The following is a 72,089-nucleotide window of genomic DNA, read 5'->3' on the forward strand; positions in this document are numbered from 1 at the left end:
GCCTTCAAGCACTTGCTAACTTATTTTATGACACCACTCATTAGCAACTTGCTTTTCTTTAATCTCTTCTAGTAAAGTGGACTGAATTTCTAACCTGGCAATCCTTCCCGATATCACCTCAATCTGTTCTTTGCACAATTCTTTCAATAACTCTTTCTGCCTTGTGAGTCGGGACAAATAGGCTTTCCTACTTAAGGCTACATTGGCTTTTCCAGGCTGATACTTAATCTCACAATCATAATCTTTAACCAGCTCTAACCATCTCCTCTGTCTCATATTCAGCTCCCTCTGAGTAAAGAAAAACTTCAAACTTTTGTAGTCTGTGTAGATATTACTGTTAGCACCATATAGGTAATGCCTCCATATCTTTAATGCAAAGACTACAGCTGCCAACTCTAAATCATGTGTAGGGTATCTTGTTTTGTACTCTTTCAACTGTCGAGAAGCATAAGCAATTACCCTACCTAACTACATCAAGACAGCACCAAGTCCCCGTAGTGAGGCATCGGTATAAATACCATAATCCACACCCTCTTGTGGTAACACCAAAATGGGAGCAATGGTCAATCTTTTCTTCAGTTCTTAGAAACTCTCTTCACAAGCATTCGACCATATAAAAGGAATTCTCTATTTGGTGAGAGCTGTCAGCAGCTTAGCCAAGTGGGCAAATCATGCTACAAACCGCCGATAATAGCCTGCTAGTCCCAAGAAACTTCTAACTTAATTTACTGTCTTCGGCTTTTGCCACTCAAGGATTACCTCCACCTTGTTGGGATCCACTGATATACCTTCCTTTGAGACAGTATGGCCCAAAAATATAACTTGATCCAGCCAAAATTCACACTTAGAAAACTTGGCAAACAGCTTCTTATCTCTCAATCGTTGTAGCACAAATCTTAAATGTTCCTCATGCTTTTCTCTTGACTTGGAATAAACTAGAATGTCATCAATAAACACCACTACAAATTGATCAAGACAATCATGAAACACCTGGTTCATCAAGTCCATAAAGAATGTTGGGGCATTAGTTAACCCAAACGGCATCACCACAAACTCATAATGCCCATATCTAGTTTGAAAAGCAGTCTTGGCAATGTCTTGTTCTGCCACTCTTACTTGATGATAACCCGACCTTAAATCAATCTTTGAAAATACTGCTGCTCCTTTCAGCTGATCAAATAAGTCATCTATACGAGGCAACGGGTACTTATTCTTCACTGTCACTTTATTCAACTCTCTGTAATCTATACATATCCGTAGGGATCCATCTTCCTTCTTTACAAACAAAATTGGAGCTCCTCGGGGAGAATGACTAGGTCGAATAAAGCCTTTGTCTAGGAGTTCTTGGAGTTGCTTCTTCAATTCCTGAAGTTCGACTGGGGCCATCTGGTAAGGTGCTTTAGAAATCAGTGTTGTCCTTGGTGCCAGTTCAATGCTAAATTCTACTTCTCTTTCCAGAGATAAACCCAGCAAATCTTTCGAAAATACATCTAAAAACTCCTGAACTACTGGTACCTTCTAAATCTCTGGTTGTGGGACGTCTCTACTTTGCACCACATGGGCAATGTACCCAGAACACCCTTTTCTTAATATCTTTCTAGCCTTTATACTACTAATTAACATACTCAGTTGATGGCCCTCTCCAAAACTAAACTTATCTCCGTCATCAAGATTAAATCTTGCTTTCTTTTTTCGACAATCAATTTCTACTCCATATCTCCCTAGGAAATCCATGCCCAAAATAACATCAAAGTCGGGCATGTCAAACACGATCAAATCCATAGATAACTCCTTTCCATGGATCACTATGGACTCCCCTGGAAGCATCTCATGGGTTACCACACTAACCCCATCAGGTAATTCTACCTTAATAGGCTGATTTACTACAACAGGTTTGAACCTTAATCTTTCTATCATTCCATGAGTAATAAATGAATGTGTAGCTCCAGAGTCAATCAATACATAAAGAGGAACTGAATGAAATAATAATTGACCAGTAACTACGGATGGACTGGCCTTAGCTTCACTCTGTGCCATGGTAAACACCCGAGCATTAGTATCTCTAGAAGTCTGTGCTGTGGGTGTAGAAGGGGCTCTGCAATCTTTCATCAAGTGCCCCGGTTATCGGCACCTATAACATACGTTCCGGCCTAACTCCATCAGACACTCCCTTGGATGGGTTCTCCCACATTTGGGACATGGGGAAAACTCTGTAGTTCTTGGCTGTTTATTTTGCCAATCTCTTCTATTCTTATTAGGTTGGAATCTCTTCTTGTTCCTCACTTCCTTCTTTCTTGAAACATCATTTCTCTCTCTTTGTGTGGAGCGAGAGATAGGTCACTTGATACTGCTATTGATGGACCGACTGGGGTGAGCTTATTTACAAATATCTCCGCCCTTAAGGCTCGCTCCAAAGCCTCACTATAAGTATGAGGGGACTCAGCTCCTACCATCTCATCACAGGCTATGTCTAGTTTCATCCCATGAACAAACTTATCGTTTCTCAACTCCGGCGTGTTCACTATCCCGGGTGCGAACCTAGCAAGGGAGTTAAATCGCACCGAATACTCTTTCACCGAACTAGTCTCTTGCTTTAAACTGATAAATTCTTGGATCTTCTCATGAACCCGATCCACTGTTCTATACTCAGCCTCAAACAACCTTCTAAACTCTTCCTAAGTCATAGAAGCTATCTCATGGGTATCTTCCATCAATTCCCACCAAATTCGGGTGTCACCCCGAAACAAAAAACTCGCGTATTGTATCTTTTCTCTATCCGTCATGGGGAAAAGTGCCGTCGTACGTTCCACGGACCTAAACCATTCCTCTGCCTCAATTGGGTCTGTTGTGCCTCGAAATTCCGACGGCTAGTGTTGGCTTGGCAGCCCATATATAGGCTCAATACAGGTCTGCACTGTTGGGGGTACCGACCTTTCTCTTTCTTCCCTGGTGGTCGGTACACGAACGGGGGTTTCAACCCTCTCTGGTACAACTCTTCCCTGACTCTCTACTAACACTTGCTGTATAATACTACGAATTCTTGCCTTATCAAAGGTAGTAGGAGTAGGTTCTGGCGGGTTGGACGTTTCCCCTGCACTCATTGCATTCTTGCTACCTACTTGGGTTCTACCTCTCATCTACAAGACAACCACACTTGAATCAACTCAAAATAACTTATCTACTACTATAAGTAAGGAAAGAAATAACTTACAACGGCCAGCTATGAAACGTCAACGCGGCAGGAGAGGCACACTGTCAAATCCCAAAATCTTTGCTCTGATACCAAAAATGTAGTATCTCTTTCTAACTAGTATACTTGGGAAATATAATATGATAAAAACATATAAGCATATAAGTGAAAGATAATGGGCCCGAAAATTTTTCTTTACTTTAAATATTAAATTCTTTACAATAACTAAAGTATATACATAAACTCAAAAATAGTGGACAGTGGTGCCATTTCCCTCCGCTTCTCGACGTCCATTCAACCGCTTCTCACCTATTCCCTGCAAAAACAAATAAATCAACAGAGTGAGCACTAATTACTCAGTAAGTAAACCCACAATGCTACCCTTCTCTCTCCGCTGCTCAATTTCTAAGTTTCTTTCCTTACATTACAGTTTTCTGTTCTTCTCTATTCTTTCTCCATTCTTTCTCTATTATAAACTCTTTGTTCTTTCTTTCTTTCTAATTTCTCTCTACTCTTGATAGTAGGCATAGTGCCATGCATAAGTATGATTCAAGTGCACAAATGCAAGAAGTGTGCATTTTCTTTTCTGTTTTTCTGTTCTTATTCTGTTTTTCTGTATTTCTTTCTTTCCTCTATTTCTCTTCTTTCTTTCTTTCTTTCTTTCCTCCATTTCTCTTCTTTCTTTCTTTCTTTCCTCTATTTCTCTTCTTTCTTTCTTTCTTTCTTTCCTCCATTTCTCTTCTTTCTTTCTTTCTTTCCTCTATTTCTCTTCTTTCTTTCTTTCTTTCCTCTATTTCTCTTCTTTCTTTCTTTCTATTCTTTCTTTTTTTTTCTTCTCTTATTCTTTCTTTCTTTTTTTCTTATTCTTTTGCCGATCAGACTTGGTTGAGGCATGGATTCGAAACCCTGGCCGTGTGAGTGTATTCTTCTTTCTTTGGTACAACTCTCATCCACATGCACTCTTACGGACTGTACCAATTCTTCTTTCTTATTCTTAGGCCGCTCACTAAAGGCGGCGTGCATGTGAGGAGATTCTTCTTATCACTCACGGGTTCCCCATCGCAACAACCTTCTCTTCTCTTTTATTCTTTTAGAACTTAATGTTTATTTCTTTTCTTTTCTTTAATAACTTTCTTTCTTTTTTTCTTCTTTGACGTTCTTAATGTTCTTGAATGCATGTATGCATGTAGATGGCTCTTCTTAGTATTCTTTCTAAATTCAAATGGTTAAATACAAAGATGCAATATGACATGGGAAACATGTCATTCTCTACTTTCTCTACAATCTACCAACTCATATCAAATAATAAATCAATAAACTCATACATGCACTTCTTTATGAAATTTCATCAAACACTTTATCTACACAAGTAAGGCACTAAGGTGATTACACTACCATAATAATCTCTAACCACCAAAATTTTGGCACAAAGCTCCCTAAATTCAATATCAAACCTGGCCAGGAAAATACACTCCATAAATCTACTTAAATTCTTTCTCAACGCACTCAAACTTCCATCAATTTCTATCAACACAACCATCACTTCTCATGGTGGAAATCCAATCATGAATAATCATCAAATTCATCAACAATTCCATCAACCAATCTCTAGCATATAAATTCATATAAGAAAATCTGTACACTTTTATTGCTCAATCAAGGGTTAGGGTTGGATTTACTTACCTTGAACTTGAGTAATTCCACTAGAATCTCTCTCTCTTTGGTAGACTTCCTCTTTCTTTAAAACCCTAAGCATATAAACTGTAAGAATTCAACACTTTAAAAATTAGTCTCATATCTATTTGCAAGAATTCTTACCTTTGGATGCTTAGGATTGAATCTCTACCAAAATCCAACCAAAAGTCCCCTAAATTGCCTTGGAAATTTAATGAAGGAATTGAGAAAATTTGAGAGTGAAGGTGGCGTGTGAGGTGTAGAGGAGGTGTAGAGAATGATAGGGTTTAAATTCTTGAACCCTTAGTATCTCATATTAATATGCATACTTTCCCATTTTGCCCTTATACTTTCTTGGAAATTCCATCTTTGCGCTTTAGTCAAATACAAAAATGCCCTCATCACCATTGTCCATAAAATTTCCTTACTTTTCACTCCCCACATTTACAACTAATTAGGGGTAGAAAGGTCATTTTACCCTTGAGGAAGTTTCTCTAGAATTTTCTCAAGAATTCCAACCAGCTCTTTGCTCTGGCGAAACTTTTTCTTCACCTCGGTGAAGCATTCCAGAGCATATGTTGCCGCGGAAAAATTTCTTCTTTGCCGCGGCGAAGTCTGCACTTCCAAATTTCCAATCTTCCACCTTAAAACAAGCAAAACTAAGGGCATAAAAGCATAAATGAATTACATACCGCAATGTGGGCGTTACAATTCTCCCCCCCTTAAAAGAATTTCGTCCCCGAAATTCAAACGAACAACTTATATTAATGGTTCTGCATATCTTGCTGTACCTCCCATGTAGCTTCTTCGAGTTTGTGATTCCTCCATAGGACTTTTACTAAAGGGATACTCTTGTTTCTGAGCTTTTTAACCTTTATGTCCAATATCTGTACTGGACGCTCCTCATAAACAAGATTCTCTTCTAAGTCCACTTCCTCTACTTTCAGTATATGGGAGGGATCATTGACATACTTTCGAATCATCGAGATATGGAACACATTATGTACCATGTCCATACTTTCCCATTTTGCCCTTACACTTTCTTGAAAATTCCATATGTGCCCTTTAGTCAAACACAAAATGCCCTCATCACCATTGCGTTCTCCATAACATTTCCTTACTTTTCACTCCCCACATTTACAACTAATTAGGGGTAGAAAGGTCATTTTACCCTTGAGAAAGATTCTTTAGAATTTTCTCAAGAATTCCAAGTAGCTCTTTGCCCCAGCGAAACTGTTTCTTCGCCTCAGCGAAGCATTCCAGAGCATGTTAGTAAATGATCCATATACGCAGCGGAAACAAAAAAAATATAATACAAGGATCGTTCCCAAAGAGCCAAGATCAAGGGTATAAGTTTACAATTTATATCATAATAGAAATTTGCAGAAAAATTAATCAAGAGTATAGAAAAACATACGTACGTTTGGAGGCTCCTCCAAAATAGTCTTTGTACGTATTTGCTACCGACCCAAGCGTAGGATCGAACTTATGAAGTCCACACGAAGACAATCACAAAGAACCAAAGAGGGATTTGCTAGATCCTCTTTGGCTTTAAGATTAAGAAGAAGAAAAATCAATGAAATTGATTTTTAGGCAAAATGAATCTGCCATGGGACAGTGTCTAAGGGGCTGCTGTGTTTGTTCTTTTTCAAAGAAAATGAACTAATGAAAATCTCTCATCTTTTACAAATAATAATTTTCTTTTATAGTAAAACTTTAATGCCCTATTCCTATATGGAATAGCCTTGGGCTCCAACCCAAACACCCCATGTTACCAAACACTCCCAAATTAGATATTTTATTTATTTCATCATTATCTCAATTAAACTCAATTAATATATATTTAATCTATATATTAACATTTAACAATAATGATGATTTAATTAAATATATGCGAACACATATTTAAACGTAATTTCACTTATTTAATTTTTCTAATAAATTAAATAAAGGCTACGACCTCAGCAAATTTAATTACACTGTGAAATTACCAAAATACCTTTTCGCCTTAAAAAGACGAAAACGCCCTTCCTTCTTCTTGGATCTTCAATTATCTTCTATGTGTGTGACCCATAGGCTCCTTATCATACCGGCAGTGTATAGTATCGCGATTAACACCAATTAATCATATCACTAATACACAAACCAAGGTTGGCCCCTAACAAGGCATCATGGCCACCCGATAGATTTGGATTCAGCAAAGTAGCTACTTGTCAACGATATGGTTATCGTACAATTTGATCCTTTCATCATTTGTTATCTCGACGAGACGAAGGCATAGAAATAGTGTCAACCTTCAGTTACTCTCAATATTATATATTCAGTTTCTTTTGGGGCCTATATATAAGGACCCATATCATTGTTATTAGGCATCCCAAGTTGTAATTCCATTATACTTCTTTTGTTTAGGGTTCTTTCTTTAAGGACCCTTTAGTTTGCAAGTTTTGTGGTAGCTCCCTTGTTTTGGGTATTTGTTGTATTGCCCAATATTTGTAATATTGTTTGGAGATAGTGAGCTTTCTTTTGCGCGCCCGAGGACGTAGGTTTTAATACCGAACCTCGTTAATTCCTGTATTCTTTATTTTTGTATTTAATTTTGGCAATTATTTATGCTTTACTACTTGTATTATTATATTCAATAAGCTAGCGTTAGAGTTTATGTTTCCGTTGCATAACAAATTTAATCTTTTTTCTTGTTCTTGTAATTTTTTTGTTATGTTGACTGAAAAATTAATTGTTATGATGTTTTGTTTGTGTTGAGTTGACTCTGTTGTTTGGATTATATTAGGTTTGTGTAAATAATTAGCTAATTAATGTGTTATGAATTGTTAAGTTCAAGGTTTAGTGGGTTTCTTTTAGCGTTTTTGATGACTTTTTTTTTTTTTTTTTTTTTTGTTGCTGTTTATGGTTTTTTGTTAAATGCAAGAAGTCAATTCTTGTTTTGAAGACAGTTCTTTTGAGGCTTTGTATGTTTTCTCGGAGTTTCTTTGTTTCTTATTTACATGGTCATTTTGTGATACATTTCTTGGGACAAACAAACAGCAATGCGATTTCTCTTCTTGTGAAAACTAGGCCGTTTATATAAACACAAAGACCTACTTCTCTTAGCTGCACTCATAGAAGTTAGCCCACATAGCCTTCTGGCTTCTGGTTTGTAGAAAATTCCGAAGTTTTAGTTCTAATGTTGGTCGGGTACTTGTGCGAAGTGGATAGTTATTTTCTGTAGATTACTAGGCATTTTTCTTACCCTGTAGCTTTTCCTATTTATTGGAGGCTTATTTGTTATCATGATAATATAATGTGGTTTCTTCATTTGTCCAAATGATATGTAATAGAATGGAGAATGTGGTTTCTTTATTTGTTATTGTGCAATTTGGTTTAATGAGCAACTGGTGGTAGAAGCAAATGCCAAGATATATACGTTTGGTGCTTATCGACTTGGGGTATGATTATATTCTGAAGGCTTTTCATTTGCTTATGTTTGTTCTTTGGAAGTGTTAACAAAAGAATAGAGAGGTATAAAAATTGTTGAGTGAGTAGAGATAGAGTAGGTGGGTAAGAGAGTATTAATGGGAATTAGAAGAGTAATAGTAAGAGTATAGTTGTTTATGTGTAGAGATATGTGATTTTATTAGTGAGTTTAAGGTATTTTGGGTTATATGTTGGTGTCGGTAGTTAGTATTTATTATGTATATGTATTAGTAGAGGCATTTTTTAGTGATTGAGGTAGTATTAGTAGAGAACAGTGGGTATAATAGGTAGAGTCGTAAATTGTAGATGTTATAAATGAATAATTAGTAGAGGTGATGTAGGTATAAAGGGGAGTGAGTAGTATAAAGATAGAGTGTATAGATTATGAATGGTGAGCAAAGTAATAGAATGGAGTAAGGTATATTTAGGTGATAGTGTAGTTTGTGGGGTTATTTTGTGTGGTGTGTATGTGAATGTAAAGAGAATGAGGGAGTGGAGTGTGGTGTGAATGAGTATTTAATTAGAATGAGTAAGAGGTATAAAATAGGCTAGTTAATTAGAAGGTTTGATTATATTGTGGAGGAGTTAATAGTTTTTTGAAAGGTATTGTTGTATGAGTAAGGAAAGGGAAAAGTAGGTGAATGTTGTGATCTGTTTTTTTTTTTTAATTGTTTGTATTTTTTATTATTATTTATTAAGTTATTGAGATTAATTAGTTTAAATATTTTTATAAATTATGTATGGTAGTGTTATATGTTTAGTTTAATTTTGTTTCTTTCCTAACTTTGGAAATGTATGTGTTGTTTCTTTCCTAACTTTGGAAATGTATGTATTGATTCTTTCCTAACTTTGGAAATGAAGGTTTAAATGTAATAAAATATAGAAGCTGACTATTTCTATAAACTTCACTTTGCTCATCTGGATTCTATAAATTATTTCTATACTGATTTCAATTGTTATTCCTGCTGCAGAGACCCGTTGAAAGATCTTCTGGTGCAAAGCAAGACCTTAGAAGCTTTAAGCTTATATTGGAGTGTATAAACGTGTTGCCTGTAAGCTTCAAGCGTTGCCTGTAACCTATAAGCGTGGTACCTTTTTTGACATCCAAGTAGTGAAGAAAATAGTATATATTTTGACATTTACTGAACAAAAAAAGTGTAGTTATTTCAAACTAATGGCTAACACATTCTATACTTTTTATTTATATGTTAGTTACAATTGGATGTGTTTATGATACATGTATAGATATATAATATTTTGTTATTACTTGATTATTTGTTTTGTAGTAGTATCAATTTGACATTAATTAATATTTTTTACTTAATTAAAAAGATGTTTCATATGAACTTTTTGGCTTTGAGAATCAATACATTTGTTAATTTTCAATCAGGAACAAATACTCGTTGTAATTCACCATAAAGAAAGGATGAAATATTTTATCTCCAAATTTTAACACAATCAGGGATGAAAATTTTTGTCTCCAATTTACCACACCATTAGGGATATAAATTTTTGTCACCAATTCACCACACCACAAAGACGAAAATTTTCGTCCCCAATTAACGACACATATAAAGACAAAAAAAATTTGTCCCCAATTGTGCTTTTTTTTTTTTTTTTTTTTGGGACGAATAGTTATTCTTCTGTAGACAAAAATTTTGTCACAAAATAAATAATTTTTAATGACGAACCGTATTTTGTCCCTAACGCGTGGCTTTGGGACAATCTGTTTTTTCATGGCATTATCCTTGGTAACGCATCTTGGGTGACGATTTGGTTTGTTGTCCTGCATTATTTTTTAGGACGAATTTTTCACTTTCTGTGACGAAATTTTTGTCCCTAAATTTTAAATTTCTTGTGTGCATACTTAGAAGATTTGTAATATTTGATATTGTCCAAGTATGGTTAGCTTTGCTAGAATTATATTATTGCCTTGTATGTATTGATTTACATTTATTCTTTTATTTTTTCCTACTATTACTTTTACAATTGTATAAATTGTAACTCTTGTACATGAAATACAATATACAAATTATTCTCTCTCTTTCTTTCTTGCTTAATTCTCTTGGCATACTCAACAACCAAAGTTGCTTCTCTTACCTCTCTTCTTCTTGCACTCTTGGTAACTCAGTTGCCTCTTTGTGCTACTCCAATATCAAGTTCTTACATGGTATTGATCCCAGGTTGCCCTGCCACCCTTTCCTTGTTGCGTGCCAATAATCCAACTCATGTCCCTGGCCTTTTTTCTTGCAAAACAATTCTAGGGTTAGTCCTTCAAAACCAAATGGTTCAAACCAAAAAACCACAACAAACCCAATTAAGCCAGCACACCAAATACTGGCTCAAATTCAACAACAACCAGCCTGATCCACCCAACCCGAAATAGTCAAGCCAACCCAAACACTTTTCCAGGCCCAAACACCTTTCCTTTCTTTTCGGGTCAAACCGGCCCAAATCCATTTCCTTACCAATCCAAATTGTGTAACCTAACTTCGTCGGCTGGAGCTTGGTGACCCTTCTATTCCTCCCCATTTGATAGACCAGAACTTTTTCTGGTTAAACATGTTCTCAGTGGCACAGAGAACTACGCGACATGGGCTTGCAACTTCTAGTGGCACTCATCGCTAAAGACAAAGTCGGGTTTATAGATGGCACCGTCACACCGCCAGAAGAACCTCATCTCCACAAACATTAACCAACTGTAACATGATGGTCCGTTCATGATTGGCAACTCCTTGACCCAGGAGGTACCGTTGGTTACCTCCAACAAAAATCGCCAAGGAGTTTGGCGATTTATCAGGAGATGTATGGCCAGTTGGATCTGGCCAAAATCTTCACTCTACAACAAAGTTTGTTGACATCAAGCAGCAAAATTAGACCGTGACGGTCTATTACAATTGACTCTCGGCCTTGTGGATGAGCTTGATGCTATCACCGATCCTCTTCGCGGACCACCAAAACACTATAGAGCATTCCAACAGATCAAGGAACAAGATGTTTAATCCATTTTCTTCTTGGATTAAACGATAATTCTTGGCTTTTTGCACCCAAATGTTGGCCACCACATCGTCGATGTCACTCCGCCATGTGTATCAACTGGTGTCCAGACTAGAGTCAACACCTTGCTTCCATGAATCACCACAGTTGGGTGATTCTCCATGGCCTTTGCGCCGATAGAGAACCAAGGAGAGAGGTTGCAACTAGGTTTTCCAAATGAGAAGGAAAAGGGTAATCTTTTATACAGGAATGATGGCCAGGATCTTCAAACAATCTGACAACCCCAAGCATTCAACCAAGTCAATAGAGTCAACAATCAATAGTCAACCTGGTCAAATTTTGGGCAATTAATCTATTGCTCATTTTTCATAAACTCTCAAAGTGGATCAAATGGTATAAGATCGTCCAGATCAGGTAGAAAAATGTATTGTACTACTACAAAGGCAGAACCACAATCGAGATTGATGTTGGAAATTACATGGTTACCTTGAGGACAAAATGGCAATCCAACTGCAAATAGTATGAATGTCACTACCACATCAGATTTGAGCCCCAATCATCTTTGATCAGCCTGAACAAATCACTCACTCATCCAATGTTGAATCAACTCCCACAAACAATGCTTCCGCTAATTATGCAAGTACATATTTTTGTTTTAGTAATTCAATTTCCCATAATTTAGGATTATTGACTCAGGTGCTAGTGATCACATAATTTGTGACCCTAAATATTTCCAACACACACAAACACCATTACACAATTATCTGTTAGAATGCCGAATGGTATATTGCCAAAGCAACTCACACAGGGGTAGTCAAACTTACTGAAAGCATAACTCTCAAAAATGTCCTTTTTGTCCTTGCTTTCAATTTTAACCTCATATCTGTATCCAAATTTTGCACTGACAATGATTGCACATTACAATTCCTTCTGGATGTTTGTGTACCTTTTAGGACCCTTTAACTAGCAAGCAAATGGGCCTTGGGTAAGGCCCACCGTGGTCTCTACTACTGGGACCTTTTTCTTTTTTTCCTAAAATAAAACTATTTATGTAATGCCAATTTTAATAAAATCTCTTATTTTTTTTACAAGAATGCACCGTGCATCTATACCTCACTCTAATTGTCCAATTTGTCTCATTGCTAAACAACCAAGAACAAATTTTCCCATTAGTACATCCTCCACTAAACACCCTTTTGCCCTAATCCTCTTAATATCTGGGCACTACTCTGTTCCCAATCATGATGGATCCAGGTATTTCCTTACAGTAGTGGATGATTTTTCATGCGGAACCTAGATATTCTTGATGCAATCCAAAGCCTAAGCATTTTCTCACATCCTCAACTTCTCTCCATGGTCCAAACACACTCAAAATACGAGTTCAAAGGATTAGACTGACAATGCTTAAAATTTTTAACCAGTAGTCTTCTCCTTGCCTTTTCCCACGGGATTCTCCACGAGAGTTCCTGTACATATCCTCCTCAACAAAATGAGATGGTTGAACGAAACCCCCATCACCTCTTAGAAGTAGCCCAAGCCCTCAACACCTAAGCCCATATCCTCGCCAACTTTTAGGGTGAATGTGTGATTATTGCTACCTATCTCTTAATCACATGCCTTCACAAGTTATTGGAGGTAAACTCCTTTTGAATTATTGTTTGGAAAGAACCTGATAACACTCACTTATGAGTTTTTAGTTGTTTATGTTACTCCACCATAGTGGGTTCCTCTGACAGTTTGCTTCTCGTGCCAGGAAATGTATTTTCATGGGCTATCCTATGCTCTAGAAAGGGTATCGCCTTTATGTCCTCAACTTAACAAATCTTTGTTAGCAGAGATGATGTCTTCCATGAGGGAATTTTTCCTTTCTCAAAGTGCCACTCCATCCCCTCTTCAACACCTGCCTCATTGGATCATCAGCCAGATACTCCCATGGTTCCCTTTCTGCTTACTCAGCCAGAGTCTGATCATACTCCTGATTCGCATCCTGACTCCACAGTTTCGATACACCTCCAGATCTCCCACAACCCGGATCCGTCCTCTTCGGGTCCCGCTTAGATACTTCTCCACTTATAGATATGGCTATTCCTACTCCTTCACCAGTTACTGTTCCTTTACGTCGGTCTTCCAGGGTTACCTGACCACTAGTTTGGACAGTTGATTACATCTATTCCACTATAGAAGGTACTAATTATCCCATATCTAAATAAGTTAGTTTTGACAGATTATCTCCTAGACATAGATCTGTATGGCAATATTTCCGCTGATCGGGAACCAGTCACCTTTTCTGATGCCATTCAGCATGATTGTTGGGTCAGCCATGGAGGCAGAATTAAATGCTCTATTCAATAATCACACATGGGACCTTGTTTCCCGACCCTCACATAGGAAACCTATTGGTTGTAAGTGGCTTACAAAATCAAATATTGTGCTGATGGTTCCATCGAAAGTATAACTCGCTTTGTTGCCAAAGGCTTCATTCAACGGGAAGGGTTTGACTATCAAACCTATAGCCAAACATGTCACTGTCCGTACATTCCTTTCTATAGTCTTCTCACCATATTGGCCACTCCATCAGATAGACGTCCATAATGTTTTTCTCCATGGGATCTGATAAGGAGATTTATAGGATTTCCTCCCTGTCTTCGCAATCAAGGGAGAGAATCTTGTATGTAGATTGCAGAAATCTTTATATGGGCTAAAGCAAGCATCATGATAGTGGATGCAAGTTTACAGAAGCTCTCACAACCATTGGATTCACTCAATCCAAATTGTATATGCCCTATTCTCCAAACAAAGGGTGATGCTTTCATAGTCTCATAGTTAATATTGATGACATTCTCATTACAGGAACAACGAGAGTAATCATAGTTTAAAGAGAACTTCACAATACTTTCCAATTAAGATTTAGGGGCACCAAGGGCACCAAAGTTTTTCTAGGTATTGAGATTGCTTGTTCCTCATAGGAATATCTCTCAACCAATGGAATTATGTGCTTGAACTCATTGCAATTCAAGGCTAGCACACGCAAGCCAAGCGTCATTCCTGTAGAGCAAAAGTAAGCTTACCAACAAAGAATATGATGAGAAAAGCCAAAATCCTGAGATTATCTATATTAAAGATGCTCCAGCTATCAATGGCTTGTCAAAGGCTCTATTATCTCACCATGACTCGACCATATATCAGCTTGCAGTTCAATCCTCAGCCAATTCATCCATGCCCCAAAGCAATCCCACATGGATGCAACAGTGAGGGTACTAAAATATTTAAGGGTCGTCCATGGTTGAGACTTCTTTTACCAAGGAAAGAGACCTCAACATCATTGCGTACTGCGACTCAGATTGGGGTTCATGTCCAATGACAAAATCCCTCATTGGTTTTTGTGTTAAACTTTGCGGATCACTATCTCATGGAAAACAAAACAATCTACCATATCGCTCTCATCAGCAGAGGAAGATACAGAGCCATGGCCAAAACCATATGTGAGTCACATGGATTCTTGGACATCAAGGATCTAATCTACAAGTGAGACACCAATTAAACTATATTGCGACAACAAAACAGCCAAGACATCGCAATCAATCTAGTATTCCATGAAAGAACAAAACATATAAGATTGATTGTCACTTTGTCAGAGACAAGATACAGAGGTATAATTAAAACAGAGCACATCCGAACCACAGATCAACCAGTAGACATATTCACAAAACCATTATTCAGGCAACATTCGCATTTATTGGGCAAGCTTGGAGTTTATGACATTTATAAACCATGAGCTTGAGGGGAGTGTTGACATGTGAATGATTGAACAGCCATATTAGAAGATTTGTAATATTTGATATTGTCCAGTGTGGTAGCTTAGTTAGAATTATATTTTTGCCTTGTATGTATTGATTTACATTATTCCTTTATTTTATTTCCTTACATGTTATATTTACAATTGTATAAATTGTTACTCTTGTACATGAAATACAATATACAAAATCATTCTCTCTCTTTCTTTCTTGCTATATTCTCTTGGCATACTCAGCAACTAAAGTTGCTTCTCTGCCTCTCTCTTCTTGCACTCTTTGGTAACTCGGTTGCCTCTTCATGCTACTCCAATATTAGATTCTTACAATTGCAATATTTAATTCTTAAATCGCTTTCAAAAGCACGGATAAATTTTCATCTTCTCTCTTCAATCCATTGTAATCATCAAAGTATGAATTTTTTTTGACCTAAAGCTGCATAGAGATGGCTAGTAAAATTATCGTGGGTACCTCACCTCTAAACAAGGAACACATCATACTTGGTTTTGATGGTGACGAGAAAGCCATAGAAGAAAACAAATTCACTTGACAGAACACAAATATTTTCTTATTTTTAAGAATAGACTACCTGCAAAGATTATTATATACTAGAATACCAAGCACTGGAGTGTCGCCGAGTTTCATAATTGATAATTACTTTATTTTCTCAATACCTGCTTTTTCTTTCCGAAAAATCTATCGGGGAATCCATTGCAGGTCAAGTTCTCATTTCTGTGAATGGAATGTTGAAAATAGAGATTAGGTGATTTGATTATAAATGGCTAACAAGTTGAAGTTTCTACAAAGCAGGTAATTTATTGCTGATTCTGTGACTGACCTAGTAATTCTTGGACTTGGAATCATACCCTTTTTACACAGTGATATTGAATCATTTACGGATTGCAGAAGTGATATATGTCTCTCCTTAATTCAACATTCGTCACTTACATGCATGTGGGATCATAGCATTTTCTTTCCGTCCACCTTTTACTGAAATCTTTTCGTTCATACTATTTGTGGTTAAATTCGGCAAAACTGATTTTTAAGGACTTAGGATAGCAAGTATTGAGACCAAAAAAAAAGTTTTGTAATGTTAAGATTATTCATTAGAAGTGTTTGTTTTTTTTTATCTCTTTTCTCTGCTTTTGTATGCATATTTTCACAGAAAAAATAGACGCCATGGAGAATCCACTCAATTTGTTAATTGATTTTTCATTAGATTTCTGCCATGGCAAAGATGGAGCTTTAGTAGTTTACCTCATTTACTTGTCCCTATTTACGTTAATGGTTTGGAACTAGGATTGGACAGGATAAAAAAATTGAAACAAACGCAGCCTTTTTAAGTGATAATTTTTTAGTACCATGCAACCAAAGTAATTTCCCAAAGGGGTAATTATAAATGGACTTTTAACATAGCTTGAATAGAAACATGTAAGATATATCTTCAACTACAATTGAATTTCATATTCAAAATCTTATATAATTACTTAAATCTTAAATTACAAAAAAATTATATAAAAATGAAATAACCACAATGCCAATTATAATTAGAATATTTAAGTTTTTTTTTTTTTTTTTTTTTTTTTTTTTAATGACAAATATAAACAACTACTAGCTTGTACAGTTGTCTAATTGACTAGTACTAATCAAGGTGTTCCCAATTCTATTAAAGATCATTATGCCTAAATATACAATCAAAATGTGATAATATATTCATGCTCTTCTTAAAACTAGAGTTCATGGTATCTTTTATGTGATTAAACTTATATGATCTATGACATAAAAATTCATATTTGTATGATATTATATGTATCAATGTATGATAGTGTTGATGCATGCCGAATCCAAACACATAGTATGTGAGTTCCCAAAGGTATTAACTGCTTTAGGTCATGGGGTCTACATATTTTTGTCTTGAAAAGACACCTCTAGATGGTGAGGTGTCTTTGTGCTATATAAGTGACCAAAGTCTTTGTCTCCTAACTAATGTAAGATTTTAACACCAACAAACAGTAATATTATTAAGTAGTCGAGTTTTTTATTTTTTTATTTTATTTTTTTATTTTATATATATTCATTTCACATTTTACAATAATACCATTTGAGATAAAAATTTATAATCAAGTTTAAGATAGTGGAAGAAATTAATTAATAATCACTTCTTCAACCATGGTCTCACAAAAAATCCATCTAGGTACCGATTTTGATCAATTTTTTAAAATTATTATATGGTTAATTTATTTATGTACAACTTATTTTCTTTTGTTTTGTTCAATTTAATAAGGGTTTTTTTTTTTTTAGGGAATACAAGAGAGAATCCGTATCGATTTAATTTAACTGATTATCAATGTGCAATATATAAGAGAGTGAAGTTACTTGTGGATTAAGAAATAATATTGCAAATTCTTTTTTTTTTAAATTATTTTTCATCATCATAACAATTAATACTCTAATTAGGAATATATTAATGTCATTATGTCATATAATCGTATATAATTTCAATTCTAAGTCTTAAAATGATATAAATTAACCCATAATTATTAAAAAAAAAAATTAATATATGTAAAAATAAAAATAAAAATAAATAGGATTGATTATTATCTCTTTTATTTCTCTTAATTATATCAATTTACTTCACTTAGAGCATCTCCAATGGTGCTCTTTATTTTAAAGAGCATCTCCAATGGTGCTCTTTATTTTAAAGAGCATCTTTCATATAAATAAAGAACATCTTTATTAATTTTTAAATATAAGAAACACAATTTTTATTCAAATCCAATAGACTCTTTAAATTTAATGAAGATGCTCTTTATTTTTAAGAAAAAGACTTAATGGGAGAGAGAATTAATAAATAAAATGCATAAATTAAAATTAGGATAGAGAGTGAAATTTAACTCTCTAAATGTGGAGAACCAAACTCACTCTCTAATTTATATTTTAAAAATAAAGAGTATGTTGGACTCTTGTTTTATGAATACTCTTTATAATAAAGAGTTTGGGTCATATAAAGAGTCATTTGAAGATGCTCTTATATAATTATATGTAAACCAAACTTTATAAAGTTGCATAAAATTTTGTCATACTTATTTCAAATGGGCCGTGGACTTTTTAATACAATCGGCCCATAAGAGTTCATCATCTGCAACTCATGTAAGACCATCTCCAACCCATTGCATCAAATATTACACTAAAAGGAATATTCTTTAGAATATTTTATTTCTTTTTCTTTTATTGTAATAACCAACAATTAATCTATTTCACTCATTATTTATATATATATTAATTAAATATTAAGAATGATATTTTTATTAAATAATAATTACTTTAAAAATTATACTAATTTAATAAAATTAAGCATTTATTTAATCAAATAAACATTACAATTAATATAGAAAAACNAGCAGGTTCCAAACAGGTTCCAAAACAGGTTCCAAACAGGTTTCAAAACAGGTTCCAAACCGGGTACCCCCTACAGGTTCCAAACAGGGTACCCTTTTTACAGGTTCCAGTTCCGATTCCGGTTCCTCCACATGCAAGAACCAAAACCGGAACCGCATAGTAGCGGTTCCAAAAAATTGGAACCGGAACCTACCCGCACAGTGCAGGTTCTGGGTAGGTTCCGGTTCCGGTTCCGGTTCAGGTTCTTAGCCCCAGTTCTGGTTCTACCCGCTACCCGTGCTCACCCCTAGTTAATAGTTTTTTGAAAGGTATAGTTGTATGAGTAAGGCAAGAGAAAAGTAGGTGAATGTTGTGATGTGTTTTTTTTTTTTAATCGTTTGTATTTTTTATTATTATTTATTAAGTTATTGAGATTAATTAGTTTAAATATTTTTATAAATTATGTATGGTAGTGTTATATGTTTAGTTTAATTTTGTTTCTTTCCTAACTTTGGAAATGTATGTGTTGTTTCTTTCCTAACTTTGGAAATGTATGTATTGATTCTTTCCTAACTTTGGAAATGAAGGTTTAGATGTAATAAAATATAGAAGCTGACTATTTCTGTAAACTTCACTTTGCTCATCTGGATTCTATAAATTATTTCTATACTGATTTCAATTGTTATTCCTGCTGCAGAGACCCGTTGAAAGATCTTCTGGTGCAAAGCAAGACCTTAGAAGCTTTAAGCCTATATTGGAGTATATAAACGTGTTGCCTGTAAGCTTCAAGCGTTGCCTGTAACCTATAGGCGTGGTACCTTTTTTGACATCCAAGTAGTGAAGAAAATAGTAATATTTTGACATTTACCTAACAAAAAAAGTGTAGTTATTTCAAACTAATGGCTAACACATTCTATACTTTTTATTCATATGTTAGTTACAATTGGATGTGTTTATGATACATGTATAGATATATAATATTTTGTTATTACTTGATTATTTGTTTTGTAGTAGTATCAATTTGACATTAATTAATATTTTTTACTTAGTTAAAAAGATGTTTCATATGAACTTTTTGGCTTTGAGAATCAATACATTTGTTAATTTTCAATCAGGAACAAATACTCGTTGTAATTCAGCATAAAGAAATGATGAAATATTTTATCTCCAAATTTTGACACAATAACAGGAATGAAAATTTTCGTCTCCAATTCACCACACCATTAGGGACATAAAATTTTTGTCACCAATTCACCACACCATAGAGACGAAAATTTTCGTCCCCAATTAACGACACATATAAAGACGAAAAAAATTTGTCCTCAATTGTGCTTTTTTTTTTTGGGGGGGGGGGGGACAAATAGTTATTCTTTTGTAGATAAAAATTTTTGTCACAAAATAAATAATTTTTAATGACGAAACCGTATTTTGTCCCTAATGGCGTGGCTTTGGGACAATCTGTTTTTTCATGGGCATTATCCTTTGGTAACGCATCTTTGGTGACGATTTGGTTTGTTGTCCTGCATTATTTTTTAGGACGAATTTTTCACTTTCTGTGACGAAAATTTTTGTCCCTAAATTTTAAATTTCTTGTAGTGCATACTTAGAAGATTTGTAATATTTGATATTGTCCAAGTATGTTAGCTTTGCTAGAATTATATTATTGCCTTGTATGTATTGATTTACATTTATTCCTTTTATTTTATTTCCTTACATATTACGTTTACAATTGTATAAATTGTAACTCTTGTACATGAAATACAATATACAAATTATTCTTCTCTCTTTCTTTCTTGCTTATATTCTCTTGGCATACTCAACATCCAAAGTTGCTTCTCTTACCTCTCTTCTTCTTGCACTCTTTGGTAACTCAGTTGCCTCTTTGTGCTACTCCAATATCAGATTCTTACATGGTATTGGATCCCAGGTTGCCCTGCCAGCCACTTTCCTTGTTGCGTGCCAATAATCCAACTCATGTCCCTTGCCTTTTTTCTTGCAAAACAAATTCTAGGGTTAGTCCTTCAAAACCAAATGGATTCAAACCAAAAAACCACAACAAACCCAATTAGGCTCAGCACACCAAATACTGGCTCAAATTCAACAAACAACCAGACTGATCCAAACCCAAACCGAGACAGTAAAGCCAACCCAAACACACAAATAGGCCCAAATATACAGCCCAATCAAGACAACCAAACTAGGCCCAACCCAAACACTTTTCCAGGCCCAAACACCTTTCCTTTCGGGTGTTCGGGTCAAACCGACCCAAATCCATTTCCTTACCAATTCCAAATTGTGTAGACCTAACTTCGTCGGCCGAAGCTTGGTGATCCCCTCTATTCCGCCCCATTTGATGGACAAGAACTTGTTCTGGTTAAACATGTTCTCATTGGCACAGAGAACTACGCGACATGGGCTCGCAACTTCCGGTGGGCACTCATCGCTAAAGACAAAGACGGGTTTATAGATGGCATCATCACACTGGCAGAAGAACCTCATCTCCACAAACATTAGACCAACTGTAACATGATGGTCCGTTCATGGATTGGCAACTCCTTGACCCAGGAGGTAGCCACTGGTTTACCTCCAACAAAAATCGCCAAGGAGTTCTGGCGATTTATCAAGGAGATGTATGGCCAGTTGGATTTGGCCAAAATCTTCACTCTACAACAAAGTTTTGTTGACATCAAGCAGTAGAATCAGACCATGACGGTCTATTACAATTGACTCTCGGCCTTGTGGAATGAGCTTGATGCTATCACCGATCCTCTTCGTGGACCACCAAAAACACTATAGTAGTTCCAACAGATCAAGGAACAAGATCGTTTAATCCATTTTCTTCTTAGATTAAACGATAATTTCTTGGCTTTTTGCACCCAAATGTTGGCCACCACATCGTCGATGTCACTCCGCCATGTGTATCAACTGGTTGTCCAAGACTAGAGTCAACGCCTGGCTTCCATGGAATCACCACAGTTGGGTGATTCCATGGCCTTTGTCGCCGACAGAGAAACCAAAGGAGAGAGGTTGCAACTAGGTTTTCCAAATGACAAGGAAAAGGGTAATCTTTTATACAAGGGAATGAATGGCCAGGATCTTCAAACAATCTGACAGCCCACAAGCAATCAACCAAGTCAATAGAGTCAATGATCAACAGTCAACCTGGTCAAATTTTGGGCAATTAATCTAATGGCTCATTTTTCATAAACTCTCAAAGTGGATCAAATGGTATAAGATCGTCCAGATCAGGTAGAAAAATGTATTGTGACTACTGCAAAAGGCGGAACCACAATCGGGATAGATGTTGGAAATTACATGGTTACCTTGAGGACAAAATTGGCAATCCAACTGCAAATAGTATGAATGTCACTACCACATCAAGATTTGAGGCCCAATCATCTTTGATCAAGCCTGAACAAATCACTCAACTCATCCAAATGCTGAATCAACTCCCAACAAACAATGCTTCCGCTAGTTATGCAAGTACATATTTTTGTTTTAGTAATTCAATTTCCCAAGATTTATGGATTATTAACTTAGGTGCTAGTGATCCCATAATTTGTGACCCTAAATATTTCCAATCACACACAAACACCATTACACAATTATCTGTTAGAATGCCGAATGGTAATATTGCCAAAGCAACTCACATAGGGGTAGTCAAACCTACTGAAGGCATAACTCTCAGAAATGTCCTTTTCGTCCTTGCTTTCAATTTCAACCTCATATCTGTATCCAAATTTTGCACTGACAATGATTGCACATTACAATTCCTTCTGGATGTTGTGTACCTTTTAGGATCCTTTAACTAGCAAACAGATGGGTCTTGGGTAAGGCCCACCATGGTCTCTACTATTGGGAGCCTTTTTCTTTTTTTCCTAGAAATAAAAACTATTATTGTAATGCCAATTTTAATAATAAATCTCTGATTTTTTTATCAAAGAATGGGCCACAGTGCATCTATACCTCACTCTAATTGTCCAATTTGTCTCATTGCTAAACAACCAAGAACAAATTTTCCCATTAGCACATCCTCCACTAAACACCCTTTTGCCGTAATCCATCTTAATATCTGGGGCACATACTTTGTTCCCAATCATGATGGATCCAGGTATTTCCTTACAATAGTGGATGATTTTTCATGTAGAACCTGGATATTCTTGATGCAATCCAAAGCCTAAGCGTTTTCTCACATCCTTAACTTTCTCTCTATGGTCCAAACACAACTCAAAATACGAGTTCAAAGGATTAGGACTGACAATGCTTTAAAATTTTTTAACCAGTAGTCTTCTTCCTTGCTCCTTTCCCACGGGATTCTCCACGAGAGTTCCTGTACGTATACTCCTTAACAAAACGAGATTGTTGAACGAAAACACCGTCACCTATTAGAAGTAGCCCGAGCCCTTAAACACCAAGCCCATATCCTCACCAACTTTTGGGGTGAATGTGTGATTATTGCTACCTATCTCATTAATCACATGCCTTCACGAGTTATTGGAGGTAAAACTCCTTTTGAATTACTGTTTGGAAAGATACCTGATAACACTCACTTATGAGTTTTTAGTTGTTTATGTTATTCCACCATAGTGGGTTCCCCTGACAAGTTTGCTCCTCGTGCCAGGAAATGTATTTTCATGGGCTATCCTATGCTCTAGAAAGGGTATCGCCTTTATGATCCTCAACTTAACAAATTCTTTGTTAACGGAGATGATGTCTTCCATGAGGGAATTTTTCCTTTCTCGGAAGTGCCACTCCATCCCTTCTATCAACACCTGCCTCACTGGATCATCAGCCAGATACTCCCATCATTGTGGTTCCCTTTCTGCTTACTCAGCCAGAGTCTGATCATACTCCTGATTCGCATCCTGACTCCACAGTTTCTGATACACCTCCAAGATCTCCCCACACCACGGATCCGTCCTCTTCGGGTCCTACTTAGGATACTTCTCCACTTATAGATATGGCTATTCCTACTCCTTCACCAGTTACTGTTCCTTTACGTCGGTCTTCTAGAGTTACCCGACCACCTGTTTGGACAGCTGATTACATCTATTCCACTATGGAAGGTACTAATTATCCCATATCTACATAAGTTAGTTTTGACAGATTATCACCTGGACATATATTCTGTATGAGCAATATTTCCGCTGATCGAGAACCAGTCACCTTTTCTGATGCCATTCAACATGATTGTTGGTGTCAAGCCATGGAGGCAGAATTAAATGCTCTAGTTAATAATCACACATGGACCTTGTTTCCCGACCCTCACACAGGAAACCTATTGGTTGTAAGTAGGTCTACAAAATCAAATATTGTGCTGATGGTTCCATCGAAAGGTATAAAGCTCGCCTTGTTGCCAAAGGCTTCACTCAACGGGAAGGGTTTGACTATCAAGAACCTGTAGCCAAACATGTCACTGTCTGTACATTCTTTTCTGTAGCTTCTCACCATGATTGGCCACTCCATCAGATGGACGTTCATAATGTTTTTCTCCATGGGGATCTTGATAAGGAGATTTACATGGATATTCCTCCCGGTCTTCGCAATCAGGGGGAGAATCTTGTATATAGATTGCGGAAATCTTTATATGAGCTAAAGCAAGCATCATGGTAGTGGAATGCAAAGTTTACAGAAGCTCTCACAACCATTGGATTCACTCAATCCAAACTTGATTATGCGCTATTCTCCAAACAAAAGGGTGAGTCTTTCATCAATCTCATAGTTTATGTTGATGACATTCTCATTACAGGAAACGACGAGAAAGTAATCATAGAATTGAAAGAGTATTTTCACAATACATTCCACATTAAAGATTCAGGGGCACCAAAGTTTTTTCTGGGTATTGAGATTGCTTGTTCCTCAGAAGGAATATCTCTCAGCCAATGGAAGTATGTGTTTGAACTCATTGCAGATTCAAGGCTAGCCACATGCAAGCCAAGCATCATTCCTGTAGAGCAAAATGTTAAGCTTACCACACAAGAATATGATGAGAAAAGCCAAAATCCTGAGATTGATCTATTATTAAAAGATAGCTCTAGCTATCAATGGCTTGTCAGAAGGCTCATTTATCTCACCATGACTCGACCATATATCAGCTATGCAGTTCAAATCCTCAACCAATTCATGCATGCCCCAAAGCAATCCCACATGGATGCAACAATGAAGGTACTAAAATATTTGAAGGGTTGTCCATGGTTGAGACTTCTTTTACCAAGGAAAGGAGACCTCAACATCATTGCGTATTACGACTCAGATTGGGGTTCATGTCCAATGACAAGAAGATCCCTCATTGGTTTTTGTGTTAAACTTGGCGGATCACTTATCTCATGGAAAACAAAGAAGCAATCTACCATACCGCTCTCATTAGCAAAGGAAGAATACAGAGCCATGCCCAAAACCACATGTGAGGTCACATGGATTCTTGGACTATTAAAGGATCTAAATCTACAAGTGGAGACACCGATTAAACTATATTGCGACAACAAAACAGCCAAAGACATCGCAATCAATCTAGTATTTCATGAAAGAACAAAACATATAGAGATTGATTGTCACTTTGTCAGAGACAAGATACAGGTATAATTAAAACAGAGCACATCCGAACCACATATCAACCAGTAGACATATTCACAAAACCATTATGTCAGAGGCAACATTCGCATTATTGGGCAAGCTTGAAGTTTATGACATTTATAAACCATGAGCTTGAGGGGGAGTGTTGACATGTGAATGACTGAACACGCCATAATTAAAAGATTTGTAATATTTGATATTGTCCATTTGCGGTAGCTTAGTTAGAATTATATTATTGCCTTGTAGCTATTGATTTACATTTATTCCTTTTATTTTATTTCCTTACATGTTATATTTACAATTGTATAAATTGTTACTCTTGTACATGAAATACAATATACAAAATCATTCTTCTCTCTTTCTTTCTTGCTTATATTCTCTTGGCATACTCAGCAACTAAAGTTGCTTCTCTTGCTTCTCTTCTTCTTGCACTCTTTGGTAACTCAGTTGCCTCTTTGTGCTACTCCAATATCAGATTCTTACAATTGCAATATTTAATTCTTAAATCGCTTTCAAAAGCACGGATAAATTTTCATCTTCTCTCTTCAATCCATTGTAATCAATCAAAGTATGAATTTGTTTTGACCTAAAGCTGCATAGAGATGGCTAGTAAAATTATCGCGGGTATCCTCACCTCTAAACTAAGGAACACATCATACTTGGTTTTGATGGTGACGAGAAAGCCATAGAAGAAAAATGCAACAAATTCACTTGACAGAACACAAATATTATTCTTATTTTTAAGAATAGACTACCTGCAAAGATTATTATATAAACTAGAGAATACCAAGCAGCTGGAGTGTCGCCGAGTTTCATAATTGATAATTACTATTTATTTTCTCAATACCTGCTTTTTCTTTCCGAAAAATCTATTGGGGAATCCATTGCAGGTCAAGTTCTCATTTCTGTGAATGGAATGTTGAAAATAGAGAATTAGGTGATATGATTATAAATGGCTAACAAGTTGAAAGTTTCTACAAAGCAGGTAATTTATTGCTGGATTCTGTAGACTGACCTAGTCATTCTTGGACTTGGAATCATACCCTTTTTACACAGTGATATTGAATCATTTACGGATTGCAGAAGTGATATATGTCTCTCCTTAATTCAACATTCGTCACTTACATGCATGGTGGGATCATAGCATTTTCTTTCCGTCCACCTTTCTTACTGGAAATCTTTTCGTTCATACTATTATGTGGTTAAATTCTGCAAAACTGATTTTTAAGGGACTTAGGATAGCAAGTATTGAGACCAAAAAAAAAAGTTTTGTAATGTTAAGATTATTCATTAGAAGATGTTAGTTTTTTTTTATCTCTTTTCTCTGCTTTTGTATGCATATTTTCACAGAAAAAAATAGACGCCATGGGAGATCCACTCAATTTGTTAATTGATTTTTCATTAGATTTCTGCCATGGGCAAAGATGGAGCTTTAGTAGTTTACTCATTTACTTGTCTCCTATTTACGTTAATGGTTTGGAACTAGGATTGGACAGGATAAAAAAATTGAAACAAACGCAGCCATTTTTTAAGTGATAATTTTTTAGTACCATGCGAACCAAAGTAATTTCCCAAAGGGGTAAATTATAAATGGACTTTTAACATAGCTTGAATAGAAACATGTAAGATATAATCTTCAAACTACAATTGAATTTCATATTCAAAATCTTATATAATTACTTAAATCTTAAATTACAAAAAAATTATATAAAAATGAAATAACCACAATGCCAATTATAATTAGAATATTTATAGTTTTTTTTTTTAATGACAAATATAAACAACTACTAGCTTGTACAGTTGTCTAATTGACTAGTACTAATCAAGGTGTTCCCATTTCTATTAAAGATCATTATGCCTAAATATACAATCAAAATGTGATAATATATTCATGCTCTTCATAAAACTATGAGTTCATGGTATCTATTATGTGATTAAACTTATATTATCTATGACATAAAAATTCATATTTTTAGGATATTATATGTATCAGTGTATGATACTGTTGATGTATGTCGAATCTAAACACATAATATGTAAGTTCTCAACGGTACTAACCGCTTTAAATCATGAGATCCATATAGTTTTGTCCTGAAAAAACACCTCTAGATGACAAGGTGTCTTTGTACTACATAAGCGACCAAAGCCTTCTCTTTTTTTTTTTTTTTTTTTTATTCATTTCACATTTTACAATAATACCATTTGAGATAAAAATTTATAATCAGTTTAAGATATGGAAGAAAATAGTTAATAATCACTTCTTAAACCATGGTCTCACAAAAAATCCATCTAGGTACCGATTTTGATCAATTTTTTAAAATTATTATATGGATATTTATTTATGTACATTTTTTCTTTTTTTGTTCAATTTATAAGGTTTTTTTTTTTTTTTTTTTTTTTTTTTTTTAGGGAATCAAGAGAGAATCCTTATGATTTAATTTAACTGATTATAATATGCAATATAAGAGAGTGAAGTTACTTGTGTTTAAGAATAATATTGCAAATTCATTTTTTTTTATTTTTTCATCATCATAACATTAATACTCTAAATTAGTAATATATTAATGCCATTATGTCATATAATCGTATATAATTTCAATTCTAAGTCTTAAAATGATATAAATTAACCCATAATTATTAAAATTATTTTTTTAATATATGTAAAAATAAAAAGGATTGATTATTATCTCTTTTATTTCTCTTAATTATATCAATTTACTTCACTTATGTAATTATATGTAAACCAAACTTTATAAAGTTGCATAAAATTTTGTCATACTTATTTCAAATGGGCCGTGGGCTTTTAAGACAATCGGCCCATAAGAGTTCATCCTCTGCAACTCAAGTAACTCAACTGCGAGATAGGCGGGGAAACGAAAGTGATTGAAAACTTGAAATTAGGGTTTTTCCCCTCTCTGCACCGTTTTATCAAAAACCTTTGAGCACGGTAAGTTACTCCTTTCTTCCTTACTCTTTTCTTTGTTCTTTTACTGGGTTTCATTTTTTGTGTGATATGGGGTGAGGGTTCCGCTACAATTTTCATGGACATTATTTATATAATTTGTGAAATGGGAAGTGGGTATTTGGGATTTATAGGTATAGTTTTGAAAGATGTGTCTCTTCTGTTGTTAAGGGGTGAAAGCCTGTTTTTTTTTAATTGCATTTTGGTGTTACGGCAACCTCGTTTTAACCCTTCTACGTGAAACGCAAGGCTGAGACGCGGCCACCTGAAGGCCGAAACACTGCAGAATGCTTTATTGATTATTTATATGGTTTCCCTTTAGACATTAATTTAATTGATTATTTGTTAGTAAAAAGAAAGCAGAATGCTCACATTAGGTAATGCTACAGTATGAGGTTGCATGTTATGAATATGATGTTAACTTGTCTTGTTGTTTCTGGTAATGTTGTTTGACTGCATTTCAATTTTTTGTAGTTGGTTTCTTGATTGGTGGCTGAAAAACAATTTTTTGAATGTATCTTGCAGTGTGGCTTGAGCATTTCTCAAATTAAAGAATGGCTTCAATGGGACAAGCACCATCCCTTAAAAGGCGGGATGCTCCGTCCAATAGAGAAGGGGATCAACTTACTATAACCCCTTTAGGAGCCGGCAATGAAGTGGGTCGGTCCTGTGTGTACATGTCCTACAAGGGGAAAACTATTTTGGTATGTCAAGGCTTTAGATTTGAAGTTTTTTCCATTTGTTTTTATGAATTTTGTTCTTAAAATGTGATTGTAGAAGTAATTTTTCCTGTTTTTAACTTGGCATGGATTATAGTTCGACTGTGGAATTCATCCTGCTTACTCAGGCATGGCTGCTTTGCCTTACTTTGATGAGATTGATCCTTCAACAATAGACGTCCTTCTCATCACTCAGTATGTACTTCTTTATATATTTGTTTTCTTTTTCTTATGTTAATTTCCATAATCAGATGTTCGATTGTTGACGCAATTAAATCTATGAATATGTACTAGACGTCATGAAACAAAAGAATTTCAAGAATAATATTTTTGGGCAGTTAACTTTTACTTAGGGTTGAAATTAGGGTTTATAAAATTGTTTTAGTGTTTATGATTTAAGTTAGGCAAAGTTTAGTAGGTCTCCTGTTGAACTGGGCTTAGTGTTTATGGTTTTGCATATGAGGCAATTAAATTATGATTGTAATAAATTTTAAAAATGCTTATATAAGCTCTAACAATATTTGACAGCAGATTCTGAGTAAAATTAAAGGTGGAATCGGGAATTGTCGGCTCTTGTTTTTTTTCTTCCCTTCATTTGGTAATCTGCTAAATTCGATCCAAATAATGGATCTATGCTTTAACCATTGGTTTAGGTTCAATTGGTTTACAAAATTCTAACTTTAGCCAACATCATTTTTCCTTTCATATTCCCCTTTCATGTAGTATTTGATTTATCTTATTCGGCAGTTCTTCCTTCATTTGAGAAATATAGTAGAGCTTTTAATTAATAAAAAATTGACCTTTCTTTTTAGCTTAAGCTGTAAGATTTTGGGGTTCACTATCATCTTAGGTGATAAAAATTGTCGTAGCTCTTTTTTTTGTCTCTCAAATTTACATCGTCATGTAACTCCTGATGACTCTATATTCCTCTGCTTGCAGCTATCATCTGGATCATGCTGCATCCCTACCTTATTTTCTGGAGAAGGTTTTTTGCATTCTTACTGTATTAATACAACATTATTCATATTTTTCTTCAGGGTTAAACTAATACATTTGAATTTTTTATAGACCACATTCAAAGGCAGAGTGTTTATGACTCATGCAACAAAGGCTATATACAAGCTGCTTTTGACAGATTATGTGAAAGTGAGCAAAGTTTCAGTTGAAGACATGTTGTTTGATGAGCAAGACATTAATCGCTCCATGGATAAAATTGAGGTGAGTTCATCATGTGCTGCATGTTTAAATTTCTTTGGTATGCAGACTTCTGTTTTCCCCGAATTCTTGGTTTCCATATCTCTAGATCTACATTCAGTTATTATAAAGTTTCCCTTAAATCTTATATTGTTGTGAACTTTGGCTCTGTTTGTTTAGTTTTTTAGAATAGTATTCTATTATGAATAGGATTTTTGGAAAATAGGATATGATTTTGAGAATGTTTTTGATACATTTTTGGAAAATATTTTTTGAAAATATTTAAATCATTTTTTAACCTCCTAGGTTTGTTAATTGAACACCGTTACAATAAAAGTTTATAAATTTACAAAAACACTCTCACCTACCAAACTATTGTTGGCAGCCGGCCACCACCACCGAACGGTGGCTGGAAGCTGCCGGGATGATGTACAACCGATTGGATCTGGCCGGTCGTGCACTGATCTGACCTTTTTTGATCATATCTACGGCCACAGATCTGGCCATTGACGACGACCATAACTTGACTGTCGTTGACGGCCAAGATATGGCCGTCGTCAATGGTCAAATTTCTCTAGCCGTTAACAGCCAGATCTTTGGCTGTAGATTTGGCCGTTTTTGGCCACATCCATGGTGGCCGGAAACGGATAGATCGGCACACTACCAGCCAGATCCAGCCAATCGTGCGTCGTTACGGTGCCCACGGTGGTTGTTGGTAGGTGGGGGTGTTTTGTTAATGTTTTGAGTTGGATAGAATAAGATTGAATTTTGAAGAGAATTTTAAATATTAAAACAAATATGCATTTTGATAGGATTGGATAGGATAACAGGATAGGATAGTAGGAAAATAATGAAACAAATGGAGCCAGATTTTTAATTTTATTTTGGTGTGGTATGTTGCTATAATTTTATCAGACAGTTTTCAACTTTTAATCAACTTATGGTGGGTGTCAATTTTTTAACCTATAATTTTATTGTATCTAATCATCTAACCAATGATTGTGATAATAATTTTTTTTTATTGACCCTAGGTTCTTGACTTTCATCAAACGGTTGAGGTAAGTGGCATTAAGTTCTGGTGCTATACTGCTGGCCATGTCCTTGGTGCTGCCATGTTTATGGTGGACATTGCAGGTGTTCGAGTCCTCTATACTGGAGATTATTCTCGAGAAGAAGATCGCCATCTCCGTGCTGCTGAGCTCCCACAATTCTCTCCTGATATATGCATAATTGAATCCACTTATGGTGTCCAGCTCCATCAACCACGGCACATTCGTGAGAAGCGCTTCACTGATGTTATTCACACAACTATTTCTCATGGTGGTCGTGTTCTAATTCCAGCATTTGCCCTTGGCCGTGCCCAAGAGCTTCTCCTAATCCTTGATGAATATTGGTCAAACCATCCCGAGCTCCACAATATTCCAATATATTATGCTTCTCCACTTGCCAAAAAGTGTATGGCTGTTTATCAGACATATATCCTTTCCATGAATGAGAGGATTCGCAACCAGTTTGCAAACTCAAACCCCTTCAAATTTAAGCACATTTCACCATTAAATAGCATGGAGGACTTCAATGATGTAGGCCCAGCGGTGGTGATGGCCAGCCCTGGTGTACTTCAGAGCGGCTTGTCACGACAATTATTTGACATATGGTGCTCTGATAAGAAAAATGCTTGTGTCATACCGGGTTATGTTGTTGAAGGGACATTGGCGAAATCCATAATTAGTGAACCAAAAGAAGTGACTCTTATGAATGGTCTCACCGCTCCTCTCAACATGCAGGTCCATTACATATCCTTCTCTGCCCATGCAGACTATGCTCAGACAAGTACATTTTTGAAAGAACTCATGCCTCCTAACATAATTCTTGTTCATGGTGAATCGCATGAAATGGGGAGGCTCAAAATGAAGCTTCTGACTGAGTTTGCGGATTGCAACACCAAAATTATCACCCCAAGGAATTGTCAGTCTGTTGAAATGTATTTTAATTCGGAAAAGATGGCCAAAACCATTGGAAGGCTGGCCGAGAAAACCCCAGAAGTTGGTGAGACGGTCAGTGGTATACTTGTAAAGAAAGGATTCACTTATCAGATAATGGCTCCTGATGATCTCCACATCTTCTCACAGCTATCCACAGCAAATATTACTCAAAGGATTACTATCCCATACTCCGGTGCCTTAGGTGTGGTAAAGTTTCGACTTGAACAGATATATGAGAGTGTCGAGTCATCAACAGATGAGGAGTCTGGGGTTCCCACATTGCGAGTGCATGATCGAGTAACTCTGAAGCAAGACTCAGAGAAGCATCTTTCAATGCATTGGACTTCAGATCCTATAAGTGACATGGTATCAGATTCTATTGTGGCACTCGTTCTAAATATCAGTCGAGAGATCCCTAAGGTAGTCATTGAATCCGAAGCTGTGAAATCTGATGAAGAAAGTGGGAAGAAAGCGGAAAAGGTTATTTATGCACTGCTTGTCTCACTCTTTGGAGATGTGAAATTAGGAGAGAATGGAAAGCTCGTGATAGGCGTTGATGGGAATGTGGCACATCTTGATATACAGGGTGGAGATGTTGAGAGTGAAAATGAAGGCCTCAAGGAAAGAGTGAGAACAGCGTTTCGACGAATTCAAAGCGCTGTAAAGCCTATCCCACTCTCTGCATCTTAACATGTCTTTTCTTCTAATGTATTTCCCATCTCCACTAAACATGTTCCTGGATTTTGATGGAATTTTGGAAACCTTGATTTACTGCAGTTTATAATTTGTATGTTGTGTAGAATGTAGATTGTAATGAACTGAAACTTTTCAGCCCTCTTTTTGTATAGCTTAGCACTGAATTAGACCATGGATACATCAACCCTTCTTCCACAATATCTTTGGTAATTGTTTTTGTAAGATGTTTTTTTCAATAAATTAATGTTTTGCTGTGTGCTTTTTTATGTGAAATAGAAAGAGTTTATAAGTTTAGAATAAGGGTTTGGGTACATTAATATGTTAGTAACATTATTGATATTTGATATTTAATCAATGTTAAATTAGAGTCCACCCAAAGACCGGTAATGTTACTGCTTACAAAATGTAGTTGTATTAAAAACCTCATTATTATCTAAACTTATATCTATAACTAGACATAGGGTCCGTGCATTGTACGAGTATGTTTATTTAATGTTTTTAAAATAGGTTGTAAACAAATTTACTTTAACATAATAAAGTTATTAAATTAAGAGATAATAATCATTAAATTATATAAGTTTTAGAATAAATATAAATTCTATATATGTACAAAGTTGTGTTAAGATAAAATTAATAATTGTATCTTTATAATTATTAATATCAATTAATATTATCAATATCAATTATTTAAACTTAAAATTTATATTGAGCTTTCGTAATTTTTGTAAGTTATATTCATTTTCAAGTTTGACATTGATTGATAAATTTTTTTCTCACAATATAGGATTCATATATTTCTTTAAAATCAGTAATCCTCAGCCAAGGTTTGAAAATAAACGTCTATTCACATAGTTCATTCAAAGGCTTTGTTTGTTTTACAGTTGAGAATATGATAACTCAATTAATTTCTGGGTTAATAATTGTAGAACTACAAATCAGAATATGGAGAGACTAACTTCCATCTTTATACGTTCTTATTTAAAATGGTTGGATTTTTGGAATGCCTATGTAATGTACTTATATAATTATTATTAATACTCATCAAATGTGTGAAGATGGAAGAATTAAATCAAAACCAACGTGTCAAGAAGGAGAATTTTTAGTAGATTCATTAAATAGTAAATGCAATGCGTCAATTAAAGGAACAATTTTCAATCAATTAACGAGTAACATTAAAATCAAGATAAAGTTGAACATAGAGAATAATACTTTTATTATTAAAGAAATAAGTACATCAGTTTTTCATACTGTGAAGTGGGTTTAGATGATGTAGATGGTGTTTATTTTCTATTTCTCTTTTAGTTGTTTAGTTCCTCTAGTACAAATGCATATTCTCTTTTGTTTATGTTATAGATAATATCCATGGCAGATTGCATGATTTCTAACATCTGGTCAATGACTTCTCTGAATTTGTCTCTAGCAATATGTAGATCATCTAGATTGGTGTCAACTTTTTTGAAAATTTTCCTCAATTCTGGCATTCCCTGAAAAATGTCTAAATCGATTGCAGAAACAATATACAATCAACTTTTATAAATATATGGAAATGATAACATGAATCTGTAAATATAATTATGAAATGAACTCTCGACATATCAAAAAAGTTTTTTTTTTATGGTTTTTATATTCCTGCGAATATGTATTATTGTTTTGTTTGACATTTTGTAATTTAGGATACAAAAGATGTGAAACATTCATACCTTCCGGTTGCCTTGGTGGAGAATTATTGTTGTTAAGGTCGTTGCTGATATTCGTTGTAGAGTCTGAGTTGCATGTTATAATATGATGTTAACTTGTCTGTTGTTCTGGTGTTGTGTTGACTGCATTTCATTTTTTGTAGTTGTTTCTTGTTGGTGGCTGAAAAACAATTTTTTGAATGTACTTGCAGTGTGGCTTGAGCATTTCTCAAATTAAAGAAGGCTCAATGGACAAGCACCTCCCTTAAAAGGCGGATGCTCCGTCCAATAGAGAAGGGGATCAACTTACATAACCCCTTTAGGAGCCGGCAATGAGTGGGTCGGTCCTGTGTGTACATGTCCTACAAGGGGAAAACTATTTTGGTATTCAAGGCTTTAGATTTGAGTTTTTTCCATTTGTTTTTATGAATTTTGTTCTTAAAATGTGATTGTAGAAGTAATTTTTCCTGTTTTTAACTTGGCATGGATATAGTTGCGATGTGGAATTCATCCTGCTTACTCAGCATGGCTGCTTTGCCTTACTTTGATGAGATTATCCTTCAACATAGAACGTCCTTCTCATCACTCAGTATGTACTTCTTTATAATTTTGTTTTCTTTTTCTATGTTAATTTCCATAACAGATGTTGTTTGACGAATTAAATCTATGAATATGACTAGACGTCTGAAACAAAAGAATTTCAAGAATAATATTTTTGAGCAGTTAACTTTTACTTAGGGTTGAAATTAGGGTTTAAAAATTGTTTGTGTTTGATTTAAGTTAGGCAAAGTTTAGTAGGTCTCCTGTTGAACTGGGCTTAGTGTTTATGGTTTTGCATATGAGGCAATTAAATTAGGATTGTAATAAATTTTAAATGCTTATATACTTAACAATATTTGACAGCAGATTTGAGTAAAATTAAAGTGGAATCGGATTGTGGCTCTATTTTTTTTCTTCCCTTCTTTGGTAATCTCTAAATTCGATCCAAATATAGATCTATGCTTTAACCATTGGTTTAGGTTCAATTGGTTTACAAATTCTAACTTTAGCCACACCCATTTTCCTTTCATATTCCCCTTTTATTGAGTATTTGATTTATCTTATTCGGCGTTCTTCCTTCATTGTTTGCAGCTTAAAAAATGTAGAGCTTTTAATTAATCAAAAATTGACCTTTCTTTTTAGCTTAAGCTGTAAGATTTTGGGGTTCACTATCATCTTAGGTGATAAAAATTGTCGTAGCTCTTTTTTTGTCTCTCAATTCACTTGTCATGTAACTCCTGATGACTCTATTTCCTCGCTTGCAGTTTTCATCTGGATCAGCGCGCATCCCTACCTTATTTTCTGGAGAAGTTTGTTGCATTCTTACTGTATTAATACAACTTATTCGTATTTTTTTCTCGGGTTAAACTAATACATTTGAATTTTTTATAGACCACATTCAAAGGCAGAGTGTTTATGACTCATGCAACAAAGGCTATATCACAGCTCTTTTGACAGATTATGTAAAGTAGCAAATTTTCAGTTGAAGACATGTTGTTTGATGAGCAAGACATTAATCGCTCCATGGATAAAATTGAGGTGAGTTCATCATGTGCTGCATGTTAAATTTCTTTGGTATGCAACTTCTGTTTTCCCGAATTCTTGGTTTCCATATCTCAGATCTACATTCAGTTATTATAAAGTTTCCCTTAAATCTATATTGTTGTGAACTTTGGCTCTGTTGTTTAGTTTTTTAAATAGTATTCTATTATGAATAGGATTTTTGGAAAATAGGATATGATTTGAGAATGTTTTTGATACATTTTTGGAAAATTTTTGAAAATATTAAATCATTTTTTACCTCCTAGGTTTGTTAATTGAACACCGTACAATAAAGTTATAAATTTACAAAAACACTCTCACCACCAAACTATTGTTGGCAGCCGCCACCACCACCGACGGTGGTGGAGCTGCCGGGATGATACAACCGATTATCTGCCGTTCGTGCACTCGATCTACCTTTTTTGATCATATCTACGGCCACAATCTGGCCATTGACGACGACCAAACTTGACTGTCGTTGACGGCCAAGATATGGCCGTCGTCAATGGTCATTTCTCTAGCCGTTAACAGCCAATCTTTGGCTGTAGATTTGCGTTTTGGCCACATCCATGGTGGCCGGAAACGATGATCGGCACACTACCAGCCAGATCCAGCCATCGTGCGTCGTTACGGTGCCCACGTGGTTGTTGGTGGTGGGGGTGTTTTGTTAATGTTTGAGTTGGATAAATAGATTGAATTTTGAAGAAATTTTAAATATTAAACAAATATGCATTTTGAAGGATTGGATGGATAACAGGATAGGATAGTAGGAAAATAATGAAACAAATGAGCCGATTTTAATTTTATTTGGTGTGGTATGTTGCTATATTTTATCACCAGTTTTCAACTTTTAATCAACTTATGGTGGGTTCAATTTTTTAACCTATAATTTTATTGTATCTAATCATCACCAATGATGTGATATAATTTTTTTTATTGACCCAGGTTCTTGACTTTCATCAAACGTTGAGGTAAGTGGCATTAAGTTCTGGTGCTATACTGCTGGCCATGTCCTTGGTGCTGCCATGTTTATGGTGGACATTGCGGTGTTCGAGTCCTCTATACTGGAGATTATCTCGAGAAGAAGATCGCCATCTCCGTGCTGCTGAGCTCCCACAATTCTCTCCTGATATATGCATAATTGAATCCACTTATGGTTCCAGCTCCATCAACCACGGCACATTCGTGAGAAGCGCTTCACTGATGTTATTCACACAACTATTCCATGGTGGTCGTGTTCTAATTCAGCATTTGCCCTTGCCGTGCCCAAGAGCTTCTCCTAATCCTTGATGAATATTGGTCAAACCATCCCGAGCTCCACAATATTCCAATATATTATGCTTCTCCACTGCACAGTGTATGGCTGTTTATCAGACTATATCCTTTCCATGAATGAGAGATTCGCAACCAGTTTGCAAACTCAACCCTTCAAATTTAAGCACATTTCACCATTAAATAGCATGGAGGACTCAATATGTAGGCCCAGCGGTGTTGATGCCAGCCCTGGTGGACTTCAGAGCGGCTTGTCACGACAATTATTTGACATATGGTGCTCTGATAAGAAAAATGCTTGTGTCATACCGGGTTATGTTGTTGAAGGGACTTGCGAAATCCATAATTAGTGAACCAAAAGAAGTGACTCTTATGAATGGTCTCACCGCTCCTCTCAACATGCAGGTCCATTACATATCCTTCTCTGCCCATGCAGACTATGCTCAGACAAGAACATTTTTGAAAGAACTCATGCCTCCTAACATAATCTTGTCATGGTGAATCGCATGAAATGGGAGGCTCAAAATGAAGCTTCTGACTGAGTTTGCGGATTGCAACACCAAAACTTAGCACGAATTTTTTAGTACCATGCGAACCAAAGTAATTTCCCAAAGGGGTAAATTATAAATGGACTTTTAACATAGCTTGAATAGAAACATGTAAGATATAATCTTCAAACTACATTTGAATTTCATATTCAAAATCTTATATAATTACTTAAATCTTAAATTACAAAAAAATTATATAAAAATGAAATTACCACAATGCCAATTATAATTAGAATATTTATAGTTTTTTTTTTTAATGACAAATATAAACAACTACTAGCTTGTACAGTTGTCTAATTGACTAGTACTAATCAAGGTGTTCCCATTTCTATTAAAGATCATTATGCCTAAATATACAATCAAGATGTGATAATATATTCATGCTCTTCATAAAACTATGAGTTCATGGTATCTATATTATGTGATTAAACTTATATTATCTATGACATAAAAATTCATATTTGTAGGATATTATATGTATCAGTGTATGATATTGTTGATGTATGCAGAATCTAAACACATAGTATGTGAGTTTTCAACGGTATTAACCGCTTTAAGTCATGGGATCTACATAGTTTCATCCTGAAAAAACACCTCTAGATGGTGAGGTGTCTTTGTACTATATAAGCGACCAAAGCCTTCTTTTTTTTTTTTTTTTTTTTTAATTCATTTCACATTTTACAATAATACCATTTGAGATAAAAATTTATAATCAAGTTTAAGATAGTGGAAGAAAATAGTTAATAATCACTTCTTAAACCATGGTCTCACAAAAAATCCATCTAGGTACCGATTTTGATCAATTTTTTAAAATTATTATATGGATAATTTATTTATGTACAAGTTATTTTCTTTTCTTTTGTTCAATTTAATAAGGTTTTTTTTTTTTTTTTCTTTTTTAGGGAATGCAAGAGAGAATCCGTATCGATTTAATTTAACTGATTATTAATATGCAATATAAGAGAGTGAAGTTACTTGTGGATTAAGAAATAATATTGCAAATTCATTTTTTTTAATTATTTTTCATCATCATAACAATTAATACTCTAATTAGTAATATATTAATGCCATTATGTCATATAATCGTATATAATTTCAATTCTAAGTCTTAAAATGATATAAATTAACCCATAATTATTAAAATTATTTTTTTAATATATGTAAAAATAAAAAGGATTGATTATTATCTCTTTTATTTCTCTTAATTATATCAATTTACTTCACTTATGTAATTATATGTAAACCAAACTTTATAAAGTTGCATAAAATTTTGTCATATTTATTTCAAATGGGCCGTGGGCTTTTTAATACAATCGGCCCATAAGAGTTCATCCTCTGCAACTCAAGTAACTCAACTGCGAGATAGGCGGGGAAACGAAAGTGATTGAAAACTTGAAATTAGGGTTTTTCCCGTCTCTGCACCGTTTTATCAAAAACCTTTGAGCACGGTAAGTTACTCCTTTCTTCCTTACTCTTTTCTTTGTTCTTTTACTGGGTTTCATTTTTTGTGTGATATGGGGTGAGGGTTCCGCTACAATTTTCATGGACATTATTTATATAATTTGTGAAATGGGAAGTGGGTATTTTGGATTTATAGGTATAGTTTTGAAAGATGTGTCTCTTCTGTTGTTGAGGGGTGAAAGACTGTTTTTTTTTTAATTGCATTTTGGTGTTACGGCAACCTCGTTTTAACGCTTCTACATGAAACGCAAGGCTGAGACGCGGCCACCTGAAGGCTGAAACACTGCAGAATGCTTTATTGATTATTTTTATGGTTTCCCTTTAGACATTAATTTAATTGATTATTTGTTAGTAAAAAGAAAGCAGAATGCTCACATTAGGTAATGCTACAGTATGAGGTTGCATGTTATGAATATTGATGTTACTGTCTTGTTGTTTCTGGTAATGTTGTTTGACTGCATTTCAATTTTTTGTAGTTGGTTTCTTGATTGGTGGCTGAAAAACAATTTTTTGATGTATCTTGCAGTGTGGCTTGAGCATTTCTCAAATAAGATGGCTTCAATGGGACAAGCCCATCCCTTAAAGGCGGGATGCTCGTCCAATAGAGAAGGGATCAACTTACTAAACCCCTTTAGGAGCCGGCAATGAAGTGGGTCGGTCCTGTGTGTACATTGCCTACAAGGGGAAAACTTTTTGGTATGTCAAGGCTTTAGATTGAAGTTTTTTTCATTTTTTTATGAATTTTGTTCTTAAAATGTGATTGTAGAAGTAATTTTTCCTTTTTACTTGGCATGGATATAGTTCGACTGTGGATTCATCCTGCTATCTCAGGCATGGCTGCTTTGCCTTACTTTGATGAGATTGATTCTCACATAGACGTCCTTCTCATCACTCAGTATGTACTCTTATATATTGTTTTCTTTTTCTCATGTTAATCCATAATCAGATGTTGATTGTTACGAATAATCTATGAATATGTACTAGACTCATGAAACAAAAGAATTTCAAGAATAATATTTTTGGCAGTTAACTTTTACTTAGGGTTGAAATTAGGGTTATAAAATTGTTTGTGTTTTGATTTAAGTTAGGCAAAGTTTAGTAGGTCTCCTGTTGACTGGGCTTAGTGTTGTATGGTTTTGCATATGAGGCAATTAAATTAGGATTGTAATAAATTTTAAAAATGCTTATATAAGCTTAACAATATTTGACAGCAGATTTTGAGTAAAATTAAAGGTGGAATCGGGAATTGTGGCTCTTTTTTTTTCTTCCCTTCATTTGGTAATCTGCTAATTCGATCCAATAATAGATCTATGCTTTAACCATTGGTTTAGGTTCAATTGGTTTACAATTCTACTTTAGCCAACACATTTTTCCTTTCATATTCCCCTTTTATGTAGTATTTGATTATCTTATCGGCAGTTCTTCCTTCATTTGTTTGTCAGCTTAAAGAAATATAGTAGAGCTTTTAATTAATCAAAATTGACCTTCTTTTAGCTTAAGCTGTAAGATTTGGGGTCACCTATCATCTTGGTAAAAATTGTTCGTAGCTCTTTTTTTGTCTCTCAAATTACATGTCATGTAACTCCTGAATCTCTATATTCCTCTGCTTGCAGCTTTCATCTGATCATGCGGCATCCCTACCTTATTTTCTGGAGAAGGTTTGTTGCATTCTTACTGTATTAATACACATTATTCGTATTTTTCTTCGGGTTAAACTAATCTTTGAATTTTTTATAGACCACATTCAAAGGCAGAGTGTTTATGACTCATGCAACAAAGGCTATATACAAGCTCTTTTGACGATTATGTGAAAGTGAGCAAAGTTCAGTTGAAGACATGTTTGTTGATGAGCAAGACATAATCGCTCCATGGATAAATTGAGGTGAGTTCATCATGTGCTGCATGTTTAAATTTCTTTGGTATGCAACTTCTGTTTTCCCGAATTCTTGTTTCCATATCTCTAGATCTACATTCAGTTATTATAAAGTTTCCCTAATCTTATATTGTTGTGAACTTTGGCTCTGTTTGTTTAGTTTTTTGAATAGTATTCTATTTGAATAGGATTTGGAAAATAGTAATGATTGAGAATGTTTTTGATACTTTTTGGAAATATTTTTTGAAAATATTTAAATCATTTTTACCTCCTAGGTTTGTTAATTGACACACGTCAATAAGTTTATAATTTACAAAACACCTCACCCCCCAAACTATTGTTGCCGCCGCCACCACCACCGACGGTGGTGGAACTGCCGATGATGTACAACCGATTGGATCGTCCGTCGTGCACTGATCTACCTTTTTGATCATATCTCGGCCACAGATCTGGCCATTGACGACGACCATAACTTGACTGTCGTTGACGCCAAGATATGGCCGTCTCAATGGTCAAATTTCTCTAGCCGTTAACAGCCAATCTTTGGCTGTAGATTGGCCGTTTTGGCCACATCCATGGTGGCCGGAAACGAAGATCGCACACTACCAGCCAATCCAGCCAATCGTGCGTCGTTACGTGCCCACGTGGTTGTTGGTGGTGGGGTTGTTTGTTAATGTTTTGAGTTGGATAGAATAAGATTGAATTTTAAGAGAATTTTAAAATTTAAACAAATATGCATTTTGATAGGATTGGATAGGATAACAGGATAGGATAGTAGGAAAATAATGAAACAAATGGAGCCAGATTATTAATTTTATTTTGGTGTGGTATGTTGCTAAATTTTATCAAACAGTTTTCAACTTTTCAACTTATGGTGGTGTCAATTTTTTCCTATAATTTATTGTATCTAATCATCTAACCAATGATGTGATAATAATTTTTTTTTATTGACCCAGGTTCTTACTTTCATCAAACGGTTGAGGTATGGCATTAAGTCTGGTGCATACTGCTGGCATGTCCTTGGTGCTGCCATGTTATGGTGGACATTGCGGTGTTCGAGTCCTCTATACTGGAGATTATTCTCGAAAGAAGATCGCCATCTCCGTGCTGCTGAGCTCCCACAATTCTCTCCTGATATGCATAATTGAATCCACTTATGGTGTCCAGCTCCATCAACCACGGCACATTCGTGAGAACGTTCACTGGAGTATTCACACAACTATTTCTCATGGTGGTCGTGTTCTAATTCCAGCATTTGCCCTTGGCCGTGCCCAGACTTCTCTAATCCTTGATGAATATTGGTCAAACCATCCCGAGCTCCACAATATCCAATATATTATGCTTCTCCACTTGCCAAAAAGTGTTGGCTGTTTATCAGACATATATCCTTTCCATGAATGAAGGATTCGCAACCAGTTTGCAAACTCAAACCCCTTCAAATTTAAGCACTTTCACCATTAAATAGCATGGAGGACTTCAATGATGTAGGCCCAGCGGTGGTGATGGCCAGCCCTGGTGGACTTCAGAGCGGCTTGTCACGACAATTATTTGACATATGGTGCTCTGATAGAAAAATGCTTGTGTCATACCGGGTTATGTTGTTGAAGGGACATTGGCGAAATCCATAATTAGTGAACCAAAAGAAGTGACTCTTATGAATGGTTCTCACCGCTCCTCTCAACATGCAGGTCCATTACATATCCTTCTCTGCCCATGCAGACTATGCTCAGACAAGTACATTTTTGAAAGAACTCATGCCCCTACATAATTCTTGTCATGGTGAATCGCATGAATGGGAGGCTCAAAATGAAGCTTCTGACTGAGTTTGCGGATTGCAACACCAAAATTATCACCCAAGGAATTGTCAGTCTGTTGAAATGTATTTTAATTCGGAAAAGATGGCCAAAACCATTGGAAGGCTGGCCGGAAAAACCCCAAAGTTGGTGAGACGGTCAGTGGTATACTTGTAAAGAAAGGTTCACTTATCAGATAATGGCTCCTGATGATCTCCACATCTTCTCACAGCTATCCACAGCAAATATTACTCAAAGGATTACTATCCCATACTCGGTGCCTTAGGTGTGGTAAAGTTTCGACTTGAACAGATATATGAGAGTGTCGAGTCATCAACAGATGAGAGCTGGGGTTCCCACTTGCGAGTGCATGATCGAGTAACTCTGAAGCAAGACTCAGAGAAGCATCTTTCAATGCATTGGACTTCAATCCTATAAGTGACATGGTATCAATTCTATTGTGGCACTCGTTCTAAATATCAGTCGAGAGATCCCTAAGGTAGTCATTGATCCGAAGCTGTGAAATCTGAGAAGAAAGTGGAAGAACGGAAGGTTATTTATGCACTGCTTGTCTCACTCTTTGGAGATGTGAAATTAGGAGAGAATGGAAAGCTCGTGATAGGCTTGATGGGAATGTGGCACATCTTGATATACAGGGTGGAGATGTTGAGAGTGAAAATGAAGGCCTCAAGGAAAGAGTGAGAACAGCTTTCGACGAATCAAAGCGCTGTAAAGCCTATCCCACTCTCTGCATCTTAACATGTCTTTTCTTCTAATGTATTTCCCATCCCACTAAACATGTCTGGATTTTGATATTTTGGAAACCTTGATTTACTGCAGTTTATAATTTGATTGTGTAGAATGTAGATTGTAATGAACTGAAACTTTTCAGCCCTCTTTTTGTATAGCTTACACTGATTAGACCAGGAACATCAACCCTTCTTCCACAATATCTTTGTAATGTTTTTGAAGATTTTTTTTCAATAAATTAATGTTTTGCTGTGTGCTTTTTTATGTGAAATAGAAAGAGTTTATAAGTTTAGAATAAGGGTTTGGGTACATATATGTTAGTAACATTATTGATATTTGATATTTAATCATGTTAAATTAGAGTCCACCCAAAGACCGTAATGTTACTGCTTACAAAATGTAGTTGTTTAAAACCTATTATTATCTAAACTTATATCTATAACTAGACATAGGGTCCGTGATTGTACAGTATGTTTTTTTGTTTTTAAAATAGGTTGTAAACAAATTTCTTTAACAAATAAAGTTATTAAATTAAGAGATAATAATCATTAAATTATATAGTTTTAGAATAAATATAAATTCTATATATTACAAGTTGTGTTAGATAAATTAATATTGTATCTTTATAATTATTAATATCAATTAATATTATCAATATCAATTATTTAAACTTAAATTTATATTGAGTTTCGTAATTTTTGTAAGTTATATTCTTTTCAAGTTTGACATTGATTGATAATTTTTTTCTCACAATATAGGATTCATATTTTTCTTTAAAATCAGTAATCCTCACCAAGTTTGAAAATAAACGTCTATTCACATAGTTCATTCAAGCTTTGTTTGTTTTACGTTGAGAATATGTAACTCAATTATTTTCTGGGTTAATATTGTAGAACTACAAACAGAATATGGAGAGACTACTTCCATCTTTATACGTTCTTATTTAAAATGGTTGGATTTTTGGAATGCCTATGTAATGTACTTATATATTATTATTAATACTCATCAAATGTGTGAAATGGAAGAATTAAATCAAAACCAACGTGTCAAGAGGAGAATTTTTAGTAGATTCATTAAATAGTAAATGCAATGCGTCAATTAAGGAACAATTTTCAATCAATTAACGAGTAACATTAAAATCAATAAAGTTGAACATAGAAATAATACTTTTATTATAAGAAATAAGTACATCAGTTTTTCATACTGTGAAGTGGGTTTAGATGATGTAGATGGTGTTTATTTTCTATTTCTCTTTTAGTTGTTTAGTTCCTCTAGTACAATGCATATTCTCTTTTTTTATGTTATAGATAATATCCAGGCATTGCATGATTTCTAACATCTGGTAATGACTTCTCTGAATTTGTCTCTACAATATGTAATCATCTGAGTTGGTGTCAACTTTTTTGAAAATTTCCTCATTCTGGCATTCCCTGAATGTCTAAACGATTGGAAACATTACAATCAACTTTTATAATAATGGAAATGATAACATGAATCTGTAAATATAATTATGAAAACTCTCGACATATCAAAAAGTTTTTTTTTATGGTTTTTATATTCCTGCGAATATGTATTATTGTTTGTTTGACATTTGTAATTTAGGATCAAAAGATGTGAAACATTCATACCTTCCGGTTGCCTTGGTGGAGAATTATTGTTGTTAAGTCGTTGCTGTATTCGTTGTAGATTTTTGGTTGTGTGTTTGGTCAGACATTTTGAATTAGTTTGTGGAGAAATTGAATAAATTAAAGTGGAATCTGAATGGACAACTAGTAATAAATAAACGTGTCAATCGAAAGTGTTAATAATTGTTTGATAGATAATACGAAACGTTAGTAGACTATTTGTACAATATTAAAGAAAACGTAATAAATTTTTGTTAAGTGTGCACATATTAGTAGGTAATTAATGATGGTTTGCAAGATGTTGAGATATCATAAATAATAAATATTGTTATTTACTAATAATAAATCTTATTGATACATTTTTAAGGAAGGGCAATAAATATTTTGTTAAGTATCCAAGTAAAAGATGATATGATGATGTCATAATATTTTATTAATTTTTTATTGTGGTTCTGCAATATGTTATGAAACATGCATATAGTTCGGCTTGGGTCTGTTTAATCAATATGCTATAAAAGTTTTTTTAATTTGTAATAGAAATGGTTATTTATAGTTTTTTTTTTCTTAATTAAGATTATAATATATTTTGATTGATGTTTTGAATATGTTTAATTTTTTAACATTTTCATAAACAATTTTGTCTAATATTGTTATTATATATCTATTAAAATATTAAATATTGTTTATGTTTTATCTGGTATTTTAGTTTTGTAATTAAAATTTTGTTACTTCACATTAGAATATATTTTGATTTGTTTTATCTAAATAGAAATAGAAAACAAACAGATTGAATAAATTTGAACTAATCTTTTATGCGAGAATTTTTGTCATAGTATAAAATTCCGATGGTTCCTTCACATCCATAATCCTCATATTGATTTTGAAAACATATGTCTATCTATACAGTTTATTGAAAGTTTTTGGGATTCCTTTCTGATCTTTGCCTTGTTTAGCTATTGAGAACATGACAACCCAATCAATTTATGGGTTGCTGTATCAAACAATATAAAAGTTGCTCCGGAAAAATTAATAGATATCTAGTAATAGATAAACACATTGATTGAAAAAGCGTTGACAACTTATTGGGTAATGGGATATGAAACGGTAGCAAACTGTTTGTGGCGCATTAAAGGAAAGCGTAATAAATAGTTAACAATGGTTTGACAGGCGGGTTTCCAAAATATGTTGTGGTTCGGTGTGGAATTTAATCTAGTCAATAATGAAATGGAATTTTTTTTGATATGTTATAGGAATAGTATTTAGATTGTTGTTTGTCTAACGTGTTTGATTATTTGAGATTCTCATAATCATTGGTGTTTAACATTTTTATTAAATATTGTTTACGTTTTACTGATCATTGTAATTTTGTGATCAATTTTTCTTTATAAGTTATTAATTATTTGGATCAATCGTAGATAATTGAGTGAGTTTTAACTTCTACTTTTAGATTAAACTAAAAAGCATTTAAATTTTTACATGTGCAAGAAATTACATAAGAAACTTACTAAAAATTAAATTTCATACAAACTATTTCGTAATCCATGTTACATCTATGACATGTGATATTTTCTAGTGACGTTGATCTGTCCCAGTGTGTACGATTTTGATTCTCCTTGTTGCAAGTCCCAAATACTCATCTTTTAATGAGAATTGTAGCAGTTGGAGTCAGTGACTTGAATTCTTCCCTGCAATATTTTAGTTTGTAGAAATGATTAGGTAGTTTTAGTAATTTCATTAGAATTTGTATACCTCTGTTGTAATGTACAGTAAGCAGAGCAACGACAGTGTGATATATTGCTTGCATTTTATATTTTTGGCAAACTGTAATAAGTAGTTGTAATCCCATATGTGTATCATGTTTGAGGAAGAACAAATGTGTAGCAAAGCTTGTTTATTTTTAGCTTCTACAAGTGTCTTTAGAATTGAAAGTCCCGCTATTGTTATTGTTGGCAGTTTGTGTTGTTTTGAGATGTCCCTTCTTTCTAATATTTGCTTTATGTTTGCCTGTTTGTTCAGAGATTTGCACCTGTAAATTGTATGGTAAATAATGGTTTTGAAGCACAAGATTTTCAATAATTAAAAAAAAAAAAAAAAAATCCATAGTTGGGAATTACAATACCAGTACCTGTATGATTAAGGAATTAAGAATAAATAAGTGTACCAAATATGACTCAGTTAAATATGGATTCTAAAACGCATTTTGGTTTTTGTGTATTAGAAAACTATTAACGACTAAAGATGCACATGGTTCGGCAAAACCATTTGTATGGTTAACCGTTATCGTTATAAGACTCTTGTCGAACAAACCACTATCCTATTGTTATTAGTTGAATGTTCAACCGTATTGTATAAATATCATTTTCTGTATGACCAAGAAAATAATGAAATCAATAGATTAATGAAATACGATGGTTTTAGTAAAACTTACGTTAACTGTATTGCTTGTAAAGCGGTGTCGTTTTTTTCAATTGCTTTTATAATGATTCATTGTAGAATTTCTGATGGTAATTGTAATAGATCTGTGGGTTTTTTTTTGTTTTTTTGTTTTTTTGTTTTTTTGTACGGAATCATGATGTTTTGGTGCTGCTTTTTGGGCGCAAGTATATGGAAATTATATTGTCGATATGGTATCTATGGTTTATATAGTTTGTGTGTGGATAGCGAATAGTTTTTTTTTTTTATATTTCAACTTCTTAGATAATGTTCTGTTAATTATTAATGAGAGTCAGTGTTGTTATTTGAATTTATTTTTAATAGTTTTGTAAATTAATGATGGTTGTATTAATCATTTAATGTTAAGTATTAAATAAATTTAAATGTAAACAGTCTGCATTCATCTAAATTTCTATATAGGTACATTAAGCATTTGATGCATTTGATTAGTACAATTTTTTTTAAAGCAGTGGGAAACAGATAACGTTTCATCAAAATAAATATCTGCTTTTATGAATTCCATTAATATTGTATAAATATCTACATAAACAGTATCATTTATTTGATCAACACTTTAATAAAAACAGTACATTAAGAACGACATTAAATATCAGAATACCAAACATCATCAAAATATTGAACACATCAATAAAAAAGTAAGTACATTAACCCATAATTAAACCCAAATTCTAATATTCTGATTTTAAATAGTAATGTCACATTAAAAATATCACATAATAGCACAATGCACCAATCAACAATAAATAAACATGGTGATTTAATAATAATGATATCTTATTGGCACAGTTTCAAAGGAAACGGTAATAAATATTTTGTTAAATATCCAAGTCAAAGATGTCATGATGATGTGATAATATATTAATTAAGTAGTTAATTGTAGTTTGGCAATATGGTTATAAAATATTTATACGGTTTGACATTGGTCTTGTTTAATTGTTTATGTTTTATTGAGTATCTTAGTTTTTTAATTAAAATTTTGTTGATTCACATTAGAACATATTTTGATTTGTTTTGTTTAATTAGGAACACAAAAGAAACAGATGGAATATGAGTAAAGATGTTATAATAAATAAACATGGTTGTTTAAGAAGACTAAAATCTTATTGGCACAAGTTTAATAGAAAGTATAATAAGAATAGATTGGAAAAGGTGGTAAAAATGTATATGCATTTAAATATGATATCGAATATCAAAGAAATATCTGCAAAAATAATATCGATTGTACAATTAGACCATATAATATTCAGGTAGTCTTCTCAACTTGCATGAGTGATTTAATAACATATATCTACAATTGATATTAATTATTATAGAGGTACAATTATTAATTTTATCTTAACATCTGGTCAATGACTTCTCTGAATTTGTCTTGGTATCACTTTAATATTATGTAAATTATTTATTTGTTTTTTGAGAATACAAAACGTGTTTTGGGAAAACGAATAGATGTCTAGTAATAAGTAAATATGTTGATTGAAAAAACGTTAACAACTTTTTGGATAAGAGGATATGAAACGGCAGCAAACCATTTGCACAACATCCAAAAAAAAGCATAATATTTTGTTATGTATTCAAGTCAGAAACATCATGATGATATTATAATATATTGGTTGGATAGTGAATAATGGTTCGGTAACCGTGCTCCAAATGAATGTTATCGTTCGACATGGGATTTCATTTGGTTGGTAATAGAATGGAAGTTTTTTTCTATGTGTGATAGGAATGCTTATTTATAGATTTTGTTAATTTATATTATAATATATTTAGATTGATGTTTGTCGAACATGTGTAGACAATCCAATGAATTTTAACTTCTATTTTCAGAATAAATTAAAAAGCATTTAAATTTTTACATATGTAATAAATCATATAAGGAACTTACTAAAAATTATATTTCATACATACTATCTAGTAATCTACGTTACATCTTCGACATGTGATATTTTCTAGCGACATTGATCTATCCCAATGTATACGATTTTGATTCTCTTTGTTGCAAGTCCGAAATAATCTCTTTTTAATGAGAATTGTCGTAGTTGGAGTCATGGACTTGAATACTTCCCTGCAATTTTTTCAGTTTGTGGAATTGATTGGTTGGTTTCACTAATTTCATCAGAAATTTTATACCTCTACTATTGTGCATAGTGATTAGAGCAACTATGGTTTGATACATTGCTTGTTGGCCATTTTGTTTGCAAGCTGCAATGAGTAGTTGTAATCCTCTATTTCTATCATGTTCCACAAAGAACAAATGTGTTCCAAGTAGTAGCGAAGCATGTTTATTTTCCACTTCTACAAGGATCTTCAGAATTGAAAGCCTTGCCATTGTTATTGCTTGTAGTTTGTGTTGTTATTTGAAGATGTTTCTTCTATGTAAGACTTCCTTTACGTTTGTTTGTTCGTTTAGAGATTTGCACCTGTAAATTATAAGGTAAATAATGGTTTTCAAACACGAGATCCACAACAATAGAAAAAAAAGAGAGTGTAAATAATGGTTTCAACAGTTGGTAATCATAATATCATTACCTGTATGATTAAGAAATTAACAATAAAAAAGAGTGCAAAATATGGTTCAATTAAATATCGATTCTAACATGTATTTTGGTTTTTATGTATTAAAAAACTGTTAAGAACTAAAGACACAAGTGATTCGGCATAATCTGTTTCAATTGTTGGGAGTCAAAATACGGTTTTTTGTATGATTAACAAAACAATGAAATCAACAGATTAACGAAATATGATGATATTAGTAAAACTTACGTCAACCGTATTGCTTAAAAAGTGGTGTTGTTATTCTGAGTTGCTTTTGCAATGATTTATCGCACAATTTGTGATGGTAATTGTAATAGATTTGTAGGTTGTGTTTTCATTCTTTTGTAACGAATCATAATGTTTTCGTGGCCTTTTTTTTGGGTGTAAGTATATGGAAATTATGATGTTATTACGATCTTAGTGGTTTATATAATTTTCGTGTGGATATTGGATAGCAAACAGTTTTCTGTTGTTTTGATTTGGTAGATAATATCGTGCTAATTATTAATGAGAGTCAGTACTATTATTTGAATCTCGTTTTTAGTATTTTTTTAAATTAATCATGGTATTTTTATTTTGTTGAACATTAATTATTTGATTTTGTTATATATATTAGATATGGTTGTTTCATTATTGTTTCCACTGAGAAAAATTGATTATTCTATTCAAAGAATATAAACTTTTTTGGTCTTAATCATTTAATGTTAAATATAATTTATCTTAAATGTAACGGTTTGCATTCATCTATATTTATGCGTAGGTATATTAAGTATTTGATACATTCGATTAGTATGAATCTTTTTAAAGGCATATGAATTAATGTGTTGAATTATATTTTATGCATGGATTATGTAGACATCTTATGCAGGTGTACTGATGCTTTGAAACTTCTATGAGATAATTGGGCAACTGGTCAAATGGAAGAGGGTGCCTCTGCTATAAAAAGATGGGAGGACCTAGACACTGACATATTGGTGAAAATCTTCCTGTCTTTTGATGTCTTCTAGTTGACTTCAGGGATTGGTCACGTTTGTAATTCATGGCGTTCAACTTGCTGTGATCCTCTACTTTGGAAAACTCTTGATTTGTCAATGTTGAGATCAAATTTCATCAAAATCCCATTAGAGCCATATGTTTACGCAGATGAGTGTTCTGATAAGACATTGATTCATTTGTTGAAGATTTCGGTGAGTCTCAGCCGGGGATACATAAGAACCTTGATTTTTCACTTCAATTTGTATGTAAGGGACGAACAATTTACTTATATTGCTGAAATGTAATTTTTTTATGTTTCTGTTTAAAACCTTGTTGAAAGGTAATTTTTTTTATTCTCACTTTTTATTGACTGAGTCTTTGGCATTTCCTTTAATACTAGTGATTATCATCTTTAATTTTCTTTTTCGCATAGTGAATTGGGAAGTAACCCTCTATATATCATTGTTTGCAGGCGCCCCCAACCGAGGCGACTTGTTATGCCAACTTGGAACATAATAAAGAAAGATGTAATTTGCAAGGCCATTTGTACATGGAGATTTCTTGAATCCCTGACAATGCCTAGTATAGCAAATCCCCCTTATCTTATAGAGGAAATAGCCCTAAATTACAAGAACTTCAGTGAACTCAATTTCATAGGTCCTTTTGACGTTCTCTTTGCTTCTATGATAGCAAAATTTCTTCCAAACTTGAAGGTTTTGAGCTTGAGATGCTCAATGATAGTTAAGGATGCCCTAATGCTTATATTGGATGACCTACCAAACCTGGAAGTCCTCAACATATCATATTGCCTTCTTATAAAAGGTCTATTGCTTCCTTTATCGACGCTCAAAAAAATTATTAAGAAGCTAGATAAAATTATCTTGTAGAAGGTTGCTCGATTATGTGAGTTCTTAACATATACTGAGCACTCATGCATCATGGGCAAGCGTACCTGAAGTGATGAAGGCTTTCTGAGGTGGTACAAGTATGAGGAAGGCCTATGGAAAATGGATGAGGTGATGTCTCTTGCTCTCTGATCAGAACACTGTAGAGATTGTAATTTAGTGGTCAGAAACTACAACCTATGTACCTTTTCTTTACGTTTTGTTTTGCTTGTATGTAATATCTACATAATATGTTGTTGAATAAGCACATATAGAATCGATCCGTTGTGTTTTAGGTTGTCATTGTTGTTGATTTTCGCAAGTGTACGAAATCGTGTAAGTAATAAAGTGTATAAAATACGGATATCGAACCCAAGGGAATTACTGTTATCAATTACCAATTAAACTATCTTATTACTATTTGATCAATCCAAATTTTATCAAGGAAAACCTAAATTAAATAAGCAATTGAATTTAAAAAGAAAACTGAAAAGAGAACAATTAAAATAAACCTTTGGGTAAAAACAAGATGACTTGACCTAGGGCATAGACTTCACACCAACTCTTATTCATATGTATCGATCTCTTATGCTAATTTTATTAAGCTCTTCCTGCAGGTCAAACTCCCTAAATTTCCAATAACTTTCTCTCGAACAATGATCAAATTAACTCCTAATTACTAAACCGAATTATCTCTAATCAGATTTAAGCGATTGAGGATCATTACGCTCTATGGAGTTTACCAAAACCTCATAAGTCGCGGTAACCTATCTCTGGCATTCGCTCAACCTATGGTTTTACTACCGTAGACCAACTAAGTGTCATCTCTCGATCTCAACTTAGTCCATTGGTTCATTCAATTCTTGGGCCCTTAAGAATCAAAAGCATTAGGAATAATAGTAAAACTTAGGAAGAATTCTTAATACAAATTAACAATCAAAGATCAATATATAATTAAGAGATTGGGCTACATCTTAGCCCTAGAGAATAAAATTAGTTCATAATAAACATGAAAGAAACAATCATCTTTATTAAAACATTCATCATGAGTTTACAAGAAAAGAATAAGGAAAACTTCTCTATATTGTGAATCAAAGCTCCAGAATTTCGGTTACTTCTCTTCTCTCCAGATTTTTCTCCCTTTCTTCTCACCAAAGAAATCCCCTAAATAATGCTAAAAGACTTCTATTTATATCCCACAAGGGTTAGGGTTTGTTTTTCCTTAATTCTATTTGATTTGGAACCCTTAACCCTATTCTTCTGACTAAAAGCAGATAAAAAACTAGTGACTTCCGTGACTGTGCCACGGCACTGTGCTGCGGCATAGTAGCTACTGGAAAAAGTGTGCCGCGGCACAGTAGCTGCTGCCCTTTTCCCGTATCATTCCACTGTTCTTCAAATATATTGATTTTTAAACTTGATAACAATGGAATTTGGAAAAGTTGTAAAAATTTGAAATGTAACCTTTTGAATAATCTTTCCAAAGGTCTAAGAATTGTCTTAATCCGAGTTCTACAGCTCCAGATATTCTCAAAATACCGAGGCATGCGCAAGCTGGAACGTAATCTAGAATCTTCTCTTTACTTCAATTTCCATAACTTCTTCAATTCAACTCCGATTCTTGATCCGTTTGTTTCCACTCCTCCTCGTGTTCCGTTTCCAACATGATTCTTCATCCGAGCATAACATTTAAGCACTAGTGACCTAAAAACACTCAAAAATACCCGTCATCCCGTAAAAGGCAATTATGAAAATATTAAGCAACTTTACCAAATTAAGCCTAATTCCCACAATTAATCCCCCAAAACCACTAACTAAATGTGTATTTTCAAGCTCTTATCACAACCCCCAGCCAACTTCTTGCTAGTCCCTAGCAAGCTAAGCGATAGAACAATCCTTTAGCTTGAAAACACAAACAAATAAGTCTATATCTAAACTATCCTAAATCACTTCCGTAGATTGTCACGGTTGCATTTAGCATATGCAACAAGCCTTTAAACCCCTAGGCGGCCCTAGTTGGAACGTTATAGTCTCGTGAGGGTTTCCAGCGATGATACCCACAAACACTCTAACCTAACCTCACCTAGACTCAAAACTAAAGACTCAACAAACATTTAGGATTCATACTATATCGTCTAAAAAATTGTGTCAATGTGAACAAATCGAATAATTAACACATCAATGCAAAGAATAAGTGAATTTCAACACACTTTTGTTATTGACTCTCACACATCAACAACCATTCATCCAAGAGCCCAAATATTTTATGCATAGCTTCCATAGGCTAAGTACGAAAATAAAACAAATGTGCATCAAACTCCATAGGCCACTTTTCAAACCACTCTCCACAATGTAGAATCCAATCACTACCTCAGATCATTAGGTCTTTTTCATGGTCGTAACGTTAGGCTAGGTATGGTTTATGAAAGAACGAAAGGAATTTTAACAAAATGAACTTAATATTTTACAGTAATGACCAGAACAATCTCTTTCTTGTCTCCCTTCTCATTCACCCTTTACCCTTTCACATTGATTGAACTCTTCCTTCAACATTAGCACAAACCCTCATGTATGTACCTCATTTCAAGTTCTTCTCCCTAGTTACTTCTTCCTATTTTTCTGCAAAAATTTTTTTTTCCTTTTTTTCTTTTTTAAGGAAGATATAACTCAAAACAAAATTCGTCTACTCCACCTTGCTTACTATCATCATTTTTTTTTTCGCAACCCCACCCTATCTCTTACACATACTTAGGTTATGGTCCAAAAAATATATTCATTTTCTTCTACCACACTTCTTTTCATGATTTTCTTATAAGGTCCCCCTAAATTAAGTCTCTCACAATAGATGGTCGGAAAGTGTTTTAGGTTTCATCGTCAGTGAGATATAGTAGGTTTACAAAAAAAAAAAAAAAAAATAAGGCTTACAAAGTGTATATATAGGCTCAAGGGTTGACTAGGGATAAAATAATATAGTTGGCTTGAAAAGCTCAATCATTCCAAAGAAATTGCCTAAATCATATCCTAGTAATGCAATTCTAGGATTTCGCCCAATGGTTTATCAACGAGTTCTAGAGTTTATGCCCAATTTTCACAAAAACAATTATTGCCCATAAAAACACACATGAAACGTCTCTAAGTTTCCGAATTATTCAACCAATCAAACCCATTCCCAAGAGAGTCATAACTAATGCAATTATCATCCACTATCTCCTAACTACGCGAAGTTAATAAAATCTCAATGTCACAAATTCACAACCATGGTCTTATCTTGACTATGTATGAGTTCCAAAACAAACAAAATACATTAACTCTTTGACCTTGCAACACACCTAAAAGAATTCCACCCAAAAGCTTTTAAAGAGATAATTCAAAGCAAAAGATATTCAAAGATGTCTATCGAATAAACTAAATGGGCCATAAAAAAAAAAAAAAAAATATTCCTTACCCCCACGTTAGAGATTAACATTGTCCTCAATGTGCAAAGAGAACAACTACAATACTCTTCATGCATAACATTATGTGGAGGTAGTCTTGTGAAGCCGCATATTGTTGTTGTATCCAATAGTCCTCAGGAATCTAGTCAAAGAAAACAAACTATGCGCCTTTCTTGGCCAATTTGTGGCATAAAAGATATTATGGGTGAAACAAAAACAACAACATATCAAACCAAACCAAAGTTATCACACTTAACACATTAACAAAAATCTAAAATAATTCAAAACAAAAACCAAAATTAAATTAAAGAGCTTGGGTTGCCTCCCAAGAAGTGCTTTATTAGAGTCGTAAGCTCGACTTTTTGACTCCTTCATCTGGATCATCTAGGAAATTCAAACCCTCTATCCTTCAATCCACCATACACATGCTTGAATTGTTGTTCATCTACCTCTCAAATTTAGCCTCCATAATCCTAGAGTTGACTAAACAATTTTCTAGGGGTGAGCTAAGGTAGTTTTCTTCTAAGGTTTCCGCACTTTGTCATCAAGGTGCTATCTTAAAGCAAGTATCTGACTCAGGTGGACATTTCATCATGTTAAAACATTGAACTCCACTTGTTTGTATTCACCCTTAAGATTAGTTTACCTTGGTGTACATCATTAAAGTCCTACTTATACTAGAAAAGCCTCTCTAATATTAAAGGTATGTTCTGTTCTCTTCTTCCATATCAAGAACTACAAAATCTACTGAATGATAATTTTGTCTACCTTTATTAGGACATCCTCCACCACTCCCTTAGGATATGTTATGGATCTATCCGCCAATGAGAGATGAATCGTGGTTGGCTTCACCTCGCCAATTGAAGATGAATCGGGGGGGGGGGGGGGGTGTGTTCGAGTTAAACATAAACAATTTTGGGAAAACAAATTCAAATCATCAAATAAAACAAACCTTGGTCTAAGTCAACATCCACCATCGGAATCTTCAACTGATCATCAATACAAAAATAAATCAATTCATACCCTGAATATTCACCGTTGGAACTATTTTCCTATCTCTCCTTAGTTGTAATTAATAAAGACAAGCGATCTAATACCTTACTGCTAAACAACCCTAGACAAACGCTAAAGATTTAATCTAGTGGCAGCCTTAAGACCTAGAGAAATCGATGAAGCTAAATAACACAACTCAAGCGGTTGCATTTAATTTAGTCGAGTGTTCTTCTTAAGAATTACTATCTCACGCACAATTATAACCCTAATTGCTTCACAGTTAGAGGAATCAAACAATTACGGATTTGATATCTAACTTAGCAGTAGATTGCAACAATAAATAAACTAGTAGGCCTCCTAGTAATTAAATGCAACAATCATTAAATAACACAGAAAACATTCAATACTCAAACATAAATTGAACCTTAAAGAAAAAAACCCAGATTGATCTCACAGTTTATTGATTCCGAGGTCTTGCTTCCTTCGACCAAGTTATAAAAGTTTAGCCGCTCATGGCCATAATCAAAACTCAAGGAAAATGAAAATCCACCCAAAAGGAAGAGAGAGGCATGTTGATATGTGTTGTAATCCCTAATCTGATCTCTCTTTTAAAAATATCTAATTCGAATTCTAATTTCTACTCATCTCCTCAATATTCTAATATCCTAAGTAACATATCCTAACTGATTAATTGAAATAAAATAATAAAGTCCTAAAATAAAATAGGAAAGTGGTGTTTTCCAGCTGTAATTTTCACAACAGGTCTCAAACTTCTTGTAATAATCTGCCATTTGAATTGCACGACAATGTGGAATGTTCCAAAACGTCGGTAGTGCAGGTGCGTCAACTTCAAGCTCAATTACACATTGATGCAGCGAGTATCTCTCCAAACTCAAAACATGAAAGTTGTAGATACTTCTTAGCGTTCTACATGTTTTTAATCATCTCAATCAGAGCTTGGATGAGAGAGTTATGTCCAGATTACGAAACAATGTTGAAACTGTCCGAATTCACTTAATTAGTTCCGTTTTGCAATTACGCCTCCATTTGCCTCCTAAATCAAATAGAATAATAATGAGTACATTTAGGCAGCAAATAAGTATAAAGACTAGACATTAAGGGGGGTAAATATGACATTTTGCATTCTCATCATTGATCTACATACGCTAGCGGAAAACAAAAATTCAATTGTTATCAATTACCTTTCTTTGCCTAGTCCGAGATATATTATACCGTTTACATGTTTATAAACAAAAATCTGAATAAGTAAATCCATGCAAGGATTAGAATACTGTACGTTTGGAGCTCCTTCGAATATCTCTGATTAGACAAGAACCTGTTCATGATACATTCACAGTTACTGTTCACCATCTACTGTTCACGCGATTTTTCGCTAATTGATCCAAGTATGATCGCACTCACAAAGTCCAACGAAGATAATTCAGAACCTTTGATTATTTTGCTAGCACAATTAAGGGCTTCAAGAATCAAGAAAGAAGAACAAGAAAAGTTTTCTTCTTGAGAGAGAGAGAGAATGTGGCTCGGGTTTTAATTGAATGAATAATTCACTTATGTTTAATTTTAAGTTGCACTTATATAGTGCAACAATTAAAACCCTATTCACTTAGGAAGCCATGGGCTCCAACCCTAGTTTACCCTTGCAACCAAACACACCCTTTCTGGTATTTTAATTACTTAATTATTATTATAATTAAAATCATTAATATTACTAATTAATTTAAAATATACAGAGATTATTTAAATATTATCTCACTAATTTAATTTTAATATTAAAATTAAATACAGGCAACAACCTCAGCAAATTTAATTGCACTGTGAAATTATCAAAATACTCTTTCGTCCTAAAAGACGAAAATACCCTTCTCACAAATTGATTCTTAAATTATCTTCTAAGTGTGTGACCCGTAGGCTCCTCATCATATCGTCAGTGTGTAGTATCGCGATTAACACCAATTAATCCTCTCACTACACAAAGACCAAGATTGGCCCCTAGCAAGACATCATGGCCACCGGATAGATTCGGATTCAGCGAAACCACAGCCTGTCAACGGTATGGTTACCGTGCAATCAAATCATTTCATCAACTGTTATCTCATCAAGACTGAGGTACAGAAATTGTGTTAACCTTAGATATCCTCGACATGTTTGAATTCAGTTGCTGGACCAATGGCAAGAGTATTAAATTGGATTGAGTATAAACTCAATCCCACTGTGGCCACAGATTTAGTGTCATTGCAGTTTACTGAATTACCCAGTGAGATAACTTCTCTCGTACCCAGGAGTAATGAATCCTTTGTCGATCCACCATAGTCTCGATACATTTCTCAATGTAGCCAATCACTACCATATTGATAGCTCTGAATAGAACTACGTTGGGCTAGTGTCAAACTACACCAATTGGTGCACAAGATGCTCCGGTGATCTCAAGTCTGAGGATCACATGCACCACCATCTGTTAGAGGATTTATTCCATAGACACTAGGGTTACCATCCATATGGAATCCTCTAGTGGGTCTGTCCAGTGAACTTGCCTCTAGCAAGCACCCATGCGTTGCACTAAGTTGTCGACAAACAACCTTGACAAGTGAGATCAGTCACTACCTTTCAACAGGGTCGTTCAACACTATGATAGCCTTACCATATTATCTGTGTCTTTGGTCAGAATAATACTGGGGCTACGGACGTTTCTAGAATGGCCATATGTGATCATAGAGTTCTCACTATCAAGATTTGAAACACTTGATACCCTCCTCATGGTTCTACCATCCTAAGGACATATATCATTACATACACGATATAGAAGAATATGCCTTTTATTGATAAATAAACATTTATTACAGAGTCAATTTTACAATAATTGATTGGCTCAAGGGCACCTACTTTAACATTTGATGGTGAGATTTTGAAGGAATCTTTGATTTTCCCTTCGTTTATACTTTTATATTAAGTTTGTATATGTTGAAACGACAATATTATAGTGACATTGTTCTACTGAAACGGTAATACTAAAGTTTTACAGTGCGTTGTCATTTTGGTTTTGTAAAATTCGTAAGTGATGAAAAACGTTGTCGTTTAAAATGTTGTTGATATTTAAAGTAAATATGCAGATTTAATGTTCAGTATTTTACTTGAAGTAAATTTTGGGATTTAGGGTCTTCTCTGTCAGTTTCGGCATTAAGGGCATTTGTCCTAGTCTATTTGTCACGTTTTCCACATCCGTCTTTTCTCGTTGACTGAAGTTGAGATAAGTAAAGTAAATTTTCTTTACTTACAGTGACAATGTTGTTTTTTATTTTACATTGGTTTAATTAATTTGTCATCGATTTTAACTTTGATTGAAGTACACGTTATTCTTATGGAGTTATGAGATTTGTTATTTTCGTTATAAGAAGTTGCTGTTAGATGGTTGTGTTGATAATTTGTTGTGCTCAGGTTTTTTATTCATTTCTCTGGTAGTTGTGTTGCAGATTATTTTCTTGGTAAATTTACTCCTGAAATTGGTGTCTTTCTTATTACGATTTTGTTTGTTTTGCTTAGGTTGTTTATTCGTTGCTTTGGTAGTTGTGTTGCATATTATTTTCTCGGTAAATCTTGCTGAAATTGGTGTTTTTCTCATTACGATTTTGTTTATTAGCTTGTTGTATTTAGTATATATAATATTGTCGTTGTTTTATGAATTGATGTTATGAAATGCCACTGGTATAAATGCTTCAGAAGTTACCATTATTGTTATCATCTAATTATCTATTTATTTTTCAAAACACTTGCCAAGGTTTTGGTGTTCTTTGTAGTATGTCTGAGATATTGTTGTTTTAATGAGAATTGTAGAATTGGAGTCATATATGGTGAGTATATTAATAGTAGTTTGATATAGTGCTTGCATGTTATTATGTTTTCAAATCCCAATCATCAGTTGTAATCTTGTGTCTCTATCACGTTTTACGAAGACTAAACGTCTCCCAAGTAATAACAAAGTCTTACAATTTCCATTGAGTTGATTGATTGTCTGTTTTCTCTATTTTTTTTATTTGATGATTTTTTTTAATTGTAGTAATGGCTCCAAAAAACTTGATGAAATTTATTTGAAGACATGATTCTAAAGTACTGTATAAAGGAGGATCAAGCGGTGATTCCAAGTAAGAATTGTTAATGCCTTTACAAACTCCTATTTTACCTGCATCAATCTCCAATTCTGTGAAACCTGATTTTGGTTCCTACCATGTTAAATTGATTGAAGAAGAAGATAATTAGTTAGAAGAAATTCCATTATGTAAATTGGTGAAACGGCAGAAAACTTGTCAGCAAGAGGGTTCAAATACAAATTATGAACGAAAATGAAAAAATATTTCTAAAGAAGATTTAGACAGCAAAACATTCAGAGACGTAATGTTTTTTCACTTTATCATGTGAATATATAATTTATTTGGCACGACGACATTAATGTGATTTCATTGTTTTTAAAATAGGCTTATGAAAGTTTGTTAGAAATCAGAGAACGTTGGCTTGTTTTAGAAGATGTAATCTTAGATTTAAAAAAAGAAAATGAAGATGTGATTTTTGAGGTTCGTAGATTGGAAGAACAATTGAAGATATCAAAGGAGGTGTTTGAAAAGGTCAAAACCGAATTGAAACACTGTTAAGAATCATTTAGAAATGTTAATAGTCTTTTGCAAATGAGCGGCAGCAAAAGGAAGTCTTTAAAAAGAAAAGTAATGAATTGTCTGAAAAAAATAATAACATCAAATCTTTAATTGCACAAGCTGAGAAAGATAGAGAAGAGGCTTATGATTCGATGTCAGAAATGTTTTTGGCCACCAGAAAAGCTTGTGTCAAAGAATTTATGGTCAAATTTCCAAATGAAGATTCTAGTTTTTTAGAGATAATTGTGTTGAAAAATGAGAAGATGTCACCTAATAGAGATTATATTGACTGCAATGCTGTTGTACCTTTCTTTGGTCCACTTAATGCCACTTCTATAAATATTTAAACCGTTTGTTTGTAATGCTAACGTTAAATATTTTGACAATATTTGCCATGCAAGTGTTTATAGTTGTGTTATTATTACGGATGTGGATGTATTTAGTTGATGCTAATTTTTGTGTATGTGAAAAAAAAATCTCCAGCCTATGTAATGTTACTTCTGTAAATATTTAAACTGTTTAATTGTAATATTAATGTTAAATATCTTGTTGATATTTGTTGCGCAAGAGTTTGTGATTGAGTTGTGTATGTAAAAAATATGTATTTATAACACATAACACATATAATGTAGCATTCATTGTATTTGACAATAATAATATAAAATGTATAAATATCTTTGTATCAAGGAATTTATGTTTATATATATATTTAAACATTTAATGTGACCTTTTCATATTCATATAAATATCTTTAATTTTTCACATTAATCTCTCATAAACAATGTCTTATATTATATACAATGTATCAATCCTGTATGTTATAAACAATGATTTATATTATATACAACATATCAATCCTTTCAGTTAAACACTTCTTTGAAAACAATATTTGTCAATGTCTCCACTGATTCATCTTGTTCCAAGGCTAGCAGAATCTTGATACCTTATCTTGAAGTTACTCTTGATAGTGTGACATACAATTGACCATGTGTAAAAACCTGATGTTTCATATACAATCCCACTATTTTGAGTGATTGACCCTGGCTTTTGTTTATTGTCATACAGAAGCTAACTTTCACAGGTAACTGTTTTCTCTTCAACCTGAAAGGCCACTTCATATCTGCATTCAACATTATTATTCTGGGAATTGTAACAATATCACCAATATTTGACTCGGTAATAATCACTGCTTGTATGGACCACATTCCTAAATGGGTTATAATCAATTTGGTTCCATTGCAAAGACCATCAAATTGATTCAAATAACGCAGCAACATAACTGGAATGCCAATTTTCAGATGCAATTCATGTTTGTGCATGCCGGAGCACATCAGAGAATTATGAAATTTGGTCGGAAAGAGAATGTCATCATTGTTTGAGATACTTACTACTTTGCCATTGCTGTCTTAGCTAAAATACGCCTTCCATCTGTTGGCAGACTCTAGGTACTATAGTTGTTCAATCTATGTACTGTCTCATTTTTGGTGTCAATATTGCTCTCTCTCTCTCTCTCTCTCTCTCTCTCTCTCTCTCTCTCTCTCTCTCTCTCTCATATAGTCAATATTATTTACCTGAGTAGATAAATCTAGAAAAACAGCATTCATAATTGTTTCTTCGTGACTGGTATGTTGATCGATTTTCAAGTCTTCAAGTATTTGGCTATAACTCTCATTTTCTGCAACATCCTTTCCTTCTCCAATATCAAGTAACCATTTGCCAAAAGCCTTCAAGTTATCCAATTCTATTGGGTTTACCAAGTTTTTCTTCAACCTCATGTTCTCTGTAACTCTCAACACTATTACATGTTTCCAAAGGGAAGATGATGATAAATAGGCCTGTATTATGTCATGTTTTTTTCCCTTTTGGTATAACTGGTAGAATCTGTCTGAAATCACCACTTAGGGCAACAGTGAGGCCTCCAAATATTCTATCTACATTTGATTGATCTTTTTCAGACAAAATATCTTTCAAAGTTCTGTCAAGAGCTTCAAAGCAATACCTATTTGCCATGGGTGCTTCATCCCAAATGATCAAGGCTGTTTGCTCAAGTAGTTTTGCCAATTGTGTCCCCTTTTTGATATCACATGTACTTTCCTCAATGATATCTAAAGGAATTCAAAAATGTGAATATGCTATTCTTCCATTGAATAACAGGAATGCAACAATTCCTGATGTAGCTACAACCAAAACAATTTTACCCTCGGATCTTAATTTGGCCATAATTGTTGACCATAGGAAGGTTTTGCCTATTCCACCATGTTCGTAAACAAAAAATGGTGTTCCACTTTGATTGTTGACCTAATCAAGGATTGAATCGTATATATGTCTTTGGCCATTATTGAGACCCTTGTATAAATCACTGTGCACTATTTTGATGTTGTCAATGTCATAATCTAATTTCTCAGCAATTGATCTATTCTGTGAATTCCCAAAAGGGAAACAGTTTAGAATTGGCATTCCAGGGAAATCAACCAAGGATTTTCCTCCCTTTTTCATCAGGTCTTCAATCTCGAACAATGCATGATTTTGAATATGTTTTTCAATGCATTTCGATTATTTCATCTGCATTTTCTGTTTAAGAATGTAGGGAATATCTTCAGATAGGCGTTCTGCATTTGCTTTCAACAAGTCTCTTGTACTCATCACTTCATTATATACAAGAATAGTTACAAAGAGCTGTCTAAACTGTCTTCCGGTAGCCCACATTGATGCTTCATCCAAGCAATCATTCCACTCTTTATCATCATCTAGCAATCCTAATGCATAACATGTATCTTTGAATGTACTGAATATTTCTCCGTTGACAGTTCGAATATCTTCAAATGATGTTGCTCATCTTACTAAGTTCAGAAGCATTCGCCAATAATATTTCTCACCACTACCTGGAAATGCAAAATACACCCTACCAATACACCTTGATTTTTGTCGCAGAGACCATTGTCTTTTTGTATCTTTCCAAACCCATTTTCTTGGAAAATCAAGATAAGTCAATGATATTTCAAAATGGTATCGTTGATTACACTTCATCCATTCAGTCAATTTTGCTTGTGTGGAATATTCATATTTGTCAAACTTATGAGTTATGTGTGCACATTGGTTGCCAATCTTATGATTGGGCTTGTTTCATCTATTGTGTGTGTGCACATCAGTTCTGTGTGCACACTGATTGCGAAACTTGTGTCTTGGCTTGTTTCGTTTCGAGTGTGTACACAACAGGTTGTGCTTACACTCTGCTTCAAACATTTGCAACCCAACACGAGTTGCATGTCTGATAAAGTGAAAAAGATATTGTTTATCTTTGTCTCTTACTTTTTAGGGCCTTTTTACATGTGTCATTGTTTCCTTAAGTGGTTCTAGGGAATAAACTCTTTTCCTGATTTGTTTTGTGGTCCAAACCAAAAGAAGGAATACTTTCCTTATTTGGACAAACATCGGTCAGTCCCTTGTTGGCTGACTTGGCACTATATTATTGAATAACCCTTCATTATATAATATTATTTCTTGCATGTATGAATCTCACCTTTTGACATTAAGTTTCATTGTACTTTGAATTTCTTAGAGTATTCTTTCTCTTAAGGTTCAAGGTTCATTTCCATTATGTGCCAAAACCTCACCATACCAAACATAAACTTGATGGCTCTTGGAACGTGGTTCCTTTGCTGATGCTGGTGTGTGGCATCGGTGCTTGAAGCTTGGTGTTGCACAAGCTATTCTCGTGTGTGTTCTCTAGATAAGAAGAAGATCCAAGGAGTTACTACATGTTAAGGATTCAGAGTATGGTGCTAAGTGTAAAGTTGAACAAGGAGTTCTTTTTACTGTAAGTTAGATCAACTTTGAACATTATCTTGTAATTTGTTTTTGACTTAGTGGATTGCTTCGATTTGGACAAGGTCTCATGGATGTAAGCTAAAAGTGGATTTAGCCAAACCATGTATATGGTTGTGTTCTTTATTTTTTGCACTTATGTTTGATTTGTTCAAATTGGATTTGTATATTCTACTTGGTAAATATTCCACTGCACTTTAAAATGGGTACTTAAACACCAAAGTGAGTTGACCAACTCGAACAAGTGGTATCAAAGCATGTTCTGATAAGTTACTTTAGTAGATTCATACCCATTTTGCTTGTTTTTGTGTGCATCTGAGTGGTCTTGTGTTTGGACGAAATCTATTATGTGTTGCATTTTATTTTAGATTTGCTGTGTGTCTATGTGTGCACTGCCATTTGCTGTGTTAGCATCTGTCTAATTGTTTTTCGTCATGAGTTTCTTCACTAAATGTGGGTCTGCTCATAGACCTCCTCTGTTAGAATGACCTAACTATTATACATGGAGACCTAGGATGCGTGCTTTTCTTAGTCTATAGATGAAAGAGTCTGGTCCACAGTTGTGAATGGTTGGATAGCCCCTATTATTATTGAAAATGAAGTGTCTAGACCAAAACCTGTTACTAGTTGGACTGCTGATGAAATAACTTTGGCAAATTATAACTCTAAAGCCTTTCATGCTCTTTTTGATGCTGTTAATGTAAACCAAATGTAAGTCATAGCTAATTGTGAGCTGGCTAAAGGTGCTTGGGATAGACTTCAAGTCAAGAATGAGGGAACTAGTACCGTTAAAAGAAATAGGCTTAGAAGACTTGTCACTGATTTTGAAAATTTGAACATGGAAGAGGATGAGACTATAACTGATTTTAATGGTAGAGTTTGTGATATCTCTAATGAATGTTTTGCTTTGGGAAGAACCCATTCTAATGTTGAACTTGTTAGGAAAGTGCTTTGCTCTTTACCTTGGAGGTTTATGTCAAAGTTCACCACCATTGAAGAATGTCAAGATGTGGATGCTATGGACATCGATGAATGTAATAGCTGCTTTCTACTCAAATACTCATAAATACACATAATGAAATACATATAAAATAGTACAAAGAAATTGGGCCCAAAATTTTCTTTTTATTAAACATATATATTCTTTACAAACATATACAAATTTTATACAAAATTATCAAAAACATGGTGGACAGTGTAACCGCTTCCCCTCGTGCGCTGACGTCCATCCGACCGTGTCCTCACCTAGATCCTACAAAACATAGGAAAAACAACGGGGTGAGCACTAAAATAATGCTCAGTAAGTAAATCCTCTACTCGTCTAACCCCGTAACTCTCTCTCTAATTCTTTCCTTACAACTTCTCATTCAAATTCTCTTTGGTACTTCTCTCTCTGTTTCTCTTTCTTAGAACTCTTTTCTATTAACTCTCTTTAGTAAGTCACGGCCCCATCTTACCAGGGGCATGGCCGGGACTCGCTCCTGCTTTACGTGACCTCTACTCGTTCTAGCCGATCGGACTCGGTTATGCATGGATTCGGAACCCTTGGCCATGTGAGTGTATAATCTCTCTCTCGGGTACTCAGGTATAGCCCTCATCCGCATGCACTCTCACGGGCTACACCACTTCTCTCTCTCATACTCATGCCGCTCTCTCAATGCGGCGTACATGTGGGAATACTCTACCCATTACTCACGGGTTCCCCATCGCAGAACCTACTATATTCTCTTTTCTCTTTGTTCTGTAGTGCTCATTCCCTCTTTCTTTTTACTCTTAAAGTAGCTTATACTTGAATTCTCTACTATGTCTCAAGCTACTTCTTAAGTGCATAAAAAATGGTGTATGGACAGCTCATGCTCACTAATGCACTTATGAAATGCTAAATGCAATATTGCATCAAAACAGTCATCCTGCACAGGTCACACTAAAAAGGGCATAACTTGCGTTATACATATTGGATTGCTACAGTTTTGGTCTCGTTTTTAATCTTAGAGACAGCGATATAATTTTTATGTTTTGGTCTCAGCCCAGTTCAGTCCGTAAGATGCCCAAAAATCACTTAGAAAGTCACGGCTGTGACAGGGCAGATTTCACTTAGGCATTTCATCAAATAACTCATGTGCATATAAACACTCTACTATAATTACTACTATACTTCATTCTCTAGCCATCCAAAATGGGAGAAAACTCCCTCATATAACCATAATCCCTGTCAAGAAAAGCACTTCCAAATAGGTTTACACAACATCTCTCAAACTTCATCTCAAGTTCCATTTCTCAATACACATTAAAACACTTCTCATACATGAAGTGTATCCAACAACCACAAAATAGCTACTCATCTCAACTCAATTTCTCATCAAGCATACTACATACTTATACATGCATACATCTCTACAAAAGCTTACTCAAATCTCAACTTGGTTGGATTTACTTACCTTGTGAAAAAAAAAATGACTTCTCTAGCACTTTTCCTTTCCTTTGTTGTCTTGTCTTCTTTCTACAACTCAAAACAACAACAAGAACAATAACAACCAAATAAGACTTCAATATAACTATAAGCAAACTCACATCTAAAGCAAGAATCCTTACCTTAGGATGCTTTAGATGAAATCTCTACTCAAAATTACTCAAAAGTTCCTTAGAAATCTTGGAAGATTGGATGGAGAAATTGAAAGAAATTAGAGAATGGAAGAGGCGGTGGAAATGGATGAAATAAAGGGTTTCTCTACACTTAACCCTTTTTAACTCATATTATAACCATCATTTCCCATTTTGCCCTTGCACTTTCACTAAAATTCCATCTATGTCCTTTGATTCTTTACAATTACACCCCCATCTCCAACACATTCTCTACTAAATTTCCTTACATTTTACTCCCCACTTTTCCTACTAATTAGGGGTAGAATGGTCATTATGCCTCAAAGGAAGAATTCTCTAGAAAACTCAAGAAACTTTTCAACTGGCTCGTCACCGCGGCGAAGAAACTTCCATCTCCCCGGCGAAAAGTTACAGAGCCGACACTGCCTTACTCAAGCCGACGTCACCGCGACGAAGACTATTCTTCACCCAAGCGAAGACTGTTCTTCCAAAATTCCTCAAGTCTCAACCAATACCAAGGCAAACACTTAACCAATACAACATGCCATTTAAATTAAAGGCTAACCAACTAACCACAACAACATACAAACCCATTAGAAGCTGAAACAGTGAACCTTTAAGTAATACAGCAAATCTTAAGTATGTACCTCAAGTGGGATGTTACAATGAACTCATTGGCTCTCTCCAAACCTATGAGTTGAATCTGCAACGTTAGGAAAAATAGAAACTGAGCAAAGGTTTGGCTCTCAAACATGAGATTGATTCTGATCCTTTTGATGATTGTTATTTAAGTTCATTGGATGATGAAAATTGTGCTTTACTTACAAAGAATTTTGAAAAGTTTTTAAAGAAAAACATGAAAAAGCCCCATAATAGTGATTATGATCGAAAACCTTTTGTGAAAAAGCCTTATGACCATCAAACCCCTGGTACCTTTACAAAGAAATTTTCAAAAGATAAAGAAAAGAAAAATAAAGGTATCAAGTGTTTTGAATGTGAGGGTTTTGGGCACATACAATCTGAGTGTGCTAACACACTGAAAAAGAAGAAAGGTAAAGCCATGGCTGCCACTTTGAGTGAGAGTGAGCATGATGAGAGTGATGATCACATGATAATGAGAATGTTTTAGCCTTCATCGTAAATCAAGAAGATGGTAACAGTGAGGTTTTGGATGACATTATTGATATCTATGCTGAACAACAAGAGGCATATGATAAAATGTATGACCAATGGCTAAAGGCTATTAAAGAATTACAATCTCTTGGTATTGAGAATGCTACCTTATTGAAACAAAAGAAAGCCTTGTCCGAAAAGATTGTTGTTCTTACTTCTGAACTAACTAAGGCTAAGGCCATCATTGATAAGTTGAATGCAGGTTCTCTTAAGCTTGATGAAGTCCTTGGTCAAGTAAAATCCTTCAAAGATCGGTATGGTTTGGGATTCAGTCCTGGTGCTAGCACATCAAAAGCTAGTGCGAGCATGTTTGTGAAAGCCACTGAAACTTTTGTTGAAGGAACTGCTGTAAGACAGGTTACGAAGGTATCAAAATTCATTCCTATTTGTCATTTTGGTAACAAAAAGGGTCACATCAGACCCAAATGCTTCAAGTTCATTTCTTATTTAAAGAAATTTTTTAAAACCATAGTTTTGTTGCTAATGTAAATCATAATGCTAACAATGGTTTTTCTTCCAAAAGAGCATGGAGACCTAAGGCTGATGTGAACTGTTTTGGGTCTCATACTTCCTTGCTTGCATTTCAAAATGATCTTTGGTATTTGACAGTGGTTGTTCAAGGCATATGACAGATAATAAATCTCTCTTAACTGAACTTGAATCTGTTGATAGTGGACATGTCACTTATGGTGATGGAAAGAAAGGTAAAATTCTTGCCAAAGGGTCAATTGTGCTTCCTAATTTTCCTGTTTTGAAAGATGTCTTACTTGTTGATGGCTTGAAAGCTAATTTGATTACTACTAGTCAAATTTATGATAAAGATTTTGTGGTTCAATTCTCAAAGAACGAGTGTCAAATCTTGAATGGTAAAGGTGTTTCTCCACTTGAGGGAAAAATGTCAAATGACAATTGTTACTTGCTTTCTAACTGTGTGTCTATGTTCAAAAACAGATTCCACTAATTTATGGCATGAGAAACTTGGTCACATGAACTTCAAGGACTTGGTGAGATTTTCAAAAAAGGAAGTGGTTAAAGGACTCCCAAAACTTGAACTCCCAAAAGATAATGTGTGCGGTCCATGTCATCAAGGCAAGCAAACCAGGATATCTCATAAAGCTTTATCTAATCTCAATACCTCATGTTTTGGAACTTCTTTATATGGATCTAATGGGTCCTATGCAAACCGAGAGTTTGGGAGGTAAGAGATATGTGTTTGTTTGTGTTGATGATTTTTCAAGGTATGCTTGGGTTGATTTTTTGTGTGAGAAATCTGATTCTTTCAATGCATTTCAGAAGTTGGCCAAAAGGTTGTTTGTTGAGAAGAGTTATAAAGCTACAAAGATAGTGAGAATAAGGAGTGACTATGGAAAGGAATTTGATAATGCTGATTTTGCTAATTTTTGTGAATTGCAAGGCATATTTCATGAATTTTCAACACCAAAAACACCTCAACAAAATGGTGTTGTGGAAAGGAAAAATAGAGTGCTTTAAGAGATGGCTAGGGTGATGCTTAATGCCAAAAAGCTTCCTACGAGACTTTGGGTAGAAGCCATTAACACAGCATGTCATAGTTCCAATAGAGTTTACCTCAGAAAAGGTACTGTTCAAACTCCCTATGAGCTGTGGAAAGGTAAGAAACCAAATCTCTCTTACTTTCATGTGTTTGGATGCAAATGTTACATCTTGAAGGATAAAGAGAATTTAGGTAAGTTTGATTCTAGGAGTGATGAAGGAATTTTTATTGGATATTCTTCCAATCGCCGTGCATTTAGGATCTATAACATACGTTCTAAAAAAGTCTTAGAATCCATTAATGTTGTGTTTAGTGATGCTGAAGATTTTTCAGAATACTCTCAAGAATGTGAAATTCAAGAAATATTTATTCCTCATGTGCCCACACAAGATGGTGTGAACATTACTGAATCTCCTGAACCTAAACATTCGTTAAATGTGTTGTCACCTGCTTCTGGTGCTACAACAACAGGATTTGCTTCATGCAAAGAATCATCTACTAATTCATCATTGCAAAATGAAGGGATAGAGCTAGTTGTTGATCTTTATGATGAAACCATTCAAAGGAGAAAAGATCCACCAACATGGGTTCAAAAAGCTCATCCACCCTCAACCATGATTGGAGATCCAAATGAAGTAATGGTTACAAGAAGGAGAAGACAAAGTGAAATTAACCATCTTTGTTATGTGTCTCTTGCATAACTGAATAATGCCAAACAAGCTTTAGAAGATGAGCATTAGATTGAGGCGATGCAAGAAGAACTGGAACAATTCGAAAGAAATGATATTTGGACGCTTGTACCAAGACCAGAGGGAATCAACATAATAGTTACCAAATGGGTTTTCAAAAATAAAACTAATGATTGGTAATGTTGTTAGGAACAAAGCTAGGCTTGTAGCTCAAGGATATACTCAAGTTGAGGAAATTGACTTTTATGAAACCTTTGCACCTATTGCTCGACTTTAATAAATCCGGTTGCTGCTTTCTGTTGCCTACTGCCTCAAGATCAAATTGTTCTAAATGGACGTCAAAAGCGCCTTCTTAAATGGAATGCTCACCGAAGAAGTGTATGTTGAACAACCAATTGGTTTTCAAGACCCCCACAAACTTGATCATGTATTTAGATTGAAGAAAGCTCTTTATGGTTTGGAACAAGCCCCACGGGCCTGGTATGAAAGGTTGACAACTTTTATTCTTGAGCATAACTATGAATGAGGTAATGCCGACAAAACCCTCTTTATCAAGCGTGCTAACAATGAAATCATGTGTGCACAGATTTACGTTGATGATATTGTGTTTGGTTCTACATCTCATTCACATGCACTTGAATTCATTAGTCTGATGAAAAATGAGTTTGAGATGAGTATGGTTGGGGAATTGAATATGTTTCTTGGACTTCAAATTAAACAAATGAATAATGGCATGTTTGTTTCCCAATCAAATGCTAGAAACATGTTGAAAAGATTTTTCTTAGAAAATGCAAAGCATGCTAGAATCCCTATGAGTGCTACCCTTAAACTATCCAAAGATGAACATGGTAAAAAGGTAGACAATAAGATGCACTGAAGCATGATTGGAAGTCTTCTTTACTTAACTGCAAGCCGTCCTGATATTTGCTTTAGTGTTGGTGTTTGTGCTAACCCTTCTGAGTTGCACTTGAATGCAATGAAAAGAATCTTGAAATAGGTTTCAGGTATGTGTGATTTTGGCCTTTGGTACTCATTTGATTCTAACAGTTGTTTGGTAAGATACAGTGATGCGAATTGGGTAGGAAGTTTGGATGATAGAAAGAGTACTTCAGGTGGATACTTCTATCTTGGAAACAATCTTGTCACGTG

At 34.4% G+C, this 72,089-nt stretch overlaps 2 protein-coding genes and 2 pseudogenes across 3 annotated transcripts; all 4 read left to right on the plus strand.

Moving 5' to 3' along the window:
• Positions 1 to 23,461: 23,461 nt before the first annotated feature.
• LOC116123885 (uncharacterized mitochondrial protein AtMg00810-like) lies at positions 23,462 to 25,083 on the plus strand. Its single transcript, XM_031409627.1, has 3 exons — positions 23,462 to 23,567; positions 23,942 to 24,063; positions 24,115 to 25,083. The coding sequence occupies exons 1-3, from the start codon at positions 23,462 to 23,464 to the stop codon at positions 25,081 to 25,083; spliced, it is 1,197 nt and encodes a 398-aa protein (XP_031265487.1).
• Positions 25,084 to 27,933: 2,850 nt separating this feature from the next.
• Positions 27,934 to 32,832, plus strand: LOC116123916 (cleavage and polyadenylation specificity factor subunit 3-I). 2 transcript variants are annotated; one of them, XM_031409653.1, is made up of 6 exons: positions 27,934 to 28,021; positions 28,562 to 28,740; positions 28,853 to 28,950; positions 29,695 to 29,740; positions 29,824 to 29,973; positions 30,981 to 32,832. In XM_031409653.1, exons 2-6 carry the CDS (start codon positions 28,591 to 28,593, stop codon positions 32,619 to 32,621), a joined length of 2,085 nt encoding a protein of 694 aa, XP_031265513.1. In that variant the 5' UTR covers positions 27,934 to 28,021; positions 28,562 to 28,590; the 3' UTR covers positions 32,622 to 32,832. The 2 variants fall into 2 exon arrangements, with proteins under 2 accessions (XP_031265513.1, XP_031265514.1); XM_031409654.1 differs by lacking the exons at positions 27,934 to 28,021; positions 28,562 to 28,740 and adding an exon at positions 29,284 to 29,353.
• LOC116123886 lies at positions 32,799 to 37,726 on the plus strand (annotated as a pseudogene).
• Positions 37,727 to 39,717: 1,991 nt separating this feature from the next.
• On the plus strand, positions 39,718 to 43,590 carry LOC116123887 (annotated as a pseudogene).
• The last annotated feature ends 28,499 nt before the right edge of the window (positions 43,591 to 72,089 follow it).

This window comes from Pistacia vera, unplaced genomic scaffold (assembly GCF_008641045.1).
Source record: "Pistacia vera cultivar Batoury unplaced genomic scaffold, PisVer_v2 Contig146, whole genome shotgun sequence".
NCBI lineage: Eukaryota > Viridiplantae > Streptophyta > Magnoliopsida > Sapindales > Anacardiaceae > Pistacia > Pistacia vera.

Bases quoted from the DNA above. Each gene is read 5' to 3' on its own strand.
- LOC116123885 (XM_031409627.1), top strand. From the start codon at position 23,462: ATGGCTATTCCTACTCCTTCACCAGTTACTGTTCCTTTACGTCGGTCT. The intron at 23,568-23,941 runs GTACTAATTATC...TCTTTTCTGTAG, and splicing joins CATCTATTCCACTATGGAAG to CTTCTCACCATGATTGGCCA. The intron at 24,064-24,114 runs GTATATAGATTG...GCATCATGGTAG, and splicing joins GCAATCAGGGGGAGAATCTT to TGGAATGCAAAGTTTACAGA.
- LOC116123916 (XM_031409653.1), top strand. From the start codon at position 28,591: ATGGCTTCAATGGGACAAGCACCATCCCTTAAAAGGCGGGATGCTCCG. The intron at 28,741-28,852 runs GTATGTCAAGGC...CATGGATTATAG, and splicing joins ACAAGGGGAAAACTATTTTG to TTCGACTGTGGAATTCATCC. The intron at 29,974-30,980 runs GTGAGTTCATCA...TATTGACCCTAG, and splicing joins GCTCCATGGATAAAATTGAG to GTTCTTGACTTTCATCAAAC.